The sequence below is a fragment of the Ochotona curzoniae genome, unplaced genomic scaffold (genome assembly GCF_017591425.1).
Source record: "Ochotona curzoniae isolate NIBS_2020 unplaced genomic scaffold, NIBS_Ocur_1.0 contig_2210, whole genome shotgun sequence".
NCBI classification, from domain to species: domain Eukaryota; kingdom Metazoa; phylum Chordata; class Mammalia; order Lagomorpha; family Ochotonidae; genus Ochotona; species Ochotona curzoniae.
The window spans coordinates 41,561,343-41,633,431 of record NW_024465369.1 but is presented as its reverse complement, the minus strand read 5'-3'; the positions used below and the strand labels follow the sequence as shown (position 1 = coordinate 41,633,431).

Sequence of the window (72,089 nt, the reverse complement as noted above, 5' to 3'; positions counted from 1 at the left end):
AACAAATAGATGGGTTTTGTTTTTTAATCCAGTTTACTAATCTATGATGTTTGACTGATAAATTTAAGCCAGTTACATTCAGGGTTGATACAAATAGGTGATAATTTGGTTTTGTGATTTTAGCAATGGGTTGTTCATTGTTTTAGTCTTCTGTTGTCATTTTCGTGGGATGTTCTTCATTCACATTTGCCTTTGGTTTTGATAAGTGCTCTTCCTTTTCTCTGTCAAAAGAACATCTTTAAGTATAATTTGTACAGCAGGTTTGGAAGAGGCATATTCTTTTAGTTTTCTTTACTGTGGAAGAATTTTATTTCATATTGAAAGACAAAGGAAAGCTTTGCTGGGTACGTTATTCTGGGCCGACTATTTTTTGCTTTTAGACTCTGGAATATATTGCTCCATTCTCTGCTTGCCTGTAGAGTTTCCTGTGAGAGATCTCCTGTGAGTTTAATTGGCCTTCCTTTATATGTCAGTTGGTTTTTTTCACGTGCACATTTAAGTATCTTTTCCTTATGTTCAATTGAAGACAGCTTGATGATCATGTGTCTTGGTGAAGATCATTTTTGGTCAAGCCTGTTGGGAGTTCTGTGCCCCTCCTGGATCTTGTTTCCCAATTCTTTCTCTAGATTAGGGAATTTTCCCCTTATTATTTCATTAAATACAATTGTAAATCCAGCTTCTTTCTGTACCTTCTGGGACTCCCGTAACTTACATTTGGCCTGTTAATAATGTCTTTCATTTCTTGAATACTTTTTTTTTTTTTTTGCCTGATCCAGCTTTGTATCCACATTCTTGTTTGTTTCCCCCTGGTGACAGGAAATATCTTCTAATTCTGAGATTCTTTCTTCTGCCTCCTTCATTTTATTTTAGAGACTCTCCACTGTACTTTTCATCTGCTCCACTGTATTTTTCATTTCTGATATATCGGCTTTCACTTGATTCATTTCCAATGTGACATTTTCCTTGAATTCCTTGAATGCCTGCTTTACATGCTTCTCATTGAGGTTAAGTTTTATAAGAAGTGTTTTGAATTCTGTATCCCCCATTTTCTTGATGTCTTCCTCAGTGAACTCTGAGGTTGGCAAAGGGTTTTGCTTCTTTACAGGGAGGTATCAGCAATATTCATTGTGCCTCTGTCTCTTCTTTTGCTTTTGGTCATTGTACTTCTTGTTATCAGATTCTTCTTTTTGGGGCAGGATTCTTTTTTTATTATTATTATTAATTACATTGCATTATGTGACACAGTTTTATAGGTACTGGGATTCTGCCCACCTCTCCACAAACGCTCCCCTCAGGGTGGATTCCTCCATCTTGTTGCATTACCACAGTTCAAATTCAGTTGAGATTCTTTCATTGCAAGCATATACCAAGCATGAAGTTGAGCATCCTATAGTCCAGATAAGTTCAACGGTTTCTTCGGGAGACCATCTCTGGTCTGAAGGTAGAGCTGGCAGAGCATCATCCCGATCAATTAAAAGCCCCAACATAACATCAGCAACGATTTATAAAGTTATGGAATTAATTGACATGGTATTGAGTAACCAGTATGTTAAAAAAATGCAAGTTCTGAACCACATCCTGTGACTTCTTCATTGACATTTCAATTTTAGCTTATATACAACCAGCTTCTATACACCTTAAAATGGCTATAGATTACTATTCAGCTCTTTCATGTCTATTTTAATTTTAGTATTTAGCAGTTTATAGCATTGAAGCATGATTTTGCTGAACCTGGCTGTTTTTTGGGTAGTCTAAATTGGCTTATAACTCTAACAAGACATATGCCAACAGTTTAGTTACAGAACAGTTTTAGGAGGGGTGTGCAGAGAAATCTTTAATACCCTAGAGAGGAGTAACTAATCTTTGTGTCCCACCTAGTGAGGTATAAGTGAATCCACGCTGAACGTTTCCTATTTGATTCTAAGCTTTCCTTGTTGTTTTCTATCTATTCCAGATTTTTTGTTTGATGTTTGTTTGTTTATTTGTTTTGAGGGTTTTCCGGAGTGATCCTGGTGGTCATTGCAAGAGAGGTTGGGGATCCAAAGTTGGAACTAAGCAAGGACCAGAGAAAGTTCCCCTCCCTAGTCCCAAAGGAAATTTACTGTTCTTCTGTTTCTGCGGACCACTCAGGGCTCCTGGCTGTTGTTCCTATGACCTTGGATCCTGCGAGGCAGCATTTGGGCTTCTTCCATCCCATGTGGTAGATCCAAATGGGGGTGGGTGACCTCAGAGTTTTTGGCCTCCGAAGGTGCTCCAATTCCCCGTGGTCTCATTGGTAGTTGGGATGTAGTCCTTGGTGCCCATACTGACAGTCCTTTGCGATAATTTGGGAGTCTTGGGGTTGGGGTACAAGCCTCCTCCTGTCCACCCGCTCCACTCTGGCTCCCCCTCTTTGGGGCAGGATTCTAAGTTGTGACACCCACAGGTCTACAGTTCAATTTTACTTTTTGTAGTTGGCACAATGCTCTTTGTTTGCACTCACTTGTGCCACTTCTTCCAGCAAGTTCCAGGTCTTACGTTAGATTTCCACCATGTTCCCCATAGCCCTAGCTCCTAGCTCACCACTCTCCACTTCCTGTGATAATGTGCTGAGGCTGCTCCGTTGTCTGTACAAGCTTTCTCCTACTTCCAGTTGGAGCAGTTCCCAGGATTAGGGAGACACCAGGTGTCCTGTATAGCTAGGTTGTTGGTGGTGTTGATCTTGCTGGAACCTGTTGGCCATTGGATCTAAGGGTCACATGGACCTATTTTGACTCATATGATGCAATAGTTGCTATCATTTTCCTATGAGACCCATGCAATTCACTGAGTTCAGTGTGTTCTCACTGAGCTCAGTGCATGCACAGCTCACTGTTGTCCTCTGCAGTCTTAAATTTTTTGCCACACTGTAAGAAATGGAGCCAGATGTGTCACTACTAGAGTTCTTGATCTGCTGGCCTCAGGTCTAAGGGCTACCCTAACCTGTCTTGGGTGGAACCTGTGGGATGCTACCACATTGTTGTAATTCACTGAGACAGAAATTAGTTCACTCCCAGCTCAGTGCATGCACTCACTGCCCCATTGCCTAAGCCTCCTTAAACAAAATGGCTCCAGGAGGCAGACTGGGTTGTGAAGTCCACCCTGTTCCTGCACGGCCTGTCTGGGATCTGCTGCTCTGTTTCTGCTCCTGGTCAAATCAAATGGATGAGCAGGATGGGCTGTTCTTTGTTTGCGTTCACCTCTGAAACTCCCTGTAAACATCTCTTCCCACCTGGTTGCTGGTGTAGTTGTTCTGGCTGTTGGTGCGATTCTGACTGCCACTGGCTGAATGCTGCTGGGCTATCCATCACTGCAACACCACAGCGTTGTGTGTGCTGCTTTCCTGTGTCTGTCAGTCTCCAGGTACTGCTCTGTTGCTGTTCTGTCTTCTTCTATTTCCTGGAATGTGCCCTCTTTGTTTCACATTGGCTAATATTTCTTTGTCTGTGTAAACGTGTCCTTATCCTATTCTACCATCTTGATTCTCCAGTTTGGGATTATTTAGGATAACTTTGTATAACCCTCTCCCCAGACACCCTGCATTGTTGAGGATGGTTCTACCTATTGAATTGAAAGCAGCACATGAACTATTGCTGTTACTATTATCATTCTTTCCATCACTACTTTACTTACATAGCATTCTCCATATTTCGTATTTTTATTTTTGAAAGAGGATGTATCAAAGATAACTTACCTCTTTTCCTATTTTGTAACCTGATTCTGTCATGTATACAGTTGCCCTGAAGTGTTACTGGTATTTCTTGGTAATACCATAGATTCATATACCTGTGGCTGTTTTTAGAGTTCTTCTTTATCCAATAGTCATTTTTAATTGTCATTTATCATAGTAAATGGTTTTTTTGTAGAAAGAGAAAATAAATGAATGAAAGGAAGAGACAGGAAGGAAATTAGAGGGAATTGGTGAGGTGAGGAAGTGGAAAGGAAAAGTTCTACTAAGAAAACAAAACTGCTTTTTCATGCATTTCGCACTCAACATCTTGTCCAAGTATCTGAACTCATGAATTTTGAAATATATACATGTGGGATATTTTTTGGTTACAAACTACATACCATCAAAAACAAAAGCAAATATTTAGTATGCTTATAGTAAATGCTGGAAATACCTTAATGAACAAAAAAGAAACACAATGACTTCAATATCAAAAAAAACAATCATTTGAGATGACTTATAACCTTCCAGCAACATTGTCTCTGACTTTTTACAGTTGCTTACAATCGTTATGTTACAGAAATAGAGAAAACTATTTTTAGTATTCTGATATATGCAGTTTAATGCATACAACTATGATGATAATTGGAAAGGAACACAAGAATTTTTGTTTGGCTGTAGTTTGTTTAGAACTTTGTTTATTATCAAGGGAAAACAAATACAACATTCTTCCTTTTATTGCAACATAGTTAAAAGGGAATAAATAAATGACTCAATGCCCAAGAGAGAATATGAACATGTGGAAAATGAAACTCTGTAAATTGAAGTTTTCAGGTCTTTGTCAAAAAAAATGTTCAAAATTTATATTGTATTGATATAGCATTGATGATGTAAGCAGTGCCTATCAATTCTGATATTTATCACTCAAGCTTTCTCAAAGTCTGACTGTTACGATGTCTCTCAAAGGAAAAACTTGAATAGACAAAATAATCTGAAGAAAGCAAATTAAGCAAGCCATAACTCTCCAGTAACCCATAAGTCCCAATGAAAACACCATCTCCAGTTTTTGGTCCAAGGCATCTCTTCAAGCTCAAGATGGAGAGCAAGCAAAATTAATTACTCTTGAACTTTACACTCGTTTTCCAAGGCAGTGTTTTGTGTGTCAGTATGTTGTCAGCCCATTTGTTTCACACTCATCTAAAATCCTCATGGACTCTTGAATCCTTTCATTCACTTTGTAAACATCAAGAAAAACATCTGACACTACCACTATTGAGGGATTATTTTAAATCACTTAAATTATTTAAATGACTGGAGAAGATGAGAAAAGATTAAGCTTCCAATATGGGAAAGGACTTTAAAATGAATGAAGCTTTTTAAAGGATACTTAGGTACAGTTAAAGGAAAATCAGGTAAATTTAAGTAACCTACTGTGATCTTTGGCACTAGTAAGATTTCTGATTTGTAGTTTCCAAATTTCCAATGAAAAGTGATCTTCTGCTGGTATTTTGTCCCTTGCCTGTTTCATAGATTCATGTTTGGACAGCCTCAAATAGTTTCTGAAGGATCCAGTGCAGCATAGGAAAATTCAAATTTCCCAGAGAAATAACAGGAACTTTATATAAAACTTTATATAAAAGACTGATATTGAGATAAAACTTTATATAAAAGACTGATATTGAGATACTTTAGATTTATATTAATTCTAGAGAATTCCTGTCTCAGAATAGATACCAAATATTTATGCATGGAGTATAACTGTTGTTATACTAATTTTCTAATTACCATTAATGACTGGTATAGAATCTGACTTGCATGATAACGTTAAAAAGATCACATTTTTCATTAACTTTTGGTTGTCCTGTGAAAAAAATCAATAAATCTTTAAAAAAAAATAGAAATACTAAAAAATGATTCAAGTGTCATCTTTGGTTTTTTAAAGAAATTTATTCCTGTATTTTTAAAGAGTTATCTAGAATGAGAATCAGGGGTCTTTCATCTGTTAACTCACTCCCAGATTGTCATAATGGCCAGCACTGGGCCAGGCCTAAGTCCAGTGCTTTATCAGGGCCTGCCACACTTGTGGCAGGGACCTAACACCGGAGCCTTCTCTCACTGCTTTGCCCAGGCTGTTAGCAGAGAGCTGAAGTATTTGGGACACAACTAGCATGCATTTAGGATGTCGCTTTTGCAAGTGGTGGTTTTACCTACTATGCCACAATGCTAGCCCCTCATTTTCATTTCTTTTGCTTAAATCTTCACACCTGGGGTAAACTGTTAATACTCAGAAGAAAGTATGATACAGGATTTAAACAAAGACAGGAGTAAATGTCTGCAAGTGCCACAAATAATAAATTCCAAAAGCTTGCTTGTTTGTGTTTCCATGTTCGGTGCAGGTTTGTTCCTATCTACAGATAACCTTAAGCAATGGAATATTAAAATGTGGAATAATTTGCTGACTGTGTGAGTCACTCCCCACAGTTGCAATCATCTTAATAAGAACACAAACCATACATTCAGTGTCTGAAGTGTTTGTCCTCTTTCTTGCTTATGTTGGTTTCAAGGAACTCTGGCTCAATCTGTAAGTCCAAGTTGCTTATTTATTACATTTATTTCACAGAAATCTAACATATGGATCACCAGTGCTATTCCATAGCCTCTGCTCTTTTAGAATGTGAAACATGGTACATCTTTTTAAAAATTTCCTAACTACCTCATTCAAAAACTGAGTCATTCTAAGATGACTCATTATGCTATCTTATAATGACTACACAATTAATTTGCAAAGAGATCATCTTTAATTCAGAAAGAACATGAAATTTCTAGTTAGTTGTACTATTCTCTGAGCCTTATTTTCCAGTACAAATAATGACTCAGAGAGCAAAACGGATGACAGATGTAATTATGAAAGTATGATAAGGAAATCACCTTATATCATCATCTGGTGTTTTATAGAAAATATAAATTGAAACAGACATATTTTCCAGTCATGTCTCAGGCTAGCTACAACCCCACAGCCATCAATGGACTTACTATTGAACAACCCAAGCGCTTCAGCAATGCTGTTGTCTTTGTGTTTGCTGTCACTTTGCTTTCAGCATCCTTCCCTGCTTTTTCTCCCTAGTAAAGAGCTCTACCTTTAGGACTGAGCTCAGATGTCCCCTTTCCTGAAACATTTCCTCACCCTTACACAGGTGGCTTCATGCTTCATCTCTAGTGATTTCACAAAAATTTGTTCAGACATTGTTTTTGCCATATCACAAACTTTAATTATAGATAATATAATAGATGAATACTTACCCATTGTGTACATTCAACTGAAACAAGATAGATGTCTAGATGGTCCTTTCCACTGTCTTGATTCATTTGTGATGATGAAATCATCTTTTATTTGCCATCTGCAATTCCCATATCACACTTCTGTGTTGCGGCATCATTGTCTGTCTAACTGAAGTTTATTCCATGTTAGAATCATTCCTTTTAGAAATGATTTACAATAACTAAACTTTCTAAATCTTTCATATATGAAAATGACTTTTTTTTCATCTTCCCATGTAAATGAGTTTGACTGGGTGAAGAACAGTGGTCATGTCTTTCCAAGATTTATTAGTATTTCTTTAGTGTCAGCATGTAGCCAGTTACTGACTTTGGTTGAGAGAAAACTCATTCATCAGCAATAGGATTTTCTTTCTCTTGCAGAATTTTGTGTTTATTCTTGAGTTTCTTAAATTTTGTTATGGTGTGCATCAGTGTGGGTACTGTTTTTCTATCCAAGCTACTCAAAAACTCTGGCTTTTTTTTTTCAAACTCACTTTCATCAAATGTGTCATCCAATATTTCCTCAATAATTTATGGGTGAAGCTGGTATTTATATTTATGATCGAGCATCTTCAGCCAAAAGGTAACTAGAATGTATTCCATCAGATCAAGGATAGCCTCCACTTTAATCAATAAACAGGTATTTAGAGTACAGAGCCTTGGTGAATGTTTGCTGGGAGGGTCAGGTTGGAAAACCTTGCAGGGTATTCAGACACCTTGCATGTAGAGTCTGGGCTTTCCCACTCTGCTGCTTGTGGTGGTCACCTAATCTACTACTCCTCTGGGGACAGCTTGCGAAATGTCCACATTAGTGTGCTTCCTTTCTAAAATGTGTCCTGTGGAGAGAATCAGATTTTCCTTCTGTCCCCTTACCCATTATGGTTGTACGGTTTCATAGTGAACTCAGACTCTTCTTGCCTTCATCTCCAGCTCTCATACAGGGATCCTCTTAGGACAATAACTCACTTCATTTACCACAGAGTTCCCTGTGCGTCATCCTCCACCCAACACTGCAGCTGCCAAATGCTGCAGGCACCAGGGAAGAACCTGGGTCCAAGTTACTAAAATAAAATAGGTCATTAATTGTGCTGATAACTTCCCTACTTTAAGTTTGTTCAGATTCAGTCTGATGTTTTCATACTTCGCTTAGGAAGTGCTATGGTGACAATGTAGTGCCTTCACCTGTAACAGGTTTTATACTGGATTTCATTCTTCTGACGTCTAAAGATGATTGCATGTTCTCTTGACCTTTCAAGAATCCATAAAACATCTAGCTTTTTAATTTCTTTTTTTTTCACTTAGGATGCATCATGGTTTGATTTTCCACTAAAATATTTTCTGTTGTTTTAATGTATTTCAATAGAGTTTCTGCAATTCCAACAGACACAAATTCTCAATCATAAATTGATGGTACTTATTGAAATGATAAAAACACAATCCAACTAAAGGTGATACTGGGGGCTTGCCCTTGAAGCGAAGTTCTGGGGATGGTTGTGTCACATCTAGTTGCTCTGTTTCCAAGCTTGCTATATAACTACTTCACACACGCTATCCTTTTGACATCATCTGGCCTCATAGACAGCTCAATGAAGGGGATTCCACCAGACTTGGATGGTGATCCCCGAAAGCCATGAGCCAAAACAAACCTTTCTTTGTGAGTAGGTTATCTGAGGTATCTCATTGTAGTGACAGTAAGCTGATTACCACATACCCCTTCAACAAAAATGTGAGGGATTTTAACCTTCGTTTACTCTAAAATAACTTATATCCAATTCTTGACATTCACACAGAGATCAAATATTCACACATACTTCTGCCTGGGTACTTCAATCTTAAATTAAAGCTAGATTTTTCTAGGGTCAATACTATCCAACCTAAAATACGTGTTAAGTGGTCAGTAGCTTACGTGGCATTAAATTTGCTCTGCAACAGAAAATTCAAATGCAACCTTTGATTTATAGAAATATGCAACATAAGATAAATTTTACTGATTTAGACTCAAATGACTTAAAAATAAAAGTTGATAGTTGAACAAATAAAATAGCATTCATCTTATATATAGCAGAGTAGTTATTTGCCAAAATGGGAATTTCACAAAATGAGTATGATATGATAGATTCAAGGAAAGATTATACAAAAGTCTGAATTGTGAGTTTAAAATCTACTGATGGTTTCAAAACAAACTACACACCCAGCATGGTTAAAATTTACAGTCTGTCAGATTGTTATTGTAAAGTTAAATTCTCAATAAGGGTAGTAGAAGTCTCCCATGTGATAATAGACCTTCCAGAACTATATTCCTTGTGCCATAGTTTCACAGGGCTGTAAGTTTCAGGGAACTTATGTCCCCCACAGGGTAGCGTATGGCCAATGACTGGGTGGTATGGAAGAGTTTAGAGAAATCAAAGGGGCTGGTAATAATTTTTAGGTGTTTGAGACAGAGAAAAATCATTATCTGTCCTAGATGAAAACCAGATGACTTCAAGAATTTAGGAAGATTTCTAGAGACTGCTAATAATAGTTAGTACAATTATCCAGTGGAATAACAACTCATACCATTTATTCCAATTCAAACAGGTGATAAAATTGTCTCTGCCAAAACTCGATTTGAAGATTTAACAATATGAATAACTGGTATGTGTGAGCTTTAAAAATAACCCAGAGTCGATGAGCACAAAGTTATGTAACCTGTCCCTTGAATATTTCAAAAACAATGTATTTTAAATCCCTAACCTTGGTGTTTCAGTTCACCTGTAGGAAGAAAAATAATCCTTATTTGTTGTTTTTTTTCATGCAAAAAGACATTCATTATCTAGGTAGATGTTAGTGAAAAATCAGTGAATAACACAGCTATAACACAGCATGGGATGAACCAGACCAAAAAGGATGACACATACGATTGGCATGGACAAGACTAGTCTGAAGCACATCAACATGTCAGTGCTGTAATTAAAAGTAATTTTATTTCCTTCTTAATGATCAGGAATTTTTTATGAGTAAGATTTTCCCTGTAATTAGAAATCCTCTCAACTGTCCTCTCTCAGCAGATAACTTCCCTATCCGTGCACCTATTTCCCTTGAGCACACTCCACGCCTCAACTAAGCCCGTGTGTGTGAGTGTGTACATGCCTTCCAACCTTTTAAATAAACGTTTCCATTTTGTGCACCATAAAAAGAGTCCTTTGAACAAAGACTTAGGTGAGTGTCAGTTGAGAATGTAAACCAGTTTACCTTCAGGTATGGAAAAAGGGAAAAACACAGAACACATTTCAGAGAAGGCACAGCTGATGAAAACAGATTGTTTTCAGAGAAGGATTGTCAGATACCAGATTTCTGTCATACCCAAAGGTATCACCTGTGACTCTGGGATGGTATAGCTCATATTTTACATTTCCAGTGAGTCATATTTTTCATCCGAGCATCTTAGAATATTTTGTAAACACAAAACCTCAATAACATCTGCATTATTCTATTTGTTTTATAAATGGACTAGTCTGTCATTAAGGAGCTTATGAAGTTCACAGGGGTCACCAGACAAACTGTTTTGAAAAGATGCATTTTATATTTATTTGAAAGCTAGAAATACAGAAATAGTAGGAGGCACAGAGAGATCAAGAAAGATCTTACATCCACTGCTTCACTCTCAAGATGCCTGTACTGGCCAGCCCAGAGCCAGGAGCCAGGAGCCCTCACTGGTCTCCCATGTGAGTGTTAAGAGCCCAAGAACTAGGACCATCTTCTGCTGCTTTTCTAGTTGAGTTAGCAAGGAGCTGGACTGAAAGGTGAACAGCCATAATTTAAACCAAGTGACAGGCCAGAGCCGCATGCAGAGGCTTAACCTGCTATAACATGGCATCAAACCGATTTCATTTCAGCATTTCTCCTCAAGGTGATTCCTAATTTGGATTTGAAGACTCTAGCTCCTGCCTTAATTGCAATGTTGGGGTGTGGGGAGGGATTCTTTTTTAGGTATGCATATATAGGTAATATCTATTTATAGATAAAGGTAGGAATGAATTTTTCAACATTACCAATGTGGCAATAAATAAATGGAAGAGAGATTGAAGTCTGGCTTCTGACCAGGACTAAGAATGTATTGGGGCTATCTAAAGGCAATAAACAGAAAGGTAGGATGGAATTTTCTCATGTGAGTTGTTTTGGATTTCTCTTAACCCTTGATCACAGGACACAGGTTTCTGAACTGTCTTGGCTGTGGCTGCCTAAAGTCTTGACAATTTTTTTGCCAAGTCCCAATTCCAAAAGAAGTAGCCAACATTATTAACTCTATAGGTATTCACAACTAAATAATTGTAGTCGTCATAAATTTCAACAGTAGGTGTTGTGTATTTCCTTGGAAATTCATCCCATGTTGCTGTTGGGACTTCACTGTGGGGATTGGGAGGAAGATACCTGAGTTCCCAACCCCTGTTTAGGAACCAAGGCTATACATTACACCGACTGAGGTGGAGTGAGCTGCAGAACTAGCTACACAAAATTAAAGAATAAATGTAAGAGTCCTTGCCTCATTGCAGTAATGTCAAAGAATTCTCAGCTCCTAGTGAAAATGCCTATTGCTGTCATTTAATTGTAATTACTATCCCGATTACCCCATGAAGTGGGAGACAGCTGCTCTCTCCTACACAGAGAAAACCTGTATTAAGGGCTACCTGTCTTCCCCATCAGATAAAAGCCTCCAAATTGCAAACAAGCCATATAGCCTTAATGATAATAACAGAAATGGGTTCACTGTAAGAATCACCAAAACAGATTTTTGTAAATACAAGGTGTCAAGTTCATGAAAAATGAGTATTATGAAAACTTGCATATAGATTTTAAACTTTTTGCCTCTAAATAAACTTATCTATTAGATTCATTTTCTACATTTTTGAAATATCCTCATACTTTATTTAGATATTTGGACTTATTGATAAAAATGAATTGCATTTTCTGGGCCTAAAAGAACACTGAAAGAAATAGGTAATTTCTCTGGCCAACTTGTATTGAACTTCAATAACAAACCTTGTGCTTTTCCATTTGTTGAGAGGTGCAACATGCATTAAGATGCCCTGCAGAAAGGAAAGAGCGTTTTTATATGAATCTAGAGATGCTGCAAGGAAACAATGCTTCACATTTCACACACACACACACACGCACACACACACATACACGCACACACGCGCACACACACACCCTCCATTAAGCAGTGTTTGGGAGAAGAGGTACTTATGCATTCATTTGTTTATTATCAATTCTTAGTGATTCCTCTAGGCATACCAAGAAAGCCAGAGAGCTCCTAGTCAGGCTTTGATGAAAATCAAATTGTCTACTCAGAATTAAGCACAATTTTATTTTCAAGAGCTATAAAATGAGGACATGCTAAGTGCTGGTTCTGTCTAGACTTAGTGGAAGATCAAGGGCTAGCAGACTCCAGTTCTCAGGGTTAAGCCTGGTGGTTAAGAAAAAAAAGGGAGATTTTAAAGTGAAGAGGGTTTTACAGCTACCTGAGATAGAGAAGCAGTTCTCTTTGACCTTGGTATGCCCTCTGCCCTCAGTTTCCCCTTTGGAAGTGGAGGCTTGCATTCTGTGATGTTCTGATTTGAGCACCACACAAAGTTCACTTCAAAATCAGCCAAAGAGTTGCAGCAACATAAACAGTCCTCAGGTATAAACATGACGTTATCCAGAGGGAAAATAAAGATTTCAAACTGCATGTTTTAAAATAAACTCACTGTGGCTTTTCATTCTCACTTCCAACCTTGAGTATTGATTTCCCAAGAAAAGAAAGCCTACAGCTGCTGCCTTCCTCCGGCACTTTTCTATTCAGTTTAAATAAGGCCATTAAGAATTTTAAGACTGGTTTGACCTCAGGGCCTGGGTGCAGAGAGCTTCCAGCAGCCCAGTGGTTGCTGTGAATAATCAAGCCAGGTTGGACTTAATGCTTGGGCCCTGGCCACAGCCACCACTGCCACAGGTGAGCAAGTCCTGGGCTTTTGGGCCCAAGAGTCTTCTCCCTTCCTGGTGAGTATGTTGGGAGGGATCTCTTGGGAACAAAGGCAGGCCTTGACCTCATCCACCACCACCATTGTGTGGAGGGAGGGACCCAGGGGAGTTTGACCTCTGGACCTGGGGGCAGAGAATTTCCAGCAGCCTAACAGTTGTGGTTGCTGGGAATACCCAAGCCAAGTCAGACTCAATGCTTGGGGATGCCGCCACAGTGACTCCTGCCACGTGGTGAGCGAGTCCTGGGCTTTGGGTGTCCAGCGTGCCAATTGGCGCTGGGCTCTGCTTGCTGGCTACCTAGTGACAAGCTCTGGGGCCTTGGGGCTGTGGAATTCTGCCTGCGTACATCCATGAAGGAAGCCACTGTGTGTGTTGGTGAGGAATCAATCCTGAGGGACTCCCAATGACAAGGTAACTTTACTTGAAGGTAAATGAGAGTAATGAGACCTGGTGGTTTGGAGGGAAGAGGCTGAAATATCTGTTTGGGTCAGAATCATGCACAGGGCAACATAGAAGCCTTGACTTGGGTTTGTGAGCATGGAACATTGCTCACTACCACATGCCACTCCATGTAAAAGCTAGGGCTGGGGACCTGTTTGGTAGGGCTAGATCCTAGTGCCTGAAAGAATGTCGGGAAGGGTCACATTAGGCAGGGATATGACACTAAACAGCACGCAGGAGAACCAGGTCCAGGGGTAGATTTTGTGGGGAATGTATGGGCCCAACCCTATGGAAATATATTTCCCACTGGTTAGCTCAAGATTTGGGGTGGTTGATGGGCTGAGCTAGGTGTGACCATGAAACCTGCCATCACTCACAGGTAAAGGGACCAACAAAGTCTGGGCAAGTCTAGGCTGTATTACCCGCATGTGCATCCTAAAACAAGGTGTGGGGTAGGCTGGGCCACAACGTTCACCAGCTCATACAAGGCCAAGATGAAAGGGCAGGCTATGCTGGGCAATGGCCTAACACACGCTGGCATCGATGAGGTCTGGGTCTGGAACTTACTCAAGTGGGGGGACTTGGAAAACTCCCTTAGTGGGTCATAACTCTCACTGATGATCACATGGTCCAGGCCTAGGGGTCGGAAAAGCTGAGCAAAGTAGCTCCAACTTGTTGGCTAATGTGCGGGTTGGTTATGGAAGGACATGAAACGGGCAGGGCTGAGCAAACCTTGACTCACCAGCAAGAACAGAAATCAGGCTGGAGCACAGATCATGCCAAGCTAGGCTCTTATACCTACTGGTTTGCATGAGCCAGGGGTGGGAACAGACTGAACAGGGCCAGGTTCCATACCCACCTGTGAGAATCAGGACAGGGGAGGGAGTGGGAGAGCCAGGCCAGGGTACGGCATCTAAGGCAAAGGCCAAGACAGGTGAGGGGCTATGCCAAGCTGGGTCAGAGCAACAACTGCCACATGCATGATCTATGGCTGGAAACAGGCCTGGTTGAGGAGCTAAGGGAACACGCTGGCTGGGTTGGGATTCCCGCTGGTGCGTGCAGGGGCCAGAGTGGGAGCTGTGTTCTGGTCTAGATAGGTCTGCAGTCTCCCTCAGCACAAGTGTGGAATAGGGCTGGGCACACTGAGCAGGGAAGATGCCAGCACCAACTGCTGCCCTGGAGGATCAAGTAGGTAGGTGTAGGACAGGCTAGGCTAGGTCTCTGTCCCAGCTGAGCCATGTGTGAGCTGTGTCTGGTTGTAGACCAGCCCTGGCTGGGTTGAAACATCCAACAGTAAGAACTGGAATGGGTTGAAGGCCAGTCAGGAAAGGCCACTGATCCTGATAGGACAGGAGAGGAACTAAGTAGGACTGGTCCATGGCACATGGCTCTTTGTTTGCACTCACTTGTGCCACTTCTTCCAGCAAGTTCCAGGTCTTACGTTAGATTTCCACCATGTTCCCCATAGCCCTAGCTCCTAGCTCACCACTCTCCACTTCCTGTGATAATGTGCTGAGGCTGCTCCGTTGTCTGTACAAGCTTTCTCCTACTTCCAGTTGGAGCAGTTCCCAGGATTAGGGAGACACCAGGTGTCCTGTATAGCTAGGTTGTTGGTGGTGTTGATCTTGCTGGAACCTGTTGGCCATTGGATCTAAGGGTCACATGGACCTATTTTGACTCATATGATGCAATAGTTGCTATCATTTTCCTATGAGACCCATGCAATTCACTGAGTTCAGTGTGTTCTCACTGAGCTCAGTGCATGCACAGCTCGCTGTTGTCCTCTGCAGTCTTAAATTTTTTGCCACACTGTAAGAAATGGAGCCAGATGTGTCACTACTAGAGTTCTTGATCTGCTGGCCTCAGGTCTAAGGGCTACCCTAACCTGTCTTGGGTGGAACCTGTGGGATGCTACCACATTGTTGCAATTCACTGAGACAGAAATTAGTTCACTCCCAGCTCAGTGCATGCACTCACTGCCCCATTGCCTAAGCCTCCTTAAACAAAATGGCGCCTAATTTGGCTCCAGGAGGCAGACTGGGTTGTGAAGTCCACCCTGTTCCTGCACGGCCTGTCTGGGATCTGCTGCTCTGTTTCTGCTCCTGGTCAAATCAAATGGATGAGCAGGATGGGCTGTTCTTTGTTTGCGTTCACCTCTGAAACTCCCTGTAAACATCTCTTCCCACCTGGTTGCTGGTGTAGTTGTTCTGGCTGTTGGTGCGATTCTGACTGCCACTGGCTGAATGCTGCTGGGCTATCCATCACTGCAACACCACAGCGTTGTGTGTGCTGCTTTCCTGTGTCTGTCAGTCTCCAGGTACTGCTCTGTTGCTGTTCTGTCTTCTCCTATTTCCTGGAATGTGCCCTCTCTGCTTCACATTGGCTAATATTTCTTTGTCTGTGTAAACGTGTCCTTATCCTATTCTACCATCTTGATTCCAAATTTCACATTTTAAAAGTTGAAGAACAAGCCTGGAACTGATCGAGCTAGTTTATCAGTGATAGTTTAATTTCCTGCCACAAAGCCCAAAACTCTTAAAAAAAATTACCACAAAACTGAGAATGCAAAGACAAAAATTCACAATGACCAGTGTCAAATAAAAACATTACAAATGAGGTCCCAATGTAATAACTAGTGGCTCAAGTCCTTGCCATGAGTTTACAGGGATCTTATATAGGCACCACTTCTAATCCCAGCAGCTCCGGTTCCCATCAAATTCCCTGCTTATAATCTGGGAAAGCAGTCAAGGATGGCCCAAAGCCTTGGGATCCTGCTGCTGCATGGGAGAGTTGGAAGAAGCTCTTGGCTCCTGTCTTCAGATTGGTTCAGTTCCAGGCATAGCAGCCACTTGGGGAATGAACCATCGGACCCAGGATCTTCCTCTCTGTCTCTCCTCCTCTCTGTGTATCTGCCTTTCCAATAAAGATAAATAAGTCTTGAACAAATTTACTAATCATGTAAAAAGGACAAAGAGATGAGTTAGGGAATAGAACAAGCCCTAAAATCACAGACATAAGGTAATTAGTAGACAGGGACTTTTAAACAGATGTTGTAAATATAAATTTGTTTCCAAATTCATAGAAAAACATGAATATGATAAGAGAATGGCAAAAATGTAAAAATAATCCAATGAGATGAAAATACAACTTTGAAAAAACACAGTGCATAGTGGCTGCACTAATTCTGCTTCCCACCAACGTTTTGTAAGGGGTCCTCTTATCTTGTATGCTCACCATCAGCTGCAGCTCTGTCTTCTGCAGAGACCCCTGAGTTTGATCTGATCCCATTTAGATTTTCTATGTGAAGCAGCAGTCTCATCATTTGGTATATCCTTAGAAGACATAAACACATTACATCAGAGATACCTGCACCACCATGCCTGTAGAAGCGCTGTGCACAATAACCAAAAGAAGGAATCACCATGGTGTCTCTCATCGTAGGAATGTACACACGATGCATAAACAAACACATACAATGGAATATTCGCTATAAAAAGAATGGAATTTTATACTCTGCATCTAAATGATGTTCAGTGAAAAAAGCCAGACGCAGAAAGACTAATACTGCATGTTTTTCCTTATATATGAAATTTAACTTTTTAAAAATGACAATGAAAATCAAAAACCAAAAACATGCCTGATTGTATCAATAAGGCTGCAAATATAATTTTACAAACTTTGTTTTATATCCTTGCCAAATAATTAAGAATGATATCGTTTCAGTGATCTGTGATTATTTTAAAATTTACTGCATATGAATGAAGCTGATGCATTTTAATTCGACTATTCTTTGTAGCTGTTGCCTGTGTTCCTGTTAAATTGTATTCTTTTCACTTTTTATCTCTTTTTTTTTTTTTTAAAGATTTATTTTTATTATTTTTTCATTGGAAAGGCGGATATACAGAGAGGAGAGACAGAGAGGAAGGTCTTCCGTCCAATGATTCACTCCCCAAGTGAGCGCAACGGGCCGATACTATGCCGATCCGAAGCCAGGAGCCTCTTCCGGGTCTCCCACGCGGGTGCAGGGTCCCAAAGCTTTGGGCTGTCCTCGACTGCTTTCCCAGGCCACAGGCAGGGAGCTGGAAGGGAAGCGGGGCTGCCGGGATTAGAACCTGCGCCCATATGGGATCCCGGGCGTGCAAGGCGAGGACCTTTAACCACTTGCGCCACCGCGCCGGGCCCACTTTTTATCTCTTATGATAGTATTTACTCGAGCATTAATTCTTTGCCTGTAAAGTAAACTAAAAATGTGTTATCTCAAAAATTAAAAGAGATAAAGAAATGCAGAGAAAGAAAGGAAGGAATATAGGAAGGAAAAATAAAATAAAGAAGGAAGCATCACTGTATTTTTAGAATGTGCCTATGAAGTAAATCAAGTATGTTCTCTTTATATTAATGTTAGCCTAAAAAAATTAAAATACAACTTTGGAAAGAATATTAAAAGCAGATTTAATGCTGCAGAAGAACAAATCATTAATTTGAACACGTAGAAAGAGAAATATATAAGGCACAGACAGATCTAGGGAAAAATATTTTGTATCATATACATAGTTGGAGTCCCACAAGGAATAAGCAAAAGAACTGCCAAAAATATCTGCAGAAATAATGTTAGACTTCCAAATTTGGTGAAAGTATACATTCACAAGTCTAAGAATTTCACCCTAGAAATCAAGTCCCCATCCCAAGGCAATCCAGAACCAGACCTGCAAACATCAGCCTTAAAGAGAATGTCAGAAGTAGCCGTGAATGAGGGGTGAGGTACAGCACTGGCATTAATTACTTCTCTCACCATCACAGTTGAGGCGTTCCCAGAGAGTCACTACATGACTTGAAAACTTTAAACAATGGCACCCTTGTTTATCTTCAGCGAAGCATGCCAGAGTAAAATGACAAATCAATGTTCTTTGTTTGGGGTAGCTAATATATAGACCACAATATTATGCAATATATTTGAGTTTAAATGACATTTTTGGATATTATAATTGTCTGTAGCTTTTGTCTATACTCCTGCAGAAGAATGGATTTTCTGCTTGTTGGGTTCTTTATTTAGTGGAGAATTAAGCTTGTAACTACAAGTAAGTTAAAAAGTTTGTTATTTGCAAAAACCAAAAGCAAAGAATGGAAGAGAGAGAGAGAGAAAGAGCGAGAGAGAAGGAAGCAAAGAAGGAAAGAAAGAGGAAGGAAGGAAAAAAGGAAGGAAAGAACAGGAAAAAAGAAATGAAAAAAGGAAAAACAAAGAGGGAGGAAGGAAAGTATTCCTGTGGTTTAAAGTTGTATGTATAAAATACATGAATTCTGTTCTTTTTATGTGATAAAAAATTCTTCAAAAAAATAAAATTTAGTATTACAGCCCACCGTCATATTGGTGCTGGGTTTATAGTAATTAATTTCTTTCAACATCTGGAATAATTTAACAATGGGAGTCTTTTCACTTACCAAATCACCATCACTAGTTTTATTTTCTTAATTTTAAGTTATAAAGAATAATATCACTTTCAATAATTGAATTCTCAGATCTTCCTTAGAAAGATCTATTTTACAAAAGTTTTATTTAATTTATGACAGAATGATAATGTATTTATCATGTATGTTTTTTATTGTTGTACATGAATTTTATGAAAAAATTTGCATTTATATCCCTTTAATCATTCTTAATTGTATATTTTATTTTCATGCTCGGAGCAAAATTTCAAAATTAAGAAAAAATAATATTGGTGTATGCTTTTATATAAAATCAATACCAAAATACTAGGTATTATAGTTGTATTGCTTAATTGGATTATAAATCTGAAGGATTTTTGTTTAATTTCCTATTTTGAAAGAAAAAATTACATCAGCACATTAAAAAGAAAAAAATCTCAGATTATGGAAGGTAGGCCAAAGATTTATTCCCTCGGGGTATATACCATTGTTTCAGTTTAATATTTACTATTAAGTGGAGTATATTATGACAGTAAAATGGAAAATGTTAATTTTGTAGAGATTTATAGTGGTTCAAATAAAATCCAATAGCATTCCGCATAAAACTTTCCCTGTGGCAGTGTCAATAATTTCTTCCTGGTAAAAAAGGCCAAACCCAAGGTTTCATATGTGTTCTTTATTTGTTGCTAGTATAAGATTTCTCCTTTTCCTGTAGTTTTTTCTAATTAGCTTTAATAAGCCCTAGTTTCTTCAGTGACTAATTCAGCTGTTGACCCTTGTTGAGCTGATATCTATAACAGACACATTTTCAGGTTTTTTTGAAAATTGTATTTTACTGAATGTCAAATGCAAACAGATATGTCAGCAAATTCAGCTTTAGAGAAATAAAAATGTATCTGCACAATTAATACACAATAAATTAATCAAAAACCTGTCTAACTTGAGTCTGTAGAATAAATCATACTTGTGGGATCAACTGCCTTTCCAGAGATTAGTCCTCTTCCCTGCCCTCATGGGCACTTTCTCACCAAATGATTTCCAACACAAGTAAACAGGTATTTCTCCACTGATGTGAAAACAAATGGACCTGAAAGAGAAACACAGGGAAGCGTTCTGTGTTCTGGGGTCCTTAACTGCCCTATCTTCTCCCCAGTGACAGGAGGCTTTCTTTGGTTGTGTACTTTTGTGTGAACTTTGAAGTTTACAGAGGGTGTCTCTCCATCCTCCTGAGAATTACCTTAGACTAGGGAGTGAGATATTTCTACAGGGAGTTCATCTCAGCAAGTGTTCCATAATGGTTACCTAAATTGGGGGTGGACTTTGGCAAAGTGGTTAACACACAGCTTGTGTTGCCTGAATTCTGTATCAGAATACCTGATTCCAGTTCCTACTCCGCTTCCAATCTACTTTCTGTTAACTCAACCCTAGAGGGCGGTAGATAATGGTTCTGCTACCTGAGTCCCTGCTACCCAGATGGAAGACCTGGATTGAATTCCCAACTCCAGGCTTTTACTTAGCCGGGTATTGCTGTTGTGGGCATTTGGGGAGGAAACCAGTAGGCAGAAAACTCTCTCCCTTTCTCTGTCTTCCCTTACAAATAATATGTATGATGTATTTGAAAAGAGAAAAAAAAAACATATAATCAGAGTGAACATTAAGTGCCTTATCTGAAAATACACAATTTGTACCATACCCATTTCCCCTGAAAACCTACCCTAAAGGTAATTGTTGCTACCCTGATACTGGTAGTTTTTCCCACATAGAAATCAAAACATAAAGTCCAAGTACAGGTTTATAGAGCTCAAGGATTCTCAAGGCCAGTCTTTCTATGACTTTGGAGAATCATCTCAGCATCACAGCCCTGAGACAAGGGATTGTAGTGTTTGACCCTTATTTGAGTGAGAAAAATAGGAAGAAAATCAAATGAATGTTTACAAAAAGATATGCCTCTACAGTGTAACATGAATGGACATTTGACTGACAGTTATTCTTTGAACTCCAGAGAACTAATTAAATGACAAGCAACTAAAAAGTGAAATTCCACCATCAAACAACTTCAGGTCTGAAGGTCATAATTTGAACATACTTAGTTTGTTTCTTTGTCAGTAACTAAATTTGAATCCAGAAAAAGGGACAGATTGTTCAAACAGTAGAAAGCCCCTGGTACAGAGCTTTCATAAAAGAGCTAACCCACAGTGACAAACTCCATATATGTTCCTTCGAAGCTTGGGAAACAAAACAAGAAAGCTCATTCACATTGTTAGGTTTTCATAAACAAGGATGACAGAGAAAAAGATGAGCAGCTAATGTTTTTCCATTTCATCTTGTGAACATTTCACTCTGGAAACAATCACCAGGGCTGAGGTCTTTGAGCTTACCATAATAAGATTGTTTTATGAGGAATGCAGCTTAACTGGCACAGTGTGATTTACTGTTGACATTGCAAATGCACACTGAACAAGGAAGGACATACTTCCCCCAGGCTCTGGGACAATCCCAAATATGTACCTGCTGCAACATCAGCTTCCAGTCCCAAATTCCATCTGCAAAGGGAAGTAAGTGTATACAATTAGACTCCAATTCGAAATCCTCCAATTCAGTGTCACTGAAATGAATAATAGTAAACACACAGAATAATGCTCCATCACTATTTGCACAGGGATCTGCCAATATTTGCTGTTTCTACTAGCTACATTTGATAAGATGGTTGCTTCCTACATTATTTTCCATAAGCCATGAGCTATTCCTAATTTAGACAAGCTAAAACTGGAACTTCCTTTTTCTGATTACCACTAAATATATTTCACTAGTCTTTCAGCCAGACCATATTTAGTAAAACAAAATAATATTAATGAGTATCAGAAAAGATATTTTGTTAACAAATAGGTATAAAGGCAGTAGCTATACATCTGTTCTGAACTATTGTATGTTATTCTGGCTGGTGCATTTTAAGAAATACAGAACGAATTCTAGAATATAGGTGACAGAAGAACACAGACTGTTGGAATATGGATGCTTGGTGGTGGGCAGGAAGAAAATTTAACTTTCAAGAGACAAAGTCTAGTGTTTTCAGTGTGAGAGTCAGAGTGATGATTGCACACTTTAAGACCTATTGAAGTTGTAGCTTATGCGCATCATTGTGCTTCTTAAACTCCAGTAATAGTAGCAATAATATATGCATTCTAAGACTGAAACATGGAAATCTATGACGTAAACAAGACAGTCCTAATGCAACACAAAAGTAGCATCAGTTGAAAAGTGTCTGATTCTCTAAAGGTTTAAATAGCCAAACCATTGTGTTTTTTTTTTTCATTTTTATATTATTTCCCATATCTTCTGAACTCGGAAACTTGTTAGGCATTTTTGTGAATTTCTTATGAGTCCAATTCCACATACCCTATGCTGGCAGAGGTTGATGAGCCACATCCTGCAGTTTTGCAGTTTTTCTGAGATGTTAGCAAAAAGCTCATAGACTTATCCCAGATTCTATCTTTTCCTAAAACATTTACTTATTAGTTGTTTTTTAGAGAACCTGAATGAGAGGAACTCCTTTATTTCAAACCAAGAAAGAACTGTCCCCTTTAAAGTTGATTTTATCTAGTTTTTCAGGACCATAATTTTTTAGAAAAAAAAAAAAAGAAACACAACAGGTGGCATTTTGAATGATCTGCATGGAAATCATCTTATCTAGAACACTGAGTTGAATAGTAGTATTGGCTCTTTGGCACTTCGTACCTTCACCTAACAAGTTTTCTCTTCCTAACATCTTCCAGCAACATTTTCTCTGCTTTCCTTTTTTTCTGAGAGCCTCCTCAAGGCCCTAGGCTGGACTTGAGACAAGTATGCTTTCATTCACAGTCCCCTGAAGATTATCCCAGTTTCTGGTTATAGCAGCATCTCACTTATAATCACCACAATTTGTAACTATTAGCTATATATATATATATATTTTTTTTTTTTAAATCTCCAAACCACTCATTGGCTTGACACAGAAATGATCTCTCTCTCTCCTTATTTGTTCTTTAGGCAAAGCTTAACAGGGACAATTTGCCTTAATTTCACTTGGTATATCCGAAAGTGGCTTTACCAGCAACCAAGGAATTCATATGGATGCCAGTTTCTTCACGTGGTTGGCAATCTTGTGCAGAATTTTGACTGGGCATTCAGCCAGGGCCAAAGTCCAGAAATTTCTGTGCTTCTCCATCTTGATCCTAGGCTTTAATCTTTCTGACAGTATGATGGTTGCATTCCAACACCAAGTATCTCAAGAGAGTGAGATAGTCTTCATGCCTCAACCTTAAGACTCACAGGTTGTTGCCTCTCCCACACTTACTGTGCAGAGGAGTCACCAGGGCTCCACCATGGCAAGTGAAGATTTAGACTCCTCCATTTGGTAGGGAGTGACAAAGGAGTAGAGTATTCAGGACAAAAGATCATTTGGAAAATGCAATCTACTATATCAAGCAAAAGAGACTGCTTAAGGGCTGGTGCACTGGCTGTCTAGTTAATCCTCTACCTGTGGTGCTGGCATCCTATATGGGCACCAGTTCATGTCCAGGCTAGTCCACTTCCCATCCAGCTCCCTGGTATGGTCTGGAAAAGCAGCTGATGATGGCTCAAGGGCTTGGGCCTCTGCACCCAAGGGGGTACCCAAAAGAAGCTCCTACCTCCTGGCTTATGATCAGCCCAGCTCTAGTCACAGTGGCCATTTGCGCAGTGAACCAGCGAATATAAGATCTCTCTCTCTCTCTCTGTAATTCTTTCAAATAAATAAATAAGCCTTCTAAAAAGGGATTATATAGAGGAATTAATATTGGAAGAATATACTTCTCACCACTGAGATGAAAAACTAAGTAGAATAAATACACACTCCATAATATAGCTTGTGTATCACTAATAATGAATGTATGTTGTCTAGATGGATTATGGAGCTTAGTCTTGAAATAAGTCTGTTCCTAAAGAGGACATCTTAACAGTGTATCATATCTCATTCAAAATTATGTATTGGTCTTAAAATGGAAAAAAGTCAGTATTTTTCATCTAGTTCAATCCAATTTAGCAAATGCATTTTCAACAGTTACCATACACAAAGCACTCAACTCAATAAGCATGATTTGGTAAGTCATGTTCACCTCTTGTTGTAGTTGTGGAAACATACGTGTTGCAATGTAATATATAAATAAAAAAATAAAGGTATGCACTATATCCACACAAAAATTGAGTTGGGACCTCGCATAATGGCTCAATAATCTTTACCTTGCAAGAACCGAGATCTCATTTGGGTACCAGTTTGTGTCCTGGCTCCTCCACTTCCTGCCATCAAGAAAGAGAGAAAACAACCTATAGGATTAGAGAAAATTTTTGCAGTTATATCTAAGGGATTTATACCTGTACTATTCCTTAAGAGAAAGACAGAGAACTCATTTGAATTAAAAAAAGTCTTAAAAAGATCAAAGCAGGCATTACTTTAAAAATATATGGGATATACCAATAAGCACAGGATATACCATGTAACACTTAACTAGATGACTATAATTTTCAGACAATTACAAGTCAAGCATAGATGTAGAAAAATTGGAACCCCTGACACCACAGAGAGAAATGTAAAGTGGTTCAGACACTTTGGAGTATAATCCATTAATTCCGCAAAAAATGTTTAATATAACCATCCAAATTGGCTTTAAAAAGCTACGGAAGATGGGTATTAGAAAAATATTAAGCGTGGATTTAAAACTTTTTGCACCAAATAAAAATCTTTTAAGACACTTGTTATGAGCTTTTTGAAATGTCCCTCAACAACTCAGCAAACAGCATGTCTACAAGAGAAAAATGAAAGCATGATGGAAATATAGAAGCTTGTTCATAAAAGCTCATAGCAAGAGTTGCCACAAGAGCTCCACTGGCTAATCCCCTGCCTACAAGTGCCCACATCCCACATGGGCACAGGTTCATGTTTCAGCTGCTCCACTTCCATCCAGCCCCCTGCTTGTAGTCTGGGAAAATAGTGGGGATTAACACAAGAGCTTGGGATCCTATTTCTGTGTAGGAAACCTGGAAGAAGTTCTTGGATCCTGGTTTTGGGTCTGCTCAGTTCTGGCATTGCAGCCATTTGAGGAGTGAACCAGTGCATGGAAGATCTTTCTCTCTGTGTCTTCTTCTCTCTGTAAATCTGCCTTTCTGATAAAAACAAAATTTTTTTAAAAGATTAGAGCAGCAAGCATGATTTATAACAAAAAAGTAGAAGCAATCCAAATGCCCATAAACTCATGAATAGATAAAAGAAAGAAGATTATAAACATAGAGCAGTCATTTGACTATAAAAGAAACAAAGTATTGCATGATACAACATGAATAAGACTCCAAGATGCCAAGTGGAGAGATCATTCAGAAAATGTCACACAGTACATTATTTTATTTATATGAGATGCCCAGAACAGGCCATCTGTAGAGACAGAGTTGATTAGTACCACCTCAGGATATAGTGAGGGTGGATTAGGAAAAAATGGGGGAATAAATGGTTTGGAGTCCTGTGAGTTTTGTGAGATAATAAAATTTTTCTAAAAGTGATTGTGATAATGGTTGCACAACTTTGATTATTTTCAAACCATTGAATAGTACATGTTAAATGAGTGGATTGTATGATCTGTGGATTATATTTGGACAAAGAGGTTGGCACACACGCCCTTATTTCCATTTAAGATGTGCATTCTAGGTAAATTGGAGGAATAGTCAAAGTAGAGATCTCTCTCTGACATGTAGGTCACAGGCGTTAGGGAGAAGAAATGTTCCAGATGTGTGGCCCCGAAGGAGAGAAAGGACTTCCAAGAACAAAAACTTGCAAATGCAAAGGCGTGGAGCACCATGGCCAGGTGTGACTGAAGGACATTGCATTTTGAGGAGGTTCAGGAGGTGAGGATGGGGAGTCAGGGAAACATTCTGACAGAATCAGTGGAGCATGATCATGAGACGTAAAAGTCAGGAGGTGACAGGGTTGTATGTTTTTAATATAACAATCACCTAATAAAAGAGGATTATGGATTACAGGTGCAGTCTTATAGGCAGAAAATATCCTAATTCATGCAGGAATCAGGCAGGAATTAAGGAGGTGAGGGTAGAGATAACTTGAATCTCAAGGCTTGATGAAAAGAAGTGCATTGTCTATCATAAAACAGATTTTTGTTAAGTGCAGCTTAGTGGGACGTGGCTATTTCAGAAATGAAGAAGTGTGAAAAGTTATTTAAAATAGACAATCTTTCAAATAGCATAATCTTTATATAGTCCAATCTGAAGCTTTTTTTTATATCTTTATGATCTGTACAGGTAGGCTCAAGTAGGTAAAGCTGCTCACTCATTTCTTCTTCTGGGGAAGCAAAGTATTTATCATAACAAAGTACTGCCGAGCCAGGGACTTCTTATGGATATGGTAAAGTTATTTCTGTGGTTATTATAGATCTGAATCCTCCATTCTAAGTCCCTTACTTTTTAGAAAAACAATTACGAAGTTTTGCATCAGCAACTACAAAAATAGGTGAACTGGGAAGAAATACCTGCTGCATAAGGGATGGGATTTTTTGTTTTTGTTTTTAGTAATGTACTAGAATATTTTGGAGCTGTCTAAATGTTCCTTGTTTGAATAAGTAACCAGGAAGCTGGCAGTTCCCATCACTTCTTGAAAGTGCTTCTTCATGTTTTGGCCTGTATTCAGCTGTCAAGGTCATGAAATTTCATGCCGAAACTTCCTGAATTTTGGACTGTAGTATACACACGTCATGGTGTGTGCTCTCTGAGCAATCTTCTGACAAAATCTAAGTAGGAAATCCAAAAAGCTTATGTAAAATGAAAGTAGAAGATAAGCTAATGTTTCTGCCCCAGTGTTCAAATTCATCCATTTTTTCATCACACATATCTTTGCTGAAATTTTTCAAGACTCCTTTGCACGAATTTCAACAATTTTGCACTGGAATCAACATCGTTGAATTCTATTTTCATCATCCCTTTGAACTATTCTCATATATTTTTTTTCCCTCTAGCAACAAGATGCTTTCTGTTCCACAGCTATGCTTTAAAAACTTGTTGTCCAAATGATTTGAATATTTATTTACCTTGACACCAAATGTCTTTGGGAGTTATACCAAGTTGAAAATCACTTTACTATCGCATATCAAATGAACTTCTATTATTGCAAGTAGCAAAACTTCTTAAAAGTCAATAACTGTTGTGTATATTTTCATCATAAAGTTTCTATGTTAATAATTAAATCATTTAATTCTGAATTCATAGTAGGTATAAGTTGGCTCAGTGTTACAGTTGTTTTCATTAATCAAGTGTTTAAAATGCTATGTTTTCTATAGTTTATGTATCAAAGGTACATTTTTGGAACATGAAAGTAAAATTGAATAAAAACAGTATACCTATAGGTGCCACAAACCATGTATATTCTAATAACTGGCATTGCCTGAGAATTGATAATATACACAGTTTTTAATAGTTTGATTCAGTTCTTTATTTTTTTTAAGAGGAGGAGTTCAGGGAAGAAACAAGGTGATTCCAAGTGAAAGTTGGTATCAAGATACTCTCCTTTTAAACCATACTCAAAGGACTATAAATGGTCTAAATGAAGATGGCAAATTTCTGAAACATAAAATCCTTTAAACAAACAATCGAGGCCATTATATGTCAATGTGGGCAACTCTCCTTATCTGTGGCTAACTATGGTGCCATTTTTTTTTTTTTAATAGTGAAACAGAGACACTCAGAGAAATGCATCTGAAATGGAACTTTTCCTAATTAAACAGGAGTTCCTGCGGGACAAAATATATAATTTACTGGTGTTTTTACCATGAATTTAGGATGAAGTCAACTACATTTCCATTCATATTCTACTCAGAAAATCAATACGGTTTATCATTTTGATATTTTAATATATTTTTTATTGCTGTTACACTGCTGGTATTGTTACCTAATGCTAACATCCAATATGTGTGAACTCTTCCCATATGCTGAGCAGTTAGCCAAATATGCTTCATGCTATTATACTTTCTTTATCTCCCCAATAAATAAGATAAGTAGGTGCTGTTGTTACTTCCAATTTTCCAGGAAAGTAAGGCTTAAGTGGTTAAGAAAATTCTGGGGCTGAAGCTGGCGTTACAGCTTATCCATCTCCGGGTTGGACCTATTGGTGCTGATATTCTTAGACTTTCTTCGGTTTTGTATATTTTTAGCAACATTCTCTTGTATAGAGAACTGAACACGATGACTTTGGTGTTTAACAAACCCAGCATGCAGACTCAAACTCATGGGCAAGATCGCACAAAGAACTACCTTGTCCTACACAATCTGCAGCCTCAAGGGGACTTCTGGCAGGGAAAGAAGAAAGGTAGAAAAGGACATAAAGATCATAAAACTTAGCAAAACACTGTAAAAACATTTCTCCTTGAGTTCCCTGAGTTTAGAATTTTTCCATCATAGAAGAGATTTCTTGCCCAAGTTCTACATGCAAGTTATTGACATATTCCTTCAGATAGCTCCCCTGCCATTCACTTTATTTTTGTTGATAGTTGGAAACTATATAAAGTGTTTTACAGAAATGTGCTTACAGCTAGCTTTAGTCTAATGCAGCTAATCCATCAACCAAGGAATATTACAAATGTACCGCTGGCCACAAAACCCAAAACTCATGTGAGATTAAGCCTGCCTGGGACAAAGTGTTCCCCAAACCATGATTGATCATTACAACTGTGTACTTTAATACGCATACATTCCTAATGGGGATTCAGTTTTCTCCAATGTTATTATGTTTCACTACAAATAATTTGTCACAATGTGTATCCAGAATCTACAGAGCTACGGGCAATTTCACTTGCTGCTTTTTTCACCTGATGGACATGGCAAGAACACTGGATCAACCAAAAATTTTTCTAGGGAGATAATGGCTACTGGAAAAAAGCCATTTAGAATTGCATCAGATAAATTGGGACATTATTTGCATTTTATATTCTGCTTCTTATGCAATAATGGACTGACAACGAAGCACCCCAAACTAAAACTCGTTTGTGAATTTTACATGGTTCAACTCAAATGCTGGTATGGTTGGCAAGGCAGCAAATATTGAAATAATGTTGTGGAAATAAATAACTTGCATGACCTCCTTATATTCAACAGCTGCTTGTTAAATAATTAAGTCCAGATTTTTAAAAAGTAATAATATAAATAATATAAGACCTCAACACTTGTCCTTGGAAATTCTAGTCTGTACTCCAAAATAGCACAGGACCAATTCATGCCTACACTGCATCCACACTAAGCTTTGGCCAATGTAGATTTGAGTTAGTTGATTTGAATGAGGATGCTTGGTATAGAATTAAGTTTGCAAGCTCTCAAATTGAACTGGGGAAGGAAGAAGAGCAAAATGTTTGTTTTAGGTATTTTTGTCCCATTGACAACTTCATAGAAGTGCACTTGAAAGCAGAAATAAGCAAAGATACTTTGACAAAAGATTTGTGTGAGAAAGCTGGGCTGCTAGCATTGTTGCTCTTCTGCCAGGGGAACTGTGTACTAGAAGTATTGGTCTAACTTTGGCCAACTGAAAACCCCATTGGAAGAGCATGGGAATTCCGGGGATCTCAACAAAGAGAGCAAGAAAGGAAGAAAGTACCTGGAATTACCTAAGAGAATTATTGTGAAGATACGTAAGTAACTCTTTGGTGAGAGGACACCTAGCCTGGTGGTTAAGACGTGCAGTATGTGCAAACATCACACATCACGATATCTGAATTTGAGTTCCAGTTCTAGCTCCTGACTCTAACTTTATCCTCATTCAGATGTTCAAAAGCCACATTAGTGGCTAAAGTAATTGGATTCTTGAAAATTATATGGACAACTAGGTTGTATATGTTTTTTTTAAAAAATAATTTTTATTGAAAAGGCAGATTTACAGAGAAGATATGTAGAGAAAGACCTTCCATCTGCTGGTTCATTTCCCAAGTGTTCCCAAGTGACCACAACAGCTGGGGCTGAGCCAATCCGAAGCCAGGAGCTTCTTCTGGGTCTCCCATGCAGGCGCAGGGTCCCAAGCTCTTGGGCCATCCTCCATTGATTTACCATGCCACATGCAGGCAGCTGGATGGGAAGTGGAGTAGCTGGGAAATGAACCAGCACCAAGGTATGATCCTGGTAGTTTCAAGGTGAGAATTTAGCCATTAGGTATTTATGCAGGGCCCAACACTGAATTCTTGTCTCTTGACTTCAGCCCTGACCAGTCCCAGGGGCTACAGGTATTTAGAAAGTAAAATATTGGGAATAATTCTTTACTTTCCAGGTCTCATTCTGGTTTTTGACAGTTGTGGCTCCAGAACACTTTGTACTGTTATCAGTCTCCAGTTGCCATGTTCTGAACTACTATTGGCTACCATTACCAGCAAGCTCTGTCCATCACACAACTGTCACTGCCCCTCGGCCTTCTTTGAACCACTGTACACTTCCATGTTGATTTAGGTGGATACCCTGGAGGTCTTCCTTTGTGTGTGCTTATATCATTATTCATTTTGCATTTTGAGCCAAAAAGAAAAATTTCTGGCCAAGGGATTGGGCAGCATCTTGGGCCGGGCGCAGTAGCCTAGTGGCCAAAGTTCTTGCTTTGCATATGGCAGGATCCCATACGGGTTTCGGTCCGTATCCAGCTGCTCCACTTTCCTTCCAGCTCCCTGATTGTTGCCTGGGAAAGCAGTAGAGGATGGTCCAAAGCCTTGGAACCCTGCACCTGTGTGGGAAATCCAGAAGCAGCTCCTGGCTTCGGATCAGCTCAGCTCCGGCCATTGCTGCCAATTGTGAAGTGAAACAACAGATGGAAGATCTTTCTGTCTGTCCCTCCTTCTCTCTGTAAATCTGAGTTTCAAATAAAAGTAAATACATTTTTTTTAAAGCCTCTTTTCTCCCTGGTACATTTTTTCTTTTGGATCACCTGAAGAGACAGTAAGATCTACTACTCCAAATGGCAGTTCATGGATCAGCACCAATAGTTTCATTTTAACATGAATAGAAATGCATAAAGTTGGAGCCCAGAAAGTAGGAACCAAACCTATTCAACTAGAATCTTTATTTGTTCAAGCTCTCTGGGTGATCTAATTTGTATGCATACTAAGTCTAAGAAGCACTGCTCTAAGTGGCATTCTGAGCAAATTTCTTTTGTTTCCCAAAAACTGTATTTCTTTGTTGAAAAGTGGAAACTCAATCGAGTTCTCTTTAACTCAGTAGAACCATGTCTTATGTCCTATTGCTCTAAACAATACAACAAGGATGAGAAATTCAGTCTGGGATCTTTGAATCCATTTTCTGTCCTTTTCACTTAATGTCTAACCTTCCAAGCTTCATCTGTGTGCTCGGCAATTTCTAAGTCACATCCCTACCAGCAATATCACTACTAATATAGTTCGAACCAATGCCAAGTATCATGTGAAGTACATATATTTTCTTCTACAATAAGTCTATGTAATAGAAACCATAGACATTCTACCATGGGGTGAGCAAGTAAGATCATTGTTCATAAAAATTTAGTTTCTCTTGCGATACATACATAGATCCCAGTGAGGAAAATGACCCTTGTGTTTGATGTGAAGCTTCCACATAAGTACATTTCTAATAAATGCTGAACATACTGATATTCTGCATGCAAACTATTATGAGTACTAGAAGAGAATTGATTTTTTTAACATAAAAGTGCCTGTGACAAAAATTTTAAAACACCGTATAATAAAGGGGGTTATTTGGATAGAACATCATAACTTTATGCATTTAGAATATTTCCTTGAAGTGTTGTCATTTCCTCTGTAAGAGAAAGCAGCAAGGGGCAGCAACTACACACTAATTTTGCTTAATTCTTCCCTTAGCAACATGTACCCATTTGGATTGGGTGATGAACTAGGGCAGGCAGCATCTCTTAGAGAAACCTTCCAAAACTTAACGAGCTTTTAATGTGTACTTAACTGCACTCCCCTTGCCCACTGGAAAAAGCTGAAGATGGTCAGTTGAAAACATATTCTTAATTGATGTAATACATATGTAAATGTTACCAAGATGTTTAAGTTTGAGAAACTTTACATTTTTGCCAATTCACATTCATAGTGACTCCCAAATCACTTATAGGAACTCCAAATTTCAAGATCAGCAATTTAGACTTTTTTTTTTTCTTCCTCTATACCTTTGTCCAGGATTTCAGCACATTATATACAAGCTAGGGATGGAGAACTTGTATTTCTAAAAACACTTTTCATTATTTGCAGGGTAACTAAAGCTCATTTGCCTTCTGGGTAGCTTTTTAAAGATTCCTCTTTACTTATTTAAACCATACACTCTACATTTTTCAGTCTTTAGGATTTTGCTCAAACCAGCTCTCCTTGATAAAGATTTCTGTGACTCAGGTTATACTCTGAAATTCTTATTACTCTTTTTAAGTGGATACTTTTAAACTTACATATAAATTAAGAGATGTTATGCTTTCCCATCTAATCTTTAGACCATTCTTCATGGTCTATAATAGCTTTGCAATGTTGATTATGCACAAGGGTTCAAAATGGATGGGGAAAAATAAAACTTTCACTGTGCCAAGGTTCATTTTATTTCATTTGTATACTAATAGTGATTGCTCCATTGGTTCACTCCTTCAGTCATTGCAACTACTCTATTTTTAATTTTGGTAATAAAATTCTGGTTATTTTGTATAGTCATACATTAGCCAAAAGTGCCCACAAATCTGAGTAAATTGTTGATGCCTGAACTTAATTGAGAGGTCTGACTTGTATGTATCATTACTATCATTGTTAGAATCAGCTGGTTAAAAGGAATAATTTGAACAGAAGAATAAAAGAAATTTTACTCTGTTCATTTTAGTTTTCTTTTTTTTTTAATGTAGTTGCCCTCAAGTGGTAACCAGTATGAGCACAGAACTAGACTAACCCAACAAGCATCGAAACATGTCCTCTCCAGGATGGTCTCATCTGAACAACAGTGTTTGAAAGCATAATGGAAGCCTCTCTAGGACCAACCTGATTCAACCTACAAGGTAAAATGCTACGGTCGTCCAGTTTGTTCAATATTAAATCTAATCCCAAATTCTTCATGCTACAGTTCAAGAAAAGAAACAACATCTTAGGCAAAATAAATACTTTATTGTTTTAATTTTTTTTTAGAAATCAGCCTTTGAGTGGTATTTCAAACACTTATAAAACTTTTAGATATTCTTTCAAAGAACACTGTTAACACCTCAACCACTTTTGATTAAAGTTTCACAACAGCTGAAAATTATAAATGCTAAAATAATTCCAATAATATTTAGTTATTTTATACATTTATTCAACACATACAAACCAAATAATCTATTTTTTTCAAAAAAAAAAAAACAGTTTTCATTGGTTAAACTTGAATTTAAAACCATTTATGTAGAAGGAGAACAAAACTAAATGACTTCCATTTGACCAAAACAAAACCAGCTTATTCAGTTCTAACCATTCAAGTCATAGACCCAATTATTTTTTATGAAACTCTACGATTTAGTCTGAAGGACAGAAGAAGAAACATCTCCTTATAATAAAGAAGTCTGGACAATGCAAAAAGTACATAGTGTTTAACATAAGGCACATTTTTCCAGAAGGAAATTACTTTGTAAGCTATAATAAAATTACATTAGTATTGGATAAAGCATCAAGGCTTACAGTGTAAGAACATAAGTAGTTACAGGTAACCCTCATATCATTCTATCCCACTGCTATTAGTAACCTCCTCAAGAATTCAGAGTAATTTTTACAACAGGACAGTTTTTCTTCTTGGAAGTGACAAAGACTAACAGCAGTGGAGGGAAAAAATCATTGGTTGCTTCAAGCTCTCAAAAAATGAATCAGTTATTGCACAGTACATACCTCATAGAGGTCAGTGTTTTAAGAAGCTAGTCTGAAGAAATATGTTATATATGTGTTAAGTCTGGAAGTCTTCAAGTTTTATAATTAATTCTACCTATGGGATCAACTGGGAAAATGAAGACATACAAATAAATATTAGGCTTTTGAACCACTTTTGAGAGTTTATGAAAGAAACATTAGCAAAGTGCCTAAGCATCTATGCATGCTTTTAAAGAATATGTAGAGAAAATAAACATGGTATGTTGTCTAGAGCAGCCCTGCTCAGCAGCAAGTATCTTCTGAAGCCCAAGTAATTTCTCCACAGCGTACACCATCGACAGCTCCAAGACTACACAGCTAACAGGGTCCATGCTAACCTCAAAAAGAAAAAAAAAAAATCACCATCAATTATCTTTCAAACACTATTAAAATTCTTTCTGTTAACAGAACTGATTAAATGCATTCCACAGACACAATCCTAAGACAAACATTATGTGCCTCTGTGCCTCCCTCGCTGAAGCCCCCCTCTTTTTCCCCATTAATCTTTGAAATTTTTCTTTTCTCATTTCATACATACTGCTGTAAGAGTATAATGATACTTTCCACTGTACTCTGCCCTTTATTCTTATTTTCTTCTAGTTTTTAAACAAAGACATATTTTTAATTGTCTCTCTAGCCACAAGCCTAACCCTTCACTAAACAAATATTTTAACAAGCAGAAAACAGAAAAACTGTTCTTCAAGAATACATATGAGGGCTACTAACAATAATCAAATCTTAAAATATTCATTTCACTCAAGTAAGCATTATCATTAGAATTTTTTAAAGGGATATTAGAACTTTATTTAAATTTATACACAAATAAGCGTAAATCTTCCTGTGATACCTATTTATTGTCCTGAGATTGGGCTGTTTTATCAATGGTTTCAAAAACAAGTACTATGAGTTATTTTATGTCATAATTTATAAAAGCATTTACCTCATTTTCTATAGTTGAAATTACATCATACTTTGGAAATATTTTTGCTGTTCATGCTTTGTTGGATGGATACTTTTGGTTCTACTCAAGATTATTACACTGAAGTACATTATTCCTTTTTATATTTACCAAGTATTACTATAGTATATAATTTATAGAATATATTAGGGTTATGAGATATAATAGTAATAATTCATTTTAATAAGCAAAGCATAAATTTGTGTAAGTTGTTATAAGAATTGCATCTGTGTAAGATGCTTCTTTAAAAGACAGAATTGGGAAAGAAAATCAGAATTCCTGATTGTCTTATTCTGTGAACTATATATCTGAAACATAATTCATTTGAAACTCAAATTTCAGTATTTACCATAATAATGTCTTTCAAATAAAATTATATGTCAATAAGCTCTAAAAGTATTTGTTTATATCCTAGCTCTGTTTAGGTTTTCATATAATAGGATAACATACATATATTTTAGTAATAAGAACTTATCTAGAAAGACAGACCTGTGTATTAAGACAACACACAACTAAAAACCAAGTACAATTTGAATTTGGTTAAACAAAGAAATTCACAAGAATTTACCTGTCATTCCACTTAATGGCTATCTTGTTTAGAATTAGATGCTTTACTGGAAGATACTGCTGCCAAAAGTCCACTTACGATTTCTCGTCTTATTTCTCCAACAATAGAGTCTTTAATCTAGAGTGGAAAACAAACAAAAAAAAGAATTGTAACAACAGGACTGTAACCCATTTTTCTGTTTTCAAAAACACATGGATAGCATTTAATTTCTGCAATCAGCCAGTCCATAAACAAAACCACAACCTCTACACAATACAAAGTAGTAATGGAGACTTGGGTTCATCTACCTGCAGACCCAAGGAGACTCTGAGGTCTGAGTATAGAATAAATTAGCTGACAATACTATAAATTCTAAAATTGAAAAGACTGGAAACTATGGCAATGTAACTGATTTCATGGCAAGAAATAATTTGGAAGGACTAAGTAAATATTAGGTTTATTTGTATGTTTTTATACATGTCTACCTTTGTAAGACAATCAAAAAGTGCTTTTGTTGCTAAAACAAAAACGCTCAATAGTGGCAAAATCAAATACAGGCATATTTACTTATTTATACCAATACCAGATGACATACATTTTTAGATGATAGTGGAGAAGTGAGACTGCAGCCAAGAGAATCTTGGATGAGAGAATAGAGATGAGCCTTGCACACAAGACAATTTTTCTCAAAGGTGGAATGAAATCAACTAGGAGGGTGAGGGTAAAACAGAAAGTGTACTGCAGGTGACTTCAGGGAAGAGACTGGGCCTGATTTATCAATGCATCCCAACATAAATTAAGGGTCTAACAAATGTCTGAATGAATTGAAAAGAGGTCATGAGAACCTAAGAATAAGACTATATCAGACAGTAACAGGAAGAGAAAGTAGATAAACAAATGACTACATTCAGACTACCACTGAAAGGGACAAAACATCGTTAATAATTTAGTAAAGAATAAATGCATGGACAAATAAATTAGTTCTAAAGTCTCACAGGTCACAGAGACACTGGATGGTTTAGAACTGAGAGAGCTCTACTGTGACGGATAAGATCACCTCAAGAGCAAGAGTGGAATAGGCCAAAGACAGACGCTTGAGATTAATAAAGGAATGTTCACTGGAAATACAGACTGACTGGGAATAAGAAGGGTGGGGGTAACACATTACACAACATGATCTACTGAGGACCTGCTGCTTGGCAGCCCATTGTATCGGTGACCCTCCAAAAGACAAGCTGTGTTTTCACCAAAATCATACACATTGAAAACATGTCAGATGAATTGTACTGAAGTTTCTGACATGCATGAACCAGGCCCAGGAGCCTCCATAAGCAAAAAACTTTCTAAACATGAAGCAATCTGTGTTTACTTTTTGACATTTAATTTTATTGAATTTGCTGCTGTGACATGTTCATTCTATTTAAAAATGTTTAGTTTAATCTCATGTACATTTTTAAAGCAAGTATAAAGAATCTCAACTCACTGATCACACACGTCTCAGATAACTATAGAGAATGAACTTTTAAGTACGGTAACATATCTGCACCAAAAAGGACTTTCTAGAAGATGACCAAAGTTTAGTTACTGAATGAATATATTAAAATTTGTCTAAAAAGACTTTCAATGTTCTTCCTCCAAATAAGTATTTGTGCCTTGCAGATAACGAAAGCACTCTAACAACCTCTCTTACGGTGCAATGATGAAAACAAAGGCCTGACAGACAGATGTCATTGTTTTCGTGCACCCATGAGTGCTGTAAGAAAACTTCCCTGAATGTGTTTGCCAAACATGGTTAACTCTTACCTGCAAAACTGCTCAACACAAAATTAAATCCTGCTTTTCTGAATGGTGGATTTATTCATGATGTTAGGGATTCACAATTTACTGAGATGATAGAATTTAATTTTTCTGACAGCTGAAAAAAATGGAATTCAGTACTATATGTATTTAGATAAAAACATTATCAATTTGAAATGAGGATGAATTAAAATTTCAATTTTTTAACTGCACTATGACAATATTATCACAAACTATTTTTAAAAATTATAACCAAGAGCCAGGCACTGTGATGAGATGCCTGCATCTCCTCTCGGAATGTTGGATCCAAACCCCAGCAATGGTGCATTTGTAACACAGCTTCCTGCTGACGTGCCTGTGGCAGATGTCGTAACCAAGTTGCTTCTGGCTTATGCCAAAGGGGAGACTTGAATGGAGACCTTGCATCCTGTCTTTAACCTGGTTTCACACTAACTATTGCAGGAAAATGGGGAATATCTAGCTGATGGAAGATTTCTCTCTTTTTCTCTCCCTTGGTATCTCTTTCTCTGCCACCCTTTCAAAAACATACAGCCTAAAAAATAAAATTATAGTCAGCTTTCAAAGTACTTCAAAAGAGTTAGTTTTCTTACATAAATCAATATTCCTTTTATTTGATCTATGTAGCTTGGTAAGAATCTTATTATAGATGGCCAGGGAGTAAATGTTAAGACCACCTTTCTCCAAGCCATGCCAAATGCTGAACTGATTAGTTTGTAATTAATAGGTTTAGAAAGAGATTCTGAAAAATTCTCCAAACATTTACCTGGCATGTGAGATTGAATGTGTGAAAATTATAAAATCTTTCATGTTTATGGTGATATTCTTAGAAATGATTGACTAATTCTCTACATTCAAGGCAGAGTAATGAAAAATGCCTCTTCTGCTGCTGTGTTCTGTTGGTCAAAGAACCAGAGTTTTGATCTAAAGTGAGTAAGTTTTTCAGTTTCTTTGGTAACCTAGAATTAGGGTTAAAGATTCAAATTTTCAGACTACTATCATTCACAGCAAACTCTTTCCATACTGGATTTCAATTTTCAAACAATTCATATAATCTCCATATTTTTCCACCCTACAAATCAAACAGATCAAAATTATTATACTTGTTAGAATAAAAACAAAAAACAAAGTTCATCCTTGGATCAGATTTAAATTTTAAACTTTGATTTTTACAAATGTGTGAATGAGAAATTCAAAGAGATTTTAATGTGTTCACCTACTGTGAATCCTACATACTTCTTTTGCACAATCACAATTACTTCACACTGAAGTATGGGATGTGCAAAAATACAAACATGTCTCAACAGACATGAGCTGGATCAATGGGGAAGCTAATTTAAAAGCACTCAACAAATTACTAAATACAATGAATCAAAACAGTATCTTATAAATAATAAATTCAAATAAACTTCCTCCTACAGCTATCTTAGAATAAAAGAATTAAGCATAGATTTTTACAAACCTCTCGTATAACTTGCTGCAACTCATCTTGCTCAACATTTTTATGTATTTCCTCAGCAGCTGGCCCCTGCCCTTCTACTTCACACTTAATTCCAACAACTTCTGAGGCTTCGTCAGCTGCTCCAACTTCCTCTGAACTTTCTAGATCTGGAGGAGTCTGCACAGAGCCTGTTCTAGAAGGCGCAGTGGGTGTTATGGCCACTGATGCTCGGAATACTTTCTTTCTTGCCACTAACTGAGTTTTAGGTCTGCCTACTGAGTCATTGGGAGCTGCTGCAGTTCTTCTGTTAGCATGAGAAGGACCAGAACACACGGATGATGACTCTGATGTTGCTTGGGAGAAAACAGATTCTGAGCTTTCTCCAGGAGGAATTTCAAATCCCATTTCTCCAAGCCCCAAGTCCAGTTCAGACTTCAGGTATGACTGTTCTCTGATCAGCTCAGTGACCTAGAGATAAAAAAAATTAAAAAATAAAAAATGAAAACAAACCAAAAAAACCCACTTACTCTTCTATCCTGAAATTAAGCTTGGTAATTATGAAGGTTAATATTTTAACTATGATGATTGTGAAAAGTATGTAACTTGTACAATTCTATCGAGTAACTTGATTCTCTGTAAAAGACCATAGCTGATATAATTTCATAATGTACTTACATAATAAAATACATAACTAGATTACATAAGGGAGAAGATTTCATGAGTTAGCAGAAGGTGGCCCAAATTACTTATAAAGAAAAGTATCTCGTGGTAAACAAAATAATCAATGTTGTTGCACCTAAATGAACCAATCTGTCTAAAAATCAAACTTTTTTGCTTAAAAAAGTAGTTATGTTTCAGATCCAGGTTCCTAAAGGACCTGGGATTAGATCATGAAGACACATTTGCACTGAAATATAAACTAAGTGCTTTTTGAGATGCATTATCTCCTACACTTAATCTCAGACAGAGAGCTGAGAAGTGATGCATTACCCCTGTAGCTGATTAAAGATGCATTACCATGTAACTAAGCTAGCTCTCCAGTGACCTAAGATGGCAACAGGCTTTAGGATTGTAATAATCCCCATCAATTCAAATATCTAATTATCCTTTGTACCTATAACATATGACTAATAATCCTTTGTACCTATAACACATACTCTCTCAGCCACTGGAAAAAGCAACAGACAAAAGTGAGATGATATAGCACCCTCTTCCCCAGTTACTGAAAAAGAGAAAGGCTTACTGGTTCCATTACATTCAATGGAGAAGGACATGACAAGTTGTCGGCACTTCTACTGCCACACATTCCCTGAAAAAAAATAATAGCAACACCTGGACGGTTATAATTTTTCAAGGGTTATGCAGTTTATGGTAAACTTTAATAGGCCAATTATTGTTCTTATGTATCCCTTTCTGTCACCTTCAACTGTTACAGCTTCCTGCAAAATGTATTGCTATGATTGAAGGTGACACCTAAGATGCACAGATGTCTGATTCTCTGCTCTCATCAACAAACATTAATCAGAGTGATGGATCAAAACCATAGAAAAATACATTCATTAATGTAACAGAAGATTCTTACTCTATGCAAAACACGTGTGTGAGAACATCAAGGTTGTACTTGCTTATTATTTATATCATAAAAGTATATCAAGGAGGCTTCAAATAGTTCATGGAACATGAATATTACAAAAAATTTGAATGTATTTTTTTAACAGCAAAAAACATCCTGTTCCATTAACTTTCTGAAGTACCCTCATACATGTGTAGGCATATACTATTATGTTTTCTTACAAAAATCATTGTTTTGTTGAAGTAATAAAAAGAAAAAGGCATGATTTCAATATTTCAAAACTACATATTATAAGCTGCAAAAATACTGGCAAAAACAGAACATAGAAGTTCAAATTTCATGGGAAGTACTCTTAATGAAAGATGGTACAAAACAAAGACACATAGTGTTTGTTTTTATACTGTTGGTTATAAACATGTTTTTAGTCAACACATCTGACTCAATTCCTCGAAAAACATGAATGAAAAAGATTTCAAAAAGAAGAAAGTACTTAATGGAACAGTTACTTATTTAAAAGCAAGAAAGACAAAACCAAGACTATGGAATATGCTCTGCAGTTACACACAGCAATTAAAACTTACATTCATAACAAACTTACTATCAATTTTCTTTAAAGATCATAAACTTTTATATTGTCAATTATTCAATTTTTTAAAAATTACCACTAATATTTTTCCAGGGTACTTCTAATACACTAAATGCTTAAAAAAAGGTAGCACAGCTGTGAAGTCAGCTGATCTGTAGGAGAGCTCCTTAAACATCCTGCATGCTTTTAATGCAATTTACAACTATGGTTGAAAATGAAGGTACTTATCCTAAATTACTTGGCACAGCATTCCTAAATCCCTGGCGCAAACTCCTGAGAAGCCCCAAGGTAGCAGGCACACGCACCACAAGTGCTGAGGAGCGAAAGGGGGAAGCCAGGCGCACCACACGCAGCTGCTCATCCAGACCCAGCAGGCGCTCCTCCAGTTGCAGCTCCAGCTCCTGAAGTTCCATTCGGACTGAATTTCTCAAACTTTGCAGCTGCTCAACCTCATACCTAGTAATACAGAGGGAGGCACAGAGTTTGGGAAAGCAGCTTTGGGATTCCACTTAATAACTCTTTTGAGAAATACTATCAGTGAACAAAGGTGCTGAAATTCCATTCTGTACATATCGCAGTCACTCTAATAGGTGTCACCACTAAAACAGCTGGTCTTTCCTCCCCTGCTCCCAACCATAAACATACCAAACACTAAAAAAAAATCAACCACCAGGTAACAACAGACATTTTCTTTAAACATTAAAGAAGTTTACTTAGGAAAACATTGTTTGCTTCATTTAATCTACATTGGTTGACAAAACAGACAGTACAATGCAACAGAAACAAAACTCAAGTTTTAAAAGCTGTCAAGTTGAAAATTTTTCCTTAAATGATCAAGTTTTTGAACTGTGAGAACAAAAAGAACTCTTACCTTTCCTCCTCAGTCATGTGATGATAAACCATTGATTGCTGACGGAGCATTGCCAATTCTAAATCCATCATTTGTGTTCTAAACAAATTCAGGCTCCGCCTCATCACTTGGAGCTCCTGCAAAGTATTCTAAAACACAATACACATAAATTATGTTTCCAAGAATGCAGATTAATCTATACTACAATGATTTAAATAAGCACTTACTTCATAAAGAGGTAGAACAGATGATTTCGGAGTACTGTATGGAGCAGCAGCAAAATCAGGTCCTCTCATCATGGGATACTTCAAAAAAAGTTGAAAATAGGATTAAAACCCATGATTAAGAAACTAATCCCAAATTACCTAAGACTTTGAAAAGAGAGAACTTAGGGCTTAAATATTTTTTTGTTTGAGTTTCAAAAAAAAGTCCTTCACACTATAAACAAGGACCAAAGAAATCAGTCTGCACTGCTCCCACCTATCATTCCTAGATGTATCAAGTGTATCAGCTTCAAATGAGGGGGCAAAAGGAACATTTTAGTTCTTTTCTGTTGCACGGGACTGTTCTTGCCATGTGAAATCAGAAAAGAAAAATCAAACTCAAATATGAAGGATCAGTTGCCAAAGTCCTTATTAGAATATAGCGACTGGTGACTTGGCTGGAAAGAACAGGTAGCCATCACAGTATCTGTTGGATATTTGAGCTTCTGTTCTATTTCAGTTAGTGATGATAAAAGTGTTAACAGTGCAAAAAAAGTTCAGACATTACAATGTATAGACTGGGAGGATTGTTATGCTGGAAACACCTACAGATTCAACCAGGGAAGCCTTCCCAAAAGTAGTGACAATTGGACTGAGACTTAACAATGACTCAATCATGGAAAGACAGGAGGGGTGAGCATTCCATGTTTAAAACAAAGTGGCAGGTGCAGAAACAGAAGATGGTACAACTATGGTGACCCTGGCATGCTGTTCAGTATAAGCAGAGCACACACCTAAAGAATGAGATTGGAGGCCAGTTAATGAACAACATCTGGCTCTTGGGGTGGGTGATTAATTAGCTCAGTACTGATGGGAAATCCAACAGGAAGACACAACGGCTGCAGCAGAAGTGTAACCTGGCCTAGAAAGCAGGGTGTACCATGAGGGTGCAGGTGGGCAGGGGCCTGGAAATCCCCAGCTTCACATAATTATAGCTAAAAGACTATCTCAGTCACAGACAACCATGTTTTGTAAGGGGGAAGAACCACCCACAGTTTTGGTTAGACAAACCATTATGAAAGCACTGTCATGAGGATAAAACCTATATTTAACTGTTTATCTTACTATAACTTAGAAAGTTAACAACTTCACTGTTCAACTTAAAAAGTGGTTTCCTGTCCACTATTTCATGATAAGAGGGATTGCATGCATCCCAGGACTCCCCAATTTTTTTTTTAAGATATGTTTTCATTGGAAGGTCAGATCAACAGAGAAGAGGAGAGACAGAAAGATTTTCTGTCCACTGCTTCACTCCCCAAGTGGCCACAAGTGGCTTAAAAAAATCACTTTTAGTCTACTGACTAATTTAAGAAAGAGAACTTTCCAAGTGATAAGATACACAGATCTTTTTTACTCAAGTTCACACTTTACCTGATTTTTTTTTTCTTCTTTGGAGTAGTTTCATTCTTTGAGCCCAGTGGAAGTAGACTAATTCTGTGCCATCAAACCAGCATCAGAGGTCAGCAGGTGCAGGGGAAAGCTTAGAGACTATGAGCAGAATCAGGAGAACATGGAGCCACCAACGCCAATGGGAAGAAAACTTAGAAAAGGAAGAGGTGGTCAGCACATAGAAATGGCAGAGAAAAAGAGAAAGGACTTGGAAGACTATAACAATAGGAATGACTTGACAAAGTCTCCAGATTAAGACAAAGTCAGCAGAGCACAGGCTGGAAAGGAAAGGACACCTATTGTGCAAGATCCCTCCTCTAGCAAGGGAGGCTATGAGTAGGTAGGGCCTATCCCATAAGGCAAGAGGGAAGATTACAGGAGGAGGGCAAGGACAGATTAAGTTTAGAAATGTAAGACAAAAAGGCTGAGATCCTTCCTAACACATGGGTTTTTCAACACCTTCATGACTTCAGAAGTGTCCAGGACAATGAAAGCCCAAAATTAATAAACATACACTTTTTCTCATACCTGGGAAAGATTCTGCAGTGAGTTCCTAATATCGTGTAACACTCTTCGCAGCTGCATTTCAATAGCAGAAGGAGGATTCACAGAGCATGTTCGGTAAGGGTTGGTGGCATGTCTGTGTGCGTAAGGACACCCGAAAGGGGAAGTGAAGGCACTACAAGTGGCACCTGAGATGTTGGGAACACTGTGAGTGCTTAGAGTTCTCATGTGCTCACACAGGGGCCTTTCCTGCCACTCTGAGTGGACAGAGTGAAGGGAGCAGGTAGACTGAGAGATGGGTGCTGGAGAGAAGTGTAAGCCAGCAGCAGTCTTTCTAGGATGGCATTCCTCCAGCCGGTTCATCTCACTATGCGATGCTTCTTCTTTCTTTGTACATGGAGAGATGAAAATAGTGGATTTAACTAAAGACTGACTGTCATGCTCAACAGCTCCTGTTTCCAAGTCCTGCTCATCTTCAGGTGTATATTTATAGGTGAAGGAAGGTGGACTGCATCTTGTCTCTTTTCCTGGAGATAACCGGACATTAACAGAGGACACAACCCTAACTGGGCTCAGTAAGGTGGTCGGCAAAGACTGAGACCGCCTTAGAGGATAGCCAGCTTTTGCAAATAAGTACTTCTGTTTTAACAGATCCTTTGATTTTATCAGACTACGCCCTACTCTTTGATTAGACAGACTGCAAACCTTCATTTGAGCTCTTTGCAAAGCTGTACTGACTCTTTCCACAGAGGAGAGAGGTTTCGTCTTGTTCTCTGAACTCACGTCACTGGATGTGGCAGCTTCAATAGACGCCAGTGATTTCAGAATATGATGTGTGGTATACTGGGCAAATTCACATTCACTGCTTTTATCCACATCACTTTCAGCACTGGCTTCCTTCCACGGCTCCACTGTCTGCTCTGCAGGCAAATCCCCCTCAGTTTCAGGGAAGTGATCTGGATTGCAAGAGAGCTGTTTCTTTCCTGTATCCTCAATAGTCTCAAGCTGAGCCAAATCCTGGCTATCTGATTGTTTCTGGTCAGCTCCTGCTGTGGTCTTCACTCTTCCTTGCTGAAGAGGGATGCGAGACTCCTCCTCTGATTCATTAAAATAAGGTTGATCTTGTGCTGTTGGTGTAACAAGTTCTTCACCAAGTGATGTGACAGTTGTCTCACTGTCGCAGCTATCAGCACTACTCCCCATGGCTTGCAAAGACTCATGAACCTGTGCAAGGAGAACAAGTAAAAGGATAAAGAATACAAGTGGGAAATTTCATTAATAAAATGCCAAACAGATGCAATGCTTTTAAGACCTGGTTGGTCTCCCACTTCCCCAGTGTCATCCCCACCCCCACCTGGGTGGCTCTGGGGCTGCTCCTAACTTTCTTTGTTCCCATTATTTCACAGAAAGTATTTCAGCTCTTACACTATTTCAAACAAATTCAAAGATAAAATGAACAAAACATTTTTTTCTGTTGCACCTATAGGCATCTGCATATCTCTCCCAGTCAAGCAGTCCTTCTCTCCATTCTGAAAGGAAATTGTGTCCCTCCTTTCAAAGTCAATCCCTCCAATCTGTGTTTCTGCTTGCATCTTTTTAAGGAACAGAGCTATTTCTCTAGCTTCCAGATTTCCTTCTACCAAACCCGCCCTGACTTACTGTTCCTGGCCTTGCAACACAACTTCACTAAGACTCATGCTAATAAGACCAAAAAAAGTCCCTTACACTTAAGTTACCATAAGCATTTAAAAAATATGGTGAAGATTTCTATCTCCTCCTCATTACCATTCCTTTATTCCTCAACACCCTCTTGCTTCATTCACTTCCTCATTCACTCACTCCCAGTCCCAGCCTCGTGATGGCCTCATCATTTCTCATGGTCATGACCTGCCTTTCTTCAAGTCTCAATTCCACTTCCTGGCTTATCTATCCACATGATGATGCTCGAAGTCTCCTTATCTAATCTCTTTGTTTATATACTTCTAAAATGTCAGCTTCCTAAAGGCTCTTTGAGGTTTTTCTCTCATTCCAATTTTCTTTAAAACTGGTTTATTTAAAAAATTGTGTTCTGTGTACTCCTCATGTAACTATTTGTTCCTTGATGATGAAAGGTTTCCTGGGTTTTAGAACGCAGTCTAGCACAAAAGCATAATTTTCTTGAAGCATCAGATATACACTGAATGTCAGTGTATTATTAAATCCTGAAACACTATGATGATTCAACAATAAGAAAAAAAAAACACTACAAAAGTTAGTGATAAAAAAAAGTGGTTCAAAAATTTATGTGTTTTTGCTTCAATACTCAGAAGCAAAGAATTAATGAAATCTAAATTTTTTTAGTCCAATGCTTGAAAAATAAATGTGACATAGTCTTGATATATATAGCCACTATTTATAAAATTCACCTACAAATGAAGACATTAGCCATAGTGCTTGTATAGAAAAATCATACCTGAAGATGATTCAGTGAGAGGCAGTCTGCAGAATCTTCAGCAAAACCACTGCTATCAGAATGCTGACTTGCAGTCCGTAAGAGTTGATCTATGAATAAAAAGACCAGCCACACAAAACCTCAGAATGAAACTTCCGTGAGGGCAAAATTATTACAGGTAAAAGACACACAACACTGACTGTCAAAAAAAATAGGCATTACTAATTTTACAATTGAATCAGCTCTTCTATGAAAAACCCTCAGTAATCAATTGCTAAAAGTTATTCATGTACTTTGGCAAATCCAAATGATGCCTTTTCCTTACAGAATAACTAGCTGAAATAAGATTTGCTGCTAATAAAAACAGAAGTCCAAAAATAAACCATTTCATTATGTAAATATGTAAAAGTATTTAGGAGATAAAGTTATCAATTTAAATATATAGATTAAAAGTTCTTTATCTTCCTAGTAAGAAATTATGAATGCAACTAAGGCCAATGAAACAACCTCAAATTCAAGAATATTTAAATGTCTCTAATGGGTGAAATGATGCAAACATTTTGAACAATTATTTCAAATAGGTCCAACTAGTAAGATACTGTTAAGTCTTATAACACCTTTCTGCTCATTTTTCTTCCTCAACATTCTATCCCTAGTAGTATAACCTAAAAAGAAAAAATAAAGGTTTTAAGTAAGTTCAAGTGGCCAACTAAGCACAGGAAGCATAATCACGTTCCACTGATATTACAACTAACGTATCAGGAGACCTCACTACCTTTACTAGGGGAGCTGCGTCACGAGACTCCAACACTGCAGAACACTTCAAAAGCAAAATGCTAATCAGAGTGTTTACCAAATCCACATTCATGTAAGATTTTAACCATAGAGAAAAAAGAATCAGATGACTAAATGAAATCCAAAATCAAATAATGTAAGCCTAACCTTCAATTTAAAAAAAAAAAACCCATTGCATTAGATTCCATGAAATAATTCTTTACTTTAAAAGCCTGGAATAATTCTGTAGCATTGTTTGATATCATCAAAACTGTACAATAAAATATAAGAAATTACTTCACATCTTTAACAAATCCAGGCACACTGAAATAGCTGCTAAATTGCAATGAACTAACTTACTAACTCAATTGTAATAAACTGCTACCATACTAATTTGGCATTATAATAATTAACAAATGGTTAACACCTTATATTATAGCAGTTATCAATGTAATTACATGCTGGCTTTTCTCCTTTTGTTTTTAATAAATGAGATTTGAAGGCTTTGAAGACAGGAAATTAGTTTACTCTGAATCTCAGCACCAAGATGAAGCTGCCAATAAATAATGTTTGGTGAATGAACCAATTAAATGACAATTTCCTTAAAGCAACAAAAGAATTAAGCAGTCACTTATATGAGATAGAAGGGAGACTGCATATCTGGTTGGGCAAACAGCAGTTGCCAGAAAGCTAAGTGAAGTAGTGACCAACTCTGATGAGAGTTCTCTCTGCCAACAGCATGACCTGTATACCCTACCTGAGTTCACTTAGGTCAGGCCACAATGTGTACTGTTTAAGTTACAGAGCAGGGGCTGGGCAATGCAAAGAACAGAAAGCTGGGTTAAAGTTCCGGCTCTGTCCCAACATTGTAAATAAACTCTCCTTTGCAAAACAGGATGGCAGTTCTCCTATCTTACAGAGCTTTTTAGCAACCAAATAGATTATACAAACTTTTTGGTATAAACTACAAATTGCAACTTATGCTGTTTAATCAAACAATCTGTCTCATCCACACACACCAAAGAAGTTCTCCATAGAACAAAGGGGAAGACTAAAAAGCACTTGACATCTGTTTTGAGGATATATTCTAGTCACAATTAGAATGTCAGCAATAACATTAAAGTTGAAAAAAAGGAAATTTGTATTTGTCTATTACTATAAAGAAAGCAAACAATGTATTTTCTGCTAAAGAATATATTGTGTGTCTTTTATAAGAAAAATGTCAAACTTCTCTCAACATACCGGCCGTTAGCTTGTAACAACCCTTAAATCATAAACCATCTCCAGGTGTTAGTATGTGAAATCCCAACTAGATCTGAGAAAAAAAATCTTGAACTTTGAATTACTAAAATGCTACACCCGTTTTTACTAAACTGCTGAAATGAATGTATTACTAGTGGTTCAATCCTGCAATGATGTTTAACCAAAGGTACATTCTATCTGATCAAAATAAGCTGCTCTCCAAAAATCATTAATCATACCCTTAATTCTTCTCATTCACACATGCAAAAAAACATTTTACTGTTAATTTATGGAAATTTATGGAAATCTGACTCATAAAAATGTTAACATTCTTGCTTATGCCACCAGAAATAGATGTAGAATAGATGAAACATATACCCAATTCACAAGTCATCTTTCTTAACCTAGATACCTGGCTCCTAAAACATGTTCAGGTAATTTCACTGTTGTGTATGCTCTTGTAACACAGGGAAAGGCAGTTTCTCCAAAATATCCCTATTCACCCAGCTAAAGCAAAGAATTCTTTATTGCTATGAACCCTGCCTTGCAGCTAAGAAACACCTACGTACATATATGGGCTCAGAAAGAAGGAAAATTAATAAGAAAGTTCACTGTGTGTCTGAATAAAACTACGTTGACCTTTTGAGACTGGTGTTCTTGTTCCTTGATACCATATGGCAATAAAAGAAAATTTACATGTATATTGACTCTTATGAAGTAATTTCAGGGATCAGGAGGGAACAAACATGTAATTTCCTATTCTAGGAACATGCATAATAACTCTTTGTGTTTTTTTTTTTTTGGTTTTTTTTTTTTTAAAAAAGGTGGTTCAGCATGTGTAAAGTTTGAAACAGTGCTACCTTCAGGGATCATTTTAACTTCTTCCTTTCTCTAAATCTCAAAAGCTTTCTCAATTTAAATGCCAGACATGTTTTGTTTTGTGTTTTTTTCTGTTTTCAAGTTAAAAGTGAAAAGGAGATTCAAAGGTTCTCTAGTTGATAGTTAATAATTCAAGAGAAGAATGGTATCTGTAGCAACTCACCTTTGATCAGTGGTTTAAATTTAGTTTAACTGAGTTTAACTATTACTGAGAGACTGGTATAATTTGACACAGGAACACTTACATATTATACCTAGGATCTGGAAGGGTTTGAGTAATGAAAACCCAGAGATGGTTTACACAAATATATCTTAATCATAATCATCTAAAACAGAGCTTTAATTTATTGTTCTAGCTTTTCCTTGTAGCCCTTATGCAGAACTAAAAAGCATTTACAGCAGACAGAACTGTCCAATGAATTATAGGATAAGCAAACTAATAACTAGAGTTTGTGATCACAAAGTTTTCAAAGAAATTTTAAAATACATTGAATCAAATAATAAATTAAGCATGATTTCTAATGTCCTTAATTTGCTTTCAACCCTTACAGGGACTATGCACACTGGCAGATAAAACCATTCTTTTCATCAAAGTCACCCAAGCACACTTGGACAACCTGTTCATGAATTGGTGAATATTCCCGCACATACCTTTTTTTGACTTGGCGAGGCCTAGCTGGTAAGTGGCTGGAATGTGAGGAGCTTCTCCTTCTGTGCTTTGGACCTAAAAAGGAATTTTAACTCATTAAAACTAAGAATCTATGCCAGGACTAGCCTGTTGCTCAACAAATTAACTTACGTAAAGCTCACCAATGTGTTATATACTAAAAGATGTTTTACTTCACAATTAGTAGACTATACCAGCAATCAATTTGCTGATCTAATTTCCCTAAAAACACCAGGCAAGTTAGTAACTAGTAATGAAAAATAATTCATGTATAACTCCCCAAAATGTTTCAGAAAGTTGCTATTGGATGAAAAACAGATCAATAATACAAAGTTCTTTAAGTGGTAACTTCAAAGTAAGGTCAAACTCAAGAAAAATGCAAATACAGGTGGTGTAGCAGGCTATGAGTGACACAGTTGAGATAATTAAACATTTTCCATCTTTGAAAATGGAAAACCATGCTCCCTGTGCAAAATTTTTGAAAATGCCACAAATTTGCTGGTACTAAAAGCCACTCAGATGCAGGGCTGCTTTGTTCTGATGTAAATGCTCTTCCAAGACCTAACTTGAGAATTTTACGAGGAAACACAGGTTTTAATTCAGAATCAAGATGCAGAAAACTGCAAATCCTAAATCCTACCTGAACCTCTGTCCAGAAATATACTAAACCTACAAAAGCTGTCTTTTTGTGTTTTCCACCTGTACATCATTTAAGAATTTTTTAATTCCTATCCTCACATCACAGATATTCCATCTATTCTAAAACAGCTCAACATTTGAAAGCTGCAGATATGTCAATATCTATCACATTATACTTTAAGATTTTACTAACGGTGAGAAACTTAGCCAAAAATGAATTGCACAAAACCAGACAGCAAACAGCAAACATGTTTTAAATACACCTCTGGTAGTTTCAAGTCATTAATCTGTTCAAGGACTACGATTCTTTCCAAAGATATGAAAGTGAAATAACCAATATGAAAAATCCCAAAAGTTAAAGATATTACACAACTTAAAAACTGCCCACATGTGAGATCTTTGTACTACATAGTTCTATAAACATAAGCTTATATATAAATTGTCACTTGTAAATCTGACAAATAAAGTAAGCTTTATTCTGCTATCATTTAAAAGTTATAATAAATTATTCAAAGCAACAGACACAAGTTCAACAGGAAAACCATTGTTCTGAGTGCAAGGGAACAAAATAGATTTTTTTAAAAATATTCAACAAAAGACCTATTAATAGCTGCTATTCAGATCCAAACTACTTCAAAGAGTTTTCTATAAAGTACCAACCAGATAAAACAACGTGTAACAGACATTAAAATGCTTCTTCATCCATATTATAAACATTGCGGGTCAGGCATAACCATCTGATACACCAAATTATTTTTCACTTTTCAATACAAAATTAGCACACATTCAATTCCCTTACACATAATCAAACTAATCACAAGACAGTATCACTTTAATGAACATATTTCCTCAGGGAACTATATGTATAGTCCATGATGCCTCCCTATGGTCAACAATCTGCTCTTTCTCTTTTCAGTACAAACTCCTTAACTGATTTTGAGTAAGGATATTAACATTTCACAAATCAAACTACTCAGGATCCTTGGCAAAATCACAGTAAAACCCTTATTAGAGAAACAGACTTATTAGTAACAATGAATTTTTTTAGCTTCATTACTGATCACAAATGTGCAAAAGAATGCAAATGAATTAAAGATAAGAGTGTGTCAGAGAGAATTATAAAATAAATACAGATATACGGGGCAGGATTTTCCCTACTTAATTGTTTCAAATGCTCAGTGGATCTCTGGCCATGTGCTGCTAAGGTGTCCTTGAATTAAATGAATAAGAATGAATAAATGTATCTGAACTGAGTAACAGCTAATGGGTATTCATTGTATTCCCTAAGCTTCGGGTGAGCTTTTTCATAAGCAGTTAAGAAGGTGGCTGAGTTGCACATACTCTCCGCTGTGTACTGGGTTTCCTGCTTGATTCCAGCTCCTGACTCCATGAGTCTCATCATTAGCAGTGACAGCTTCACTAACTGAATTCCTGCTGCCCACATGGAAGACCTGAGTTGAATCTTTCTGCTGCATCACCCACCCTCCAACCACTGTGTAGAATAAATCAGCAGATAGGCGTATTCTCATTCTCATCCTCTTTCTTAAATAAGTACAAAATAACCTCATAATTTTAATTGCTAAAAGTAACTAATGAATTAGTTAAACCAATAATCAGTATGAAGACAGGATTTAGAGGCTAAACACCTTCCAGTAGCTTAAAAAAATCAGTGTGTACATTCAATAGTGTTTATACTTAAGTATAAATTCATTTACAGAAAAGATAACACAACAGAAATATGCAGACACAAGTAAGAGTTCCCCATTTAACACTGAAGTAAAAGAAGTTTCTGCCATTTCCACTCCCTTGGATCAGTCTTGCCATCTGTTTAGCTCTCTGTATTTCAGCATTTCCTCTGCTTTCTCCTAGTGACTGTCAGGTCTTACCTTCTGTGTCAGACACGGAGCCACATGTGCACCATCTTCTCCTACAGTACTCCAAAGCAGCTGGCGTTCAGATAAGCTGTCTGACAACTGGCTTACAGAGAAAAAAGCTCTCACTGATAATTACCCTCTGTTATTCAACAGAAGAAAGTTCACAACACCAACCAAAAGAATAGTAAGGAGTTATTTTGCATGGGATCTTAAAGCTTGCATTAGTAAGATTGTCCCCTTCACTTGTCAGTATGATTCAAATCATGCTTGGGAGAACAGGAAATTAAAGTAACACATTATTTCCTTTCTTTATTCATTGTTCTACAAGTTCTTTGTGACGTTCCAAAAGGGATAAAAACAGAATTTAGAAGGTTTTATCATATTTTGAAAGTATTTTAATAAGGAAGCTTTATCCTTAAAATCACCCATATTTACAATGTAGTTCTGGTTGAGCACACATTCTTTTTCAAAAGCATCTAGGATTATTCTTCAACCACATATACATGTAACCTGTACTTTTATAAAGGTCATATCAATGCCGCTTCATTAGTTGCTTCTACCAGCAGAGGGAGCAAAAAAATATGTAGTCTGCCATTAAAACTAATCTATCACCTAACTTTATACTTGTTCAAAAGCCCTTTTACCTATAATATTTTAAACACAGACAATTATAGTTTAGAACTCTGTAAATTAAGAAGAACTTAATCACTGACTTATTTAAAACTACTCATCTTTACATGACTATCCAACCTGAGTCACCAATATCAGATTCACAACTACCTGGTTAGATTTTCACATCGTGCTCCTGACTAAAGTGTAAGAAGATGACTATCATATACCTTTCAGTTTTAGTAGATGTGCTGCAGAAGCAAGCACTGAGTACCCTATCTAACTGTTACAGAAAGAGTCCCCATGGAAGGCCAAAATTTACTGCTTACGAGTGCTAGCACAAGGTTATATCAAAACAAAGTCAAAAAGCAATCAAATGCCAAAATGGAATGAAAGAGAAGCTTTAGTCTTCTGCCCTCATTATAATTAAAAATTACATTGGTAATTAAATAAATAGGATAAATACAAAAAAAAGTCTATGAAGAAATAAAATAAGCTTAAAAACGTAAGGGTCCAAAGGCCTGATCTTACTCCCTTTATTTCATTCTCAAGGTCTTATTTAAACAGTAAAAGATATATTTATATATAGCTATATTGGTAACTGAAATTTTTTTTAACAAATAAAGAATCTTCACTAATGTAAGTGATAAACACCTAAAGGGACATTATGTACACAACCAATTACCTCATTTTCCAATTTCCTAAACTAACACCATAGAATTCCAGACCAACTGTGAATTATTACAAAAGCAAATCTTTCTGCAATGCTTTTTTTCAATTACACAATATACTATTTATGGCCCTCACTTTTCACCAGTATACATGTTTCTGTAAGTGTACTATGAGATCATCACTGCCTGCCCAACAGAATGAAAAGTACTTAAAGGGCCACACAGAGTGCCCATCTCAGGACAGGTGCTGGACAGGTGTCAGGCTCCTGCCCTAAGCCATGTAGCTTTACCTCCCAAGTATCATTTCTGTTCTTCAAAGGGGTATAAGGAACATGTATACCTGCTTCCAGACGAAAGATGGATTCCCAGTGAAACTGTTGGACATGGGCAGACAATGGGATGCTGGACTGTCTGACACTGTACTAACAATGTCAGGGTGCACTTAAATAAGAGACTGATAGAATTATGATTCCTTATGAAGGATTACACTGTTGTAACAATATGGAAGAATCGGATAGAGGTGTGTGAGTTTGGGGGAGGGGTGAATCCCAGCCTATACAAAATTGCAAAAATAATAATAATAATAATTTAAAAAATAAAATTATAAAAACAAAGGCAGTTCTAGCTGAATCTCATCAATTTAAGATTCGTACCTTGCACAACTGAATTTTGTTAGCTAGCATGCTTCTTGCTGTGTAAAAATTAACAGTGGTTTTACAGTCTTTTGGGTCTACAGAAATCCTATTCAATGACCCTTCCAATTTCTCTCCTATGGTCCCCTTGCTTTCTCTCCAGGTGTAGAACTCAGTACCCTCACATTCTTTCCAGTCAGTAACCAACATCTATGAGCAGAGTACTCCTCAGACTTAATCTTACCACTTGGATGCATTCAGAAAATCTTGCCCAAAGGCACAAAGTAGCTCACTGGGAAAGAATTCAAAGCCATTTCATTCCAATGCCTGCATTTTTAAACTAATACACACTACTAATTTGAATTTCAATATACTCTTAGAACTTCCCTGGGCATCAGAATCTTACACCTGAGAGAAAAATGTAAAGTTCAATGACCAGCTAAGTGGATGACAGCACAGCCCTACAAATCTTGGTTTTGCAATATTGACTTGAAAAATTTAAAGGACTCTTTCTAGCATAAAACCATTAACTACCCATGCTTTTGTAAATATTTGGGGGGGCATTTATTTCCTTTACTTCTCAGTAATTTTTTACCTACCTCCTCCATTTCAAACGAGTCCTTCTGCTGCTGGGTCAGAAGATTCCTTATGGAAGGGATTGGGAGCAGTGCACAGGGCTCTTTCTCAGGTGTGGACAGAGGGACATTTCTCAGATCACTGCTATTTTCTAGCACACCATGGCTAGCTGCATTGAGATTGTTATCTAAATCAGATTCGATAATGCCAGATACCTCACCCAGATTACTCTCAAGACACTGAGTTTCTTTATTTTGTTCAGTTTCTTGGTGGAAATTGCTATTTGCTTCATCAGAAAATCTGTCGGTGTCAGCATTTTCTGCAGCAGCCGTTGAACCACCTGAGACTTCCTCTTTCACTGTTGCCAGCAGAGGAGATGAGTCCTTCTTCTTTATGATCTTTTGAGACTTCTGGTCTATTTTATTGCCACTTTCTTCGATCACAGAGACATTTAGAATTTTTCCCTTTTCAATTGCTGGGGAAAGACTACTACTTTCCCCTTTCTCTGTTTTATCAACACACAAATTCAGTTTTGATAGTGTTTTCATTAATCGATTTGCAGTGTTACTTCGAGTCAAAGGAGGAGGAGATTCTGCCTCTTTGTTAGATGTCATGGAAGACATACTCCCAATCCTCTGCAGGGGAGTCCCGGAGACTTGGGAATATAAAGAGGAAAACGCATTGGCCACAGTAGTAAGCACTTCAATTTGACGAAAACGGCCTACGAAAAGGGAACAAGAATTATATAAAAACATGTGTGTTTACATTTCTCTGTGAATGTATTCGTATTCATATACATTTTTCTTAGAATTATACTACTATTTAGAACTCTAAAAACAACTTATATTTTGAACAAAATTAGAAAAACATTTTCCTTACCGAACATTTAAACCGCTCCCTTTACTAGAGTACTGGGAAGTGAAGATACATTTCAGTACATATCTCTAATCCTCAATAAAAAGACTCCCAATGAAAGAATTAAATATACCTTGGCAAAATGATACTAGATTTTCTGCTACTAAAGGACCATACTACTATGATAATATGGGGGAAATAGCTGCAGGGAGAAATGGGTAGGGAAAGGGAGAAGGGGAGGGGTTCCTATCCCTATACCTACAAAACATACTACATAGAAAATCATAATAATAATGTAAAAAATCCTCTCCATTTGTTGAATGGAGATATGAAGTTAAGATTCTCACTCTGTACACTAGAATTTACATCTTTACAAAAATCAGAACTAAACATAAGGCGCAATGACAATACTGAATAAACTTGCAAGTACTAGCTATTGATCTACAGCTGAGATCTGTGTTTAGGAGGAAGACTCCATTAAGATTTTTCCAAATGCTCTCCTAAGAAAATGAACACAGTATATATGTTGTTCCTAATTTAGGGACAAGTAAGGAGAAAGCATGAGGATATGGTTCTTGGAATAGCCAGGAGTAGGAAGTTCCATGAACAACCTAGAGAATACTAATATTCAAACCTAACCAAAGAAAAAAAAATAGGCAAAGATACATTATGGGCAGAAATGAAAAAATTAGCCATCCTCTCTCAGATTTAAGAAAAAGCACCTGAAATTGGTTGATGTCATTTAATGTTAAGAAGATCACTCCTCTACTTTTTTCCCCCATGGATAAAAGTTATCTGGAGGCAAGTATAAGGTTTTCCAAGTGAATTATAGTAACAAATAAATGAGGTAGAAATTGGAAAAAGTTAATTTCTTTAAATCAAACAAAAATGCAGAATAAGAAACATAACCAGTCTGTCAGTTACATCACTTACTTAACTATCCAGTGCTAGTCCTGAAAACTCCATAAACCACAAAACTCCTAAAGACTGGTCATTTTCCTATAGGTGTTATAATTTAGAAAATAATATGCTGACACTTAAAATCTTACTTGTTAAAGCATAGTTAGGGTTCTCTACTTCCATCCGCTGCATTTGAGCACTCAAAAATACTTTAATGTCTATCCCTCTGGCAAATGATGATGAATTAAAAAATCTGGAAGGAATTTTAGAAGCAATATCTGGTTCGTCCCGTCCAAAACCAAGATTATAAAGAATTTCTTCAGGATCTTCCTCATAAAGTTCCAACAATTCTGAAACACTACAAAATGAGAAAGATGAAAAGAGAAACATTGAGACACAAATAAGTCTTATAGTGCAAAATAAATCTTAATTTTTAATGCACATCACAATATACATGATGACATATTCTTGTTCTCCTAGGAGAAAAATCTTTTCTTCAGCTTCTGCTCTTTAATTTACTACTTATTTCAATAGCTTTCTGCATTTTAAATTAGTGGATATTAATACATTTAAAATGATGAATTAATTTTCTCTGGTTGCCAATGATGGAAAAAGACTTTGGACAGCCACCTTATTTTTGTTTTATTCTTTGGTCATTTTAAGAGTCTCCCTATAAAGCAGCTACTCTTAATTAAGGGACAAATGAGGGAGGAGAGGAATAAACAAATTAAGGAAAAACTGAGAAGTATTATTCAACTCTTTTCTCTCAAACTAATCAACATCCAAGCTTTCCAGGACTTGCTTAAGAAAATAGGGAACTCAAGATGGAAATTACGCAGAAGCACATTGAATTAGTTTCAGAATCAAATGCTAACATTCTAATACAATAATCTGGCTAAAAGTTTAAACTGAGCAGAATATGGGCACACATTCTGGCTTATTTTAATATACATTTTCAGGATTTTCAAGGTAACACGTTAAAGACACTTACATTTAAATTCCCAATTTTAAATTAGGAAGTTTTATTCTTATTTTTTAAGATTTATTCATTTATTTGAAAGTCAGGGATAGAGAGAAACTACCCAGCCTCTGCCTTTGGTGGGGCTAGGGCCAGGCCAAAGGCAGAGTCTCACATGTGGGCAGCAGGGGTCAAGTGCTTGGGCTATCTTCTGCTGCTTTTCTAAGGCCTTCAGCAGCAAACTGTATAGGAAGTGGAGCAGTATGACAGGAACTGGCACCCCCATCAGATGCCCACATTCCAGGCAGAAGTTTAACACATTATAACACAATGCCAGTCCCTTTGCTAATTTATGTTTTTGTCACAGTTAATTCAAATCCCTGACCAAATATTTTTGTCCTCCATAAACTGAAGTTACTCCACTATGGAATTCTTCTTCAGTGCTGCTATAGGGCTCAGGACACTCAGTAACAGATCCCAGCAGCACTACAAATGTTATTTGTTACTTTTCATTTAATCCTAATTTGTTTTTTAACATTCCTGTCCATTATGCTGATCCAGGAAATAGTGTGTTCCTCCTGATTTCATCATAACTGGCTTAAACAAAAAAAGCAATGAGAGCAGGTCATCTACTAAACCATGTAACTGCCACTTAGACGTCAGAGTAGCTTAGTTACCTTGACACTGTCCCACTGCTTTTTCCAGATCCAGTGGAATTCATACTTCTCCCCTTCTGATGAAATTGTAGTCTTCTCTCTTTGGCCAAGATATTATTGCTGTAAATGAAAGATTACATAAGCCTTTATTTTCGTGAATGTTCTTCATTTTTAAGAAAGAAAAAAATAGATACTGACCAATTTTCCATTTGAGCATCACTTTCATGCAGGTGGTTGGCTACAGGTAAAAATAAACAGAAAGAACAATTGTTAGGAGGACTGTAGCTACTTTGATACAATCATAAAATAAGAAAATTACTTACAAAATTATGCCCCTATGCCTAATGTGTCAGTGTCTTGCCTCACTAAATCAGCATAATTAAAAGCAATACACAGGGAAAAGGACAGGACTAACAAGTTGTGGAAGGTGCTTTTGTATTGTGGTGATGTGACACTGTGTTTACTTGCATGCATAAAATAAAACAACCTACAGAAAACTGATTACTTTTTTAATCAGGTTAGAAGTAGGGAAAATAGGCAGTACAGATTTCCCATGATGACACTAATTATTACATGTCATAGCTGTTAATGAAGAACAGCTCAAGTCAAACATGATTTGTCATTATTTAGGTATGGTTTTAGATAATTTAACATCATTTGCAATGTGGGATTTTTTTAAAGATTACAGGCAGGATATTTTTCCTGCACATAAGTTAAAATCTGGCACTATTTTTCCTTGTTTTAAAAATATATTGATTCACTCTCAGTTTATTTGATATTTTATCCACAACCTCAACAACCCAGTGCTCATCAAGGCTGCGTCATGACAAAACCAGGGCACCTGGATTCAGGCCTCCCACCAGGATGGCAGGGACCCAAGCACGAGTTCTCATCTGTTCCCTCGCAGATCACCCACCAGCAGGAATCAAAACCTGAGGCAAAGGAGCTGGGATAGCAGTTGGGTGCTTCGAATGGGTTAGAGATATCCCAGGGAGTAATTCCACTGCTAGGCCAAACACCCACCCCTGTATTCACTTCAACATAAATTTTCTTTTAAAAAAGGCCTTTCAACTTTACCTTAGATTAACAAATTCTGTGCAATAAATATTAACATTTGGAGTAAAGTGAATTCACTACATGTTAACATTTACAGATAAATACACAGAATGAAGTTAACTAAGTCTGTCTACTGGGGTCGACAGCATCCTATGTTGCCTCTAGATCAGATCCTGGCTGATGTACCTTGCATGGAGCTCCCTGCTAATGTGACTGGGAAGACAGTGGACGATGGCCCAAGAGCTCTGGCCCCTGATCCCACATGATGATGCTCCTGGCTCCTAGCTTTGGTTTATCCCAGCCACTCTGAGTGAGGCAGCAGACAGAGCATCTCTCTGTAACTTTGCCTTTCAAAAATGAATAAACTGGATCTTAAAAACAACACATCTATTTGTACACACTTGACTTATTCTTCATTTTTTATCTGTAAGGACATTAAATACAATGATTACATTTGCTATTCACCAACTTATGGCTTTTAAAGCTTTAATAAAAGTGGCAATTCTTTTTAAAAACTTTCCATTAATAATTAAGCTATAAAGCTATCAGTAACCTATTTAACTCAATGGAATAAAAGATGATCATCAAGCTATAAGAAACCTTTAAAAATACCAGAGAAATAGGAAAATAGGAAAATTTACATGGCAAAGCTTTATTTTGAATCTAAAGAAAAGTATTAGTAAAAATCTGTGAAAATTTTAAAATAGCACAATATATTTTAAATTGCTGATGGAGTCTGAAGGAACTATCAAACACCGATTTTAAGTTAAGTTCTACTAACTGCCATTTTCCCTTTGTCATTTAACCTAAGTATCAGAAAATAGAAGAAAGTGAAGACACGACACTTACATGCAAAGCGAGACAAACTGCAGCTGTAAGTAGGACATAAGTCTACTTCACACTAAAAATATGCTTCAATTTAGTTTTTCTCGTGTATAAATATTTAAGCTTCCTTCCTTCTTCAGGACAATTCTTGCTTAGTTCTACCACCAGTTTGTTACAAACAGCTCTTTAAGCATTTAACCCCCAAGGAAGGCAAGCATACAGACATTTCACAATGGTTTTTTGGAGTCATCCCTCCATGTATCCTGCAGGATATGCCTAAATGATTAACTGACAAAAGGACAGTATCACGGAACATATGGAGCCATTTTTAAAACTTACATTTGGATGAACATATTCATCAGTTCTTATGTTTTTAAACTACATGAACACCATTTTTTCCAACAAACCTTCAGCTCCCAATGACAAATCATCTTCAAAACTTCCTCCATTTCTCACAAGTACACCTGAAACAAACATTTGAATATTCATTCATTCTAATCTGTTTTCTTTCTCTTTCCTACCTCCACTGTTTTAGTAAAAACAAAGAAGCAAACATTTCATAAGATAAAGTAAGATGTTTCAGAAATAAATACACTTGGAATTTGTTTATATGATTTCAAGAAGTATAAACTTTTACTTCATTGTAGACACAGCACATTTGCAGCAAGCAAAATCTATAGGCTCTATAAATGACAATGCTTCTGAAGATCTTCAACTGGCTAAAATATCTTACCCAACTGTTTCATGGAAAACCAGATCCTAGAGCAACCATTCCTGCTACCCTCTTCATATGAAGTCAGGAGCTCAAGTTAGCTTTTCCTGACACTGTAAATGATTTTCTATGCCTTGACACTACCTGTACATTCTTGGTGTACTTTGAACTTTAGAATTCTATTCTGCACAGGTGGTAAAATATCAGGTGTGGCCATTTCAGTTAATGTAAGCAAAGAAATGCTGTACTGCAGATGATCTACTTCAGTCAATACGTATATCCATATTTTCGTTATCTTTACATTGCATATTTCTATTTTCAGTCTTCACAATATCTAGCTGGACAATAAAAATACACGGTTCACACTATAGAAAGGTTTGGTGATTGCTTTAACTGACCACTACTCTATGGTTTATAACAGAGTTTTGGCTTCCAGCTCACAACAGGGTATTTTATAAACATGAACATCACGTTTCCCACTCACACATAAACTTTCACCCAGAGCACAAATCAAGCAAAATCCTTGTGTAGAACAGACTTAGGAAGACAACATTCTCTTACCCTTCAGTGTACTGCTGCTCTGCTCATCCAGCGAGGCTCCCAAAGGCGTACTAAAACCACAGAAACAGAGGCCTGAGAGTCATCCAGAGTCATCTGGAGAGCTGTTCCCAACCGCCCTCCTTAAAGCTAGCTCTGAATCTGACTCTCCTCCCAAACACACAAGGAATGCAAGTGGATTACATAAATAATATTCCTACAAACTAAGCAAATACCTATAGTCAAGTCAGTGCCTAGGAATGATTTAATCACATGTCTGATTTAGCAGCAATTAAGAGCAAGAATGACAATTACAAATGATATGAACTGGCATTTTCTTTGCCAAAAAGAGAGAAAGAAAGAGAGAGAGAAAAGATTGACAGTAACACTTAAGAAAATTCTTCTCATGCTCTTCATAGAAATAAAAAATGAGAAGAAAACTTCACTTTAATAAAGTTAACCAGTTGAGTCTAATTAGAAGTGAGGCTGTTGGGAATGCCTTGTAGTACAGTAGGCTGAGCTACCACCTGGCAAGCCAGCATTCTGTAAGAACACAGGGTCCAGTCCCTCAGGCCAAACTTCCCAAGACGGATCCCACCCTGTTGATGTGGCTGGGAAAGCAGCTTGGGTTCCTGAACCAGCACTGGAGACCTGGAACAAGCTCCTGGTTTCCGCTTTCAGCCAGGCAACAATGCCCAGTCGTGGTCATTGTGAACATTTGAGGCATGAACCAATGGATGGAAGATCTCGCCTTCTCTTTGCTAAATCTGTCTTTCAAATAGACAAAAGTAAATCTAACCAAAAAACAAAAAAACAAACAAAAGAAAGGTAATGTGGCTCAAGTTTTCCTCAGCCTCAAGTCTTAGTTTATCACTAGTAGTTCTAGAATTTCAGAGCACCATCTAGTGCCTCTTCGACCTCCAACAGCTTTTTTGTCCAATATTTATTTTCTGCTTTTAAATCACGATTTCTTTCAATTCCTAACATCATTAAACAATATAACTTAGAATCAACATCAAGAATCAGTCACTGCAAAAATGTTTTCCGCATTCTTGAAGTTGATTTGACAGAAGTTCCTTTGTTCAAATACAAAAATGCATTTTCTCAAAAGTAAGTTACAGTAAGAAACATGTTATTTTCTACTCTGTGATACAAACTTTTCTTTAATAACACTTTTTATACCTGTCACAGATTCAGATCAGAGATGGAATCTATCATGAAAATACTTTTTACTAAGATGGCAATTAAGTAAAATTTCCTGTAAGAAAATATACAATGGCAGTTCCCTGCAAATCAGTGGTTTTGATATATAAAAAAGCCAAAATCAATTATGATGATGATATAAATAAAACCTTTAGGCTACATTTTCACATATATTTTACTAAAACCCTAACACATGCCTTTAAAAGCCATTCTTTTTCCCTTCAGGCTGCACTCTTAATCAGATTAAAACACTACAGTACTTCTCAGCAGATGTCTCCACATGTCTGTGCAGGAGCAGAAAATGGCAAATAACCAGAAAACAACTGGAATTCTCCTTCAAAAAAAAAAGGACTCTTAGTTACCTATCTAGTTTTTCTTACATGCTAATTCAAGCAATTTACTTCCACTTAAAAAAAGGAGGGCTGCTAAATTAAAGACTCCCTGAAAAAGAAAACATGATATCTTTTTCGATATGAGTAGCAATTTTTTAAAGACTTATTTTTATTATTTTTATAGCAATTTTTTTTTAAAAAGCAGAGACTGAGAATTTATCAGGAAGGAAAAAAAATTATCTCCCAGTCATTTCTGTGTAATCATGAAAAAGCTGGGAGCACAAATCTGGGCAGAAGTCTAAAATGGTATTTTATATCATTTATATCATACACATACACATACATAGTTGCACCATTGTGGCAATCCAATTTGTGATAACACAGCCAGTATTAAGGCTGCTTGTTCCAGCTGTCCAGGCTACAAATGAATGCCGCTTTTGTATAGAATAGGTGCGACCACAGGAAGCAAGAAGGGAACCTGTGAGAGAAAGGGCAGCAGACTACAGCACATGCCCACAGAAATCCACACCAGCAACAAAACTTCCGGAATTTTTCACACATGACTGTGTCTCCGTGAGTAGCAACAGTTGCCTATTTATCCTAAAAGATGCACTTGTGGGTATTTAGTGTCTATTTGATGCAGTCTTACACAACCTAAATTCCTATGCATGAAGTGGATGACTTGAGCTGTCGGCTTTTAAAAATCTTTGCAGGTATACACTTTAAATCAAAAAATAAACTACTACAATTGTAGTGTGAGTGTTACACTTATTTTAAGATAGCAACCATAATCCTGTACTGTATTTTAAGTTGGACTGTATTTAAACCAAAAGTGAGATGGGAGGGTTTAAAAGACCTGAGTGAAAGTCATAAAAGACCTTCTTCTGACACATTTCTGATAGGACTGAATGAAAATAGCAAGGTCAACCTGGGGTGTAGGCATGTCAAGAGCGCGCCTGCCCGGTGCACCTTTAACTGGAAGAGCCACGTAGTTCACCAGACCTCGGAGTGCTTGGGACACTCCCAGGAAAGAGGAGAATTCCCAAGTGGAAGAATCAGTACCCCTGCAGTCAGTTCATCAAACAAGGCATTAACAACAGCAGTGCTCAATAGCTCATGTGTCTTTAGGGAAGAAATGTAGCTAGCACAGGAGAGTCAAACCAGAGAAAGCTTCCACGATTCTGAAACCTCAAGCAAGTATTAACAGAAGCCTCAACCGAGAAGGCAAAGACAGTTCAGACAGCAACATGAAACGGGTTAAAAAGCTGCTCTCTATCTATAAAAACTTTACAAATACCCAGTAAGTTGGAACACACTGGAAACAAGTTCCTTTTCTGCCGTCAGATTTAATTGCAACATGATTTCACCCCTGCGTTCTATCAAACATTTCTTGTACCAGCTGCCAAAGCATGTAATTAAACAGATTTGTGCAGTCTGAATGCTTCCTAAGCCCTATTTCCCTTCAGTGAATTCCAAGGCGATGTGACAAGTTCATGTCCAAGACACAAACTTCAAATGCAAACTGCTAGCTTCAACAGCTCTCCAAACCGAATAAAGGCACAGACCGAAAAAGCTAGCGAGGAATCCTTCAGTCAAGGCGAAGGAGCTAAAGAGCCGGCAAAGGGATGATGACTCGGAGCCAGACGCACACACACGCCAGACCCAAAGCAAAATCAAACATCGTGCAAAACGTGAGCATTCCTTCACAAACTCCCATTTCCCAGCCTCCAGTCTCCACTCGCCGGCCGTGCACCAGCACAGGTCCTCGGCGCAGAGTTAACGCGGTCACCGAGTCCTCGGCAGCACAGCTTCCATTGCTAATCGCTCGGAGAGGAAGCTATCGGCTGGGCTGGCTTTCCGGTTCACAGCTCGCAGCGCCCACGGGACCCGCGGGGACGATCCCGGGGGCGCGGGCGGCGCGCGCCAGGACTCACCGGCAGTCCTTGAGCCATATCGCGATCTTCTCGTTGGGCACGTTCCCTGAGGGGCAGAGCGAGGTGGGGAGGGGGGGGGACAGCGCGTTAGCGACCCCGGAGGGACGACGGGGCCACCGGGCGCACTCCCTCCCAGGCAGGACAAGGTCGTGCGGCCGCCGGCAGCCCTTCGGGGCAGCTCGTCTGCGTGCCCGGGTGCGGGGGAGCGGGCGGCAGCCAGGTGTCTGTGTTGACGCACGAGATGCCTCGCCAGGCGCGCGCGTTTAAAGGTCGGAAGTGTCCCCTCTCCTCCCCCTCCCTGGCCTATCAAGGACCGCGGAGCTTCCAGAAGTCACAGCGAGACCCTCCCGGGGGGCCCCCGACAGCCCCAGCCCCGCGCCACTCACCTCTGCCTGCGGCCGCCGGCAACTTGGCGCCGGGGAGGTCCTCCTCGTCGTCCTCGTCCTCGTCCTGCGTCGTCGCTTCTGTGGACAGGTCCTCCGTCTCCGACGCCTGCCAGGAGCTGCGGCACTTGGCCCAGGCCTTCCTCCGGCGACTCGCCACTTGCCACTCCAGTTCCTCCTCCGCCTCCGCGGACGCCGCCAGGGGTCGGCTCATGGCCGTCCCTGGGAACCGGTGGGCTCCGCTTTGCCCTTCAGCCGGGGAGCCTGCGGGAGACACGGGCGGCGGCGGGCGGCGGGGGACCCCCCGCCCCTGCTGTCAGCGCCCCGGCCGGGCTGGGGGCCCGGGGGAGCGAGAGCGGGCGCCGCCGGAGGAGGAGGAGGAGGAGGAGGGGACAGGGAGGGAGGGAGGGAAGGAAGGGGAGGGAGGGGGCGGAGGACCGCCACTTCACATGAAGCCGGCCGGGGCGCGGCGCGGGAGCGCGAGTGGCCCGAGCGAGCGCGGCAGGGAGCGGAGAACCGGCCCCGGCTCCCCGCCCCCGGCTCTCCGCCCCGCCACCGCCCGGCCCGCCTCGCCTGCCCTCCCGCCCCGCGGCCCAGCCCGGCCGCCTCGCCGCAGCACGCCCCTCCCTCGGCGGCCGGCCCACGCCCCCTTCCGGCCAATTGGGCCCGCCCCCCGGCGCCGCCGCCGCCGGAACGAGCGCGGGGGCCTCGCGAAGCTTCGCTCGGCTTCCCTGCCGTCCACGCGTGCTCCCTCACGCAGAGGTAGCCCCGAAGGGGGCAGGGCTGGGTCCCCCGAGACGCCCCCCGCGGGAAAGCAAGCGTCTGCGTGAGCTCCTCAGACGCCTTCTTCGAGGCAGAGCCCGAATGTAAGCCGGGTCTTCGAGCCTGACAGAGAGGCGCGTGACTGGCATTGTCAAACTCAAAACTGGGGACCGCCGAACTTCCTGGCGGGCGGCTCTCGGGCTTTAGGAAGTTATTTAAGCGCGGTTACGCGGGGCGTGGAAATAAACTGAGGGGAATCATTAAATGTGGAAGTGTCACGCTGAAGTTGGACGAACAGAGTGGCAAGAAAAAGAAGGCATGACTGGAAAAGAGAGATTAATTGGCTCATTTTGGTGCTACAGAAAAAAAAAGAGGAAACAAATGTCAAACTTCAGAATGAAGTTTCAAATGTGCCGAAGCACTCCCTTTTGTTACTTTCAAAATCTCCTTAGCAGAGACTGGAATGCTATGCAAAATCTGATACAGTATGACATGGCAAGCAACAATGTTTCCCTGAGCTAACTACACATTTTATGTAAGCCTTCCAATATTTTTATTGTATTTGTTTACATGCTGAAGAACAAATTAGAAAACTGTTTTATCTTCAGAGGAAAATATTTACATTTACACCATATTTTAAGAAATTAATATTTCATTTGGAAATGATTAAGGCCAGAGCACATCATCATAATCCCTAACAACCAAAAAAAAAAATGAAAATCCTGTCATGGATTGCTGAGGAGATCAGAATTTGGAGCATTTAGAATGTAGGATGCTCGTCAGGTGATATGGTGCGTGGTTTTTATTCTAGTACTTTCTCGTAAAGCATGTATGGTATCTGAGTAGCATCCTCAGTATATCGCTCCTGGTGTCCAATTCTCAGAGCTTCCCTATTCCTTACTAAAATCAACAACTTCTAACGTGTTTTCCAGGACCATTATAACATTGTCCCGGGCCAATTCTCTGTGACGTGTACTCTATCAGAAATTGCTTTCGTTGAGACTTTAAGTTTCAGCCTTCAGGAATGGTGTGTGGCTGGTAGCTGAATGGCACTCCATGATAGGCCAGATTCCAGCCTCCCGGAGGGAAGCTAAGAGAGGGAGTGAAGAAGGTGCCTGAAGATGAGGCGTGGGAGAGACACCACAGACTGCACAGTTGTACACAGCGCCTTAGAGCCCAACCTTCCCCCTGGTGCTCAGATGACTCTGTTAGCCCCAAAGGCTGTGATTGCTTCTTGTCCCTCGCCTCTTAAGTCATTCCTGCTCTGTCCAGTGCCTTGGTGACTGAAAATCCAGCTCAGACCAAGACTATTGACTCTGTCCTGGCACCGCTCGGCATCACTTCCCTCCCACTGTTGCTTATGCACAACACAATGTCTGCAGTGTGCATTTCTTCGATGGAATGTGCACAGTGTAACTTACTCTGGAGTGTATCTCTGGCTTAAAGAATAGTTCTCAGTATTTGTCTTGCACCCCTTGCTTGCACACATTTTGTACAATGTTGATCCCACAAGCAAAACTAAGTCCTCGTGATTATTATTATCTTCATAAGAGGCATTAAGGCAGGTAAAATATTTGCTATGTGTTCCTTTTTCTAAGACCTTTTGTCTTTTATTTGGCTTTGCTGTTATTTCAGCACAGTTTTAGGCAACAGCAAAGAAGTCTTAAGAAAGGCAATAATGAGCCATAGTATATCTTTAACAAGTGAGCAGTAAGAGTCAAAAAAAGTTCTAGCAAACAATATTAGAAAAAATTAAGACATTTATCAATCTCTAACTTTTTTTTTCTACATGGGCCATTTTTAGTTTGAGGATATGGAAATAAAAGGAAATTTCCATGAAGTATGACAGTGTCTTGAAAAGTAAAGAATTTTGGTTGTACTGTCAGCTTGAGATATTTTAAAGTATCTATGATATTTCAATTTTCAATAATGAGCGGTACATATGAGGAGACTCTAGATACTTGCTTTTTTCTCCCTCCTCAAACAACTGTAGATTTGCAGATCAACTGTAAATGCACATTTTAGACCTCCATGTATAGAATACTGTTTAAGTCACTAATGCTTACAAACTAGAGGGAAAAATTAATTTGTGTGAAACACGGAAAATTCCATTTAGTGCAAAGAGTTGGATTTGTGATATCGCACTAAAGTTTGAAATCGTTTTCCTCTTTTTCTAGCTGTGTCTTCAGACAAGACCAGTAATATCTCTGGTCGTCACACTATTCATCTGTGAAATAACAATTGTGATAGCTACTTCCCCAAGATGGTGTCATGATCATACAAAATCAAGTAAGTGCTTACTATACATATTAAAGTAATTTCAGTGTAGAGGGGAAAATAAATGAACTTTATATGGTGGGTTAGCGAATTAGTAATGACACCTATTCATGCTTATGAAGCTGGATTTTGAAATTGGCACAAGTTCAAGTTTGTACAGAATACATACTCTGTCAAATTAGGCAATATAAAGTGGGAACAGGTTCCTGGATTTAATTGTTTAGGCATTTTTAATTTTCCCAAACCTTAATACAGGCTTCAGAATAGCAAAGGAAAATGTACTATTAAGAGGTCTAAGGTATTTTTATTCCAGTTAAGATTTTTTTCTTTGGTAATAATTATGCAATCAAAAATTTTATTTTGTGCCTTAAAATTTTAATAATTTAGATTCTGATCAAGGAATGAAAGAGTTATAAATATACCAAAAGTTCATTACATATTAAGACAAAATGGAGTTAGGACTCATAAGGTAAGTAGGATTTCACATAAATAGAGGAGCATTTATTATTTCAATAAAATTACCTGGAAAAAGAAACTCTACTTGAAAAAAAACTTGGAAAATTATGGGTTATACCCTCCCCAGTTATTCCACATCTACTCTAAGTCACAGTGTTAAAAAAACTTAAATGTTAAAAGCTTGAGAAGTATTCAAAGCTTATTTTAAAACACAATTTTTATTTACCCAATAGTTCTGAAAATCATCTTGACAGGGATGAGGGACCCTGTAATATCAGTAGGAATCCCCTTGAAAGAGCTTACAAGGGGATAAAAGACAATGAAAGGAAAATGTTGATCATTGAGAATAATCTTCAGATCTTTCAAAGATTTATTTGTAAAACATGTAAATGAGATATGACAAGAAATAATTTGTCTGACTTAGATTATGTCTTTGATGGATTCCTTAATGCCACGGCTAACCATTCAAGTATTTTTAGCTGTATTTCTGCTATCATACGTATTTTAAACAAATTATTTACTCTTAGGGTTTTTCATATTTTAAAAGTTTCAGTGATTGTTAGATTGATTCCCTTTCCTCAAAAGGAAGCCCTGCTATTTTGATTTCTTTCATTTTCCAAGGCATACTTCAAAAGGGATGGCAGGTGTTAATGCCATCAGAATTCAGCCTTGCAAATTATTTACATGATCTGAGTAAATCCTCCTTTTACACACGTTAGACTTGGGGCATGTTAAAGCAGCGTGTCAGTTTTGTTGCTGATTCTCATAGCTCATTTTCCTCAGTTTCTCACATAATCCTCAATTTCTCTTCTCTGGTGTGAAACCTAGAGGCCAGTTTTTCTTCTCAGTGCCTCATCTGTGATATATCTGAGTAGCAGGTCTCATCTGTTTTTTCTCAACACTGTAGTGAAGCAGGATTATACAAGGTTGCATGAATTTGTGAAATAGCTCAAAGGAAATTTTTAAATTCTCTTTACTGGACATAGGTATAGAGAAGAAAGGAAAATGTTTGAAATTCTTATATGAATTTATTAAATTCATTGTTAATGTTCATTTGGACCAATCTTTTTAATTTTCTTAATCTGTCCTAAAAAGTTGCTTTTAAGTAACTCTGATATTTTGGATCATAAAAGCTTTTAGAGAGGTGTGTGTATTGATAGCAAATGCTTAGTCTATACCAAGACCAATTGATATTAAGGGTTTTCCTGCAGAACAAAGTTAATAGGAGACATCATTATCCAGTCTCCCAATACTAATGCCAGCCTGTGATGTAATCGCCCTATTGATTCACTTTTACTGCCTAACATTAGTTAATTTTCCAGTTCCTGTATTCGTGGGAACTGTTTAGAACTTCTAGATATTATGTGAGTTCACTATGCATATGAGAATGTTTGGAATTCTGTATTGTTATATAACTCTCCCTTCCCTCCCCTTGTCCCTTGCTGCCCCTGGCATTTTCTAGAGATCAATAAAAGGAAGTCTGGTCACTAAATAAATCAATTATCTACTAATACAGTTGGATCCTGAAAACCTATAAAGAGTACAAACCTCGTAGTGGCTCCTTAACACACACACACACACGCACGTCTTCTAAAAATGCTTTTAGAGTGTTCTTGAACCTGAACAAATATAACTTGTACTGGCCTCTCCCACCACGTTTCCCTTCCCTAATCTCCCTTCTGCAGTGCCTTCATGCCCATCTCAGAACAAACACAATCAGCATTCAAAACAGGACCTTTACAAGTTGAATAGAGTTATTTTGGGTGAGTCATTGAAAACACAGTACAAACCCTTTTCTCACTCACCAGAAATGCGTTTTTAAAAATAAAGCCAAAGCGAACAAGGCTTGGCAAGCCTGAGGGTGGACAAGTGGGGAGAGAACACTTCTTGCCAGACTCAGGATACTGGTAAACCAGTTTTTAGTTAGTTTTTTTTTTTTTTTTTCATTTTTCAACTCCATGTTTTCCCCTTACCATCACCAACTGCAAAGTACCAAACTGTGTGGGTAGAACATCAGAATGGTAAACTTCATGTCAGCTACCACTGTCATGCTAAGTAGCACAGGTAGATCCACAGTAGCTTAGCCACACTTTTAAGCCTTCCATTTAGTCTTTCTTTAACTCAGAAGCTAAAAAATAGATTCATTTGGTAGCCCCCTCTTTTGATTACATGATTTTTTATGAAATGGGGAGTTGTATATGAATTCAATATCCAGTCCTTCAAAATTGCATTTAAAATAAAGTGAAATTAGAACTAGTGTTGTGGTGCAACAAGATAAGCTGCCACTTGTGATTCCCGTATTGGAGTGTCAATTCAAGTTCTAGCTTCTCTGCTTCTGATCTAGCTCTCTGCTAACGTAAGTGGAAAAGTAGCAGAGGTGACCCAGGTGTTTGGGTCGATTCCTGCCACAAGGAAGACCCCAGGTGGAGCTCCTGACTTTTGATTTAGACCTGATCTAGCCCCAGTTGTGGCCACTTAGGTAGTGGATCGACAGAAGGAAGGAAACATTTATGCCTTTCCCCCTCTGTCATTCTACCTGTCAAATAAAGAAAATAAATCTTAAATGATAAAATGAAACCCTATAAGGGCTAACCAATCATGAAATATTGGATAGATTTAGACACAGAAAATATTGAGGTAATTCCTAAGACATTTTAAAGATTAAATTGATTTAAGAAATAAAACTGTATAATGGCTTGATAAGTTTTAGTTTATTTAACCTGAGATAGTCAATATTTGTACATCAATGTAGTTTTTTTTATCTATAGAATGGGATTACTTACCTTGTATCCTGCAGAGATGTGTCTAACAATACTGTAAGCGATTTCTTTTCCACAACCTGCTATGACATCTCATGAATGACAAAAAAAACCCCTAGAATTAACAAGGAAACATTCTTAAACACATGATGCTAAATCAGAACCCTTGCTATAAAATTTAATAGACCCTAAAAACATCTTGAACACTGGTCAACCCAGCATGTTATTGTGAACCAAATACCACAGATTTGTTGGAGTCCTGTAGTTGGAAATATTGCTCGTTCAAAGGGGTTCCATGACCAAGTTGCGGGAACAAGCCAGGCAGCAATGATTTCATCATGCAGTAATTATCCTTGAACTCCCTACAAATTATCAGTTTCCACAAGGCATGGTAACAGTTGTTGATAAAGAGAGTGAAAACTCTGTGCTAGAAAGTTAGTCTGGCTGTGAGAGTAGTAGGGTCAAAAGAAACAAACAGGTATTTCCTGCTGTATTCATAGGCCAAACAAAGTACCCTGATTTCCCACATTTCAGAGAATTTTATTCTCTTTGCCTTTTTTTTTTATATGCTTAAGTAATTGTTTTTAAATTATAAAATCACAATTTATATAGCATTCAAAACTTAGCTCTCTTGTCTAGGAATGATTTTCAGTTCATTGATATGGATTTAAATATAATCTACATATAATAAAAGTTAAGGGCACTTAATAGTTCTTTTTAATAATCCCAAATTAAAAGCTTCCCAGTAATTTTGTTTCCAAATTGATAA

The 72,089-nt window shown here is 38.0% G+C and overlaps 1 protein-coding gene across 3 annotated transcripts; it reads right to left on the bottom strand.

Annotated features, from left to right (window-relative positions):
• Positions 1-32,876: 32,876 nt before the first annotated feature.
• On the bottom strand, positions 32,877-65,398 carry ITPRID2 (ITPR interacting domain containing 2). Of its 3 annotated transcripts, none has more exons than XM_040971819.1 (18): positions 65,070-65,391; positions 64,684-64,729; positions 61,239-61,288; positions 60,373-60,429; positions 58,283-58,322; positions 58,106-58,204; positions 56,620-56,828; positions 54,739-55,436; positions 49,699-49,771; positions 46,174-46,262; positions 43,746-44,945; positions 41,793-41,870; positions 41,587-41,714; positions 41,021-41,171; positions 39,800-39,865; positions 38,578-39,024; positions 35,322-35,438; positions 32,877-34,133 (listed from the first exon to the last, which is right to left on the bottom strand). In XM_040971819.1, the coding sequence occupies exons 1-17, from the start codon at positions 65,278-65,280 to the stop codon at positions 35,334-35,336; spliced, it is 3,747 nt and encodes a 1,248-aa protein (XP_040827753.1). In that variant the 5' UTR covers positions 65,281-65,391; the 3' UTR covers positions 32,877-34,133; positions 35,322-35,333. The 3 variants fall into 3 exon arrangements, with proteins under 3 accessions (XP_040827753.1, XP_040827752.1, XP_040827751.1); XM_040971818.1 differs by having other exon boundaries at positions 32,877-34,128; positions 65,070-65,390; XM_040971817.1 differs by lacking the exon at positions 35,322-35,438 and having other exon boundaries at positions 65,070-65,398.
• Between the last annotated feature and the right edge of the window lie 6,691 nt (positions 65,399-72,089).

Excerpts from the sequence above, each read along its gene's own strand:
- ITPRID2 (XM_040971817.1), bottom strand. The coding sequence starts at position 65,280 with ATGAGCCGACCCCTGGCGGCGTCCGCGGAGGCGGAGGAGGAACTGGAG. Across the intron at positions 46,263-49,698 it reads CCTCGCCAAGTCAAAAAAAG|ATCAACTCTTACGGACTGCA; the intron begins GTATGTGCGGGA and ends TTTTATTCATAG. Across the intron at positions 41,172-41,586 it reads CACATGACTGAGGAGGAAAG|GTATGAGGTTGAGCAGCTGC; the intron begins GTAAGAGTTCTT and ends CTGTATTACTAG.